A 69,619-nucleotide genomic window follows, 5' to 3' on the forward strand; every position below is an offset into this window, starting at 1 on the left:
GAGATTTTAAACTTGTAATTTTAATTCAGTGACACTTTTTTTTCCTTTTCTGTCATTCTAGATGCATATTTATGGTGTGTTGTAGCTTCCGTGTCTCCTTTCAGCCAGAATACTTTCTCCTATCTGTGGTGTTTTTCTGAGCAAATAAAATATCCTTGAACAATACCACTTTTTAGTCAGTCATCACACTGATTTATTTCAGCTTTGGAGAACTGACCCCTTTCAAGTTCCAAATGCACACATTGCGGCCGGTGTCATGTTTTGTCTGCACACAGCAAGTGCAACAGGATTAAGGTCATTGGTACCAAAGCAACTCCTCATTTTTTAGATCGGTGAGTAGGTCTCTGGCCTTTCTCATTCTTAGACTGTATAGAAATTAAGGCAATAGACACAATGGTTAAAATGTACACGTAATTGCACTGGACAAAAAAAAAAAAAGAGCTGTTTTTTTTCTCCTGTATGTTGACTGAGACAGTGACCAAGGATACTGCTGCTGCCTGAAAGTCCTGCAGTATCTGGTCTCAAATAAGAGAAAACAGAAACAAATTTTCCTGTACAACTACTCAATTACACACTGGCTGTCAGGCGAGGTGTTCCATGACATGGCTTGGTATGTTTTGGACGTGTTACTGAGTGATACGTTTAATCAAGACCACCTCGCAACTGTGAGACTTGCTTTTTTCTTATATATATATATATTTTTTTTCCTTCTTCTTTCTTTTTTTTTCTTTTTTCTTTTTTGTTTACTTTGTCTTTTGTATTTTTTTCTGTTTCTTCACTTTTTTCTTTTCCTCCTTTTGTTCTTTATTTTTGATCTTTCCTGTTTACTTTTCCTTTTCTTTTTTGTGCTTTTCTTATTTCCCCATCCCTTTCTCCGCTTTCCTCTATTTTATCTTTTATTTTTCTCTCTCTTTCTCTTTCCTCCCTTGATATTCAAATCTACTGAAAAGCTTCCTCCCCTTCAGTTACTTTAATATGCTTTCATACTCTGTTTGCTCTATTTTATTTCTCAGCTTTGTTATTTCCACTCCCCAGTAAAATCTATCACCTTTGAATGAGTTATTTGCTTTTCTGGACTGCAGCAAATACCACCCACTCTGTTAAGGTCAGGCTCCAGCTCCTTGACTTCGCTATTGTTCTGTCCCTTCCTTACCCACTCTGTCATTGCAGCACGACAGCTCCAGCTGGGAGGGCAGGGAAATCACTCCCTCAAGAGCAGTTTATCATGGCAATAAATGTTATGTGTTTTAGTAGGATGCCACCAAAGTTCACCATCATGCCGAAGCTGAAACAATTGATTCTTTTATTCATCTCTTAGATATACTGTATTTGGTAGGTGTCTGTATCCAGCACAGAGTAGCATCCTGAAGCTGCAAAATGTTACTTCTAGGTTGTGTTGTGTTAGGAAAATTATGGAATTTGCACAGAGAAACATCAAAATATTTTAAATTAATTGCTACTTCTCAGTTTTCTTCCTGCTCTCCCTTGTGCTTGACCTTTAATTACTTTGCTCACGTAGGCCTCACATAGGCGTTTCCAAAGTCATGTCAATTAAATGGTGTACATGGCTTTTACATTTCTTTCTGACTATTTTCTTCTTTTTATGGCACTGCCCGTGCGCAACTCGGTTGACTTCAAAGCACCACAGTCCTGAGATTTTGTGACTGGAACTGGCACTCAGCAGAGCCAGGCCAGCAGAATTACATGAATTATATGAATTATAATAAAATTATGTATTTTTATTTTTCAGATAGTAGACAGAAAAGAGAAATCTTTTTCCTTGCATTCATTTCCCCATCTTCCTATCAAATATCTTTCTTTCCTTGGCCAAGAGAGCTTGATTAAAACCGAGAATACGCTTTGCGACAAATTTCTCATCCAGCAGAATTGCATTAGTAATATGAAAACAAGTTGCTCAGTGTATCGTGGAGCAATTCAATGAGCACTAAAGGAAATTGCTTAAAACAAAAAAAAAAAACAAACAGAAGTAGTTACACTCTAATCTCTCAGCGACATATGAGAGGGCTCAGTATTCTTGTAGGGAAAATGGCCAGCAGTCTTGTGCTGACATATTGTAGGTATCTCACTTGCCTGAAATGTAAGTTGCGATTCACAGAAACTCTCTGGGTCCTGAGGTCAAATTCCCAGCAACAGTTTCACTCAAGAACATGAAGGAAAAAATTGACAAGGCACAGTATTTCATTGCAATATTTTTCTACAGAAAACCCTTCCAGTCCTTTTTTTCTGAACATTTTGTTTCTAAATCTGTCTCGGCTTAGCAAAAAACAGAGAAAGCACCAGACAACTCCATGCCGGAAGGTTCCCCTTCTATCCCTTCCTCTTTTCAGGCAGAACAGGCTGCCAACTGGCACTGCTCCTGTGCTGGCTCCGGCCAGTGGCACTGCAGAAGCAGCTCATTGTGGCTTCCGTTGCTCCTGAAGACCTCTTGATCTTGACACCAAAAAAAAAGAAAAGAAAAAGAAAAAAAGAAGAGAGAAAAGATCACCTCAAAGTAAACCAAGCCAAACCAGAGGAACTGCTGTTGAAATTGTCCCTGGGATAGACCAGGAACATTTGCTCTGTAGACAGACCAGTGGTCCCATAATTTGTCTCCATCCCTCCATTCCCAAGGTCAGGCTTGAGGTCCATGAGATGTCTATGTGTTCCTGCTGGGCTGGTGCTCTGGGGACTTAAGTGATTTATTTCATTTTTGCATTATAGAGAAATGCCAGTTGAAGACAGATGCGAGAAAGCTTTACGCTGGATAATGAACGTAATAATGTATGCTGGGTCTGAAATAGGAAAAAATGAAGATATGCTGTAGATGGGGCTCATCTTTAAGAAGATAAATATCAAAGATCATTAAATGAACTACAGTAGAACCGTTGCTATTGGTGTCAACAGATGTGTCTTTTCCCCAGATCTGATCAGTGATTTTTTTTTTTATTGGCACATGACTGAGCCCATTCAAAATATGTTGATCAAAGACAAAGAACATATTTCTCTGCTGTTTATTTGCATGGCACTGCTTTAAGTGATTTTCATATCTTGATCACCTTTGGTTCTAACTAGCCAGCTGGGCAAGAAGCAGTAACACACAGTGATGCTGATGGCAAAAGAACAATTGCTTTTAAATATTGTTAAAGGCTCCTTTGGGCTTTCAGTGGCTACACAGTTTCTGAAGTTATGTATGAACAAAAAGTACATAAACAAAGTGTGAATTTATTTATTGTAGCCAGGCTGAGGCCAGAGCTGAAGAGATGGCCTGTTACTCATCTCAGCCAGCTACAAAATGGGAGATTATTTAAATTCAGTGTATCAGCAAAGCTTTGCAGTAAAGACACAAATGGTTGGGGGATAGCTCTAATGCTTTCTAAGGCCATAAAGAATTGACTTACACTTTGGTTCAGACAGTTGGGTCCCCGAGACCAATGGCCAAACAGTCTTGGGAATATGCAGGTGCTCTACTAGTCACCTGACTTCTGTTTAATTTGGTTTAAAGTGTTGCCTCTGGTCAAGGGAGTGACTATGGCTTCCTGTGTTGAAAAGGCTTTTCACATCCCTTCCCTGTGTAACCGGAGCTGTTCAATAAAGCCTTGGTCTTTCTGCCTTTACCTCTTAGAGCTGTGTTACATCACAGCCAAGATAGTCCAGTCTTATGACCCCCCAAAATTAAAACCAAAAAGCAATGCAGTAAAACCTTACTGAACCTGTAGTCATTTTGCCTGGCTATGTTGTCTGAACCTCAACCCTCTGACAATACATATTTTGTTAAAACAGTGGAATCCAAATGATAGATGGAATGGCTGCATCATATCTTGGGAAAACATTTTAAAGGGTGTTTTGTTTCTGTGAGCACACTTGGGATTTGATGTAATAGTGCTTGCAAGAGTTGATATAAAGGAAATTATTGCTTCCCAATAAAATTCTCCATTTTTATTGGCTCACATACAGAGAATGGCAGCCAGCTGATAAAATACTCAGTGGAATTTTCCTTCCATCTAGCCGTGTACTCTACAACTATGAGGTATATATTTTTTCTAAGTGGGCAAATGATGATTGTTTTAAAGCATTTTATGTTTATTGCACTGCTCTTTAGGTGGGAGTCTTTACGTACTTCGTGCTTTAACTGGAACTTTGGCTTTTAAGCCTGCTCAATATGACAGTAAAAAATATTTTGTAGATCATAAAAATCTCTTATCTCTGTCAGATATTTACAGGCAAAGTAAGATGTATATTCTGTAAAAGCATTTTTAACTTTTCACATGCTATTTGGATTCCTTAATAGACTATCCAGTTAGGGATACAATCATGCATACCTAATATGACTCTGCGAGACCGAAATTTTAAAGAACATTTGCAAAATATTACTTCTTCAAGGGGCATGAAAATCTAGAAAACAAATCAGCTCTGCTATCTTCCCTAAAATAAACACAGACTTCCTCACAACCTTAAACTTTACAGCATTACTTACAGTTACTACCAACAATTCCTTAGCTTTCCAAAAAGGAAAATCTTTAATTTTCAATGAATTTAGTTACTGGATACTATAAAATATTTCATCACATTAAGCCGGCTTTTCTTTGTTCATGAGGGGCAGTTTGATTTCTAAGCTGTAAGACCAGGAGAGGGCATCATAGCTGGGTGATTTTTGGGTGCTTGTTCTCTGGAAGATTCTCCAGGCTCTTGGCTAGACTTTAGCCTTCCCAGACCAGAGAAGGGGAATGGGGAAATCCAGCAATGTTTCAAGGTGTGTTTGGGGAGCACTTTGTGCTGCATCTCACCCATGAGCTCAGAGTAGGGACACTGGTTCTGGCATCTGTCTGGCCTGCCTAGTGGGTGAGCTGAGCTCTTACACAGTCAATTATTCAAATAAAAAAAATGCAAGGAGCTGCTTGGACTTGATGGCTGCAGGGCTTAGTTGAGCAAGTGCCACAGAATCACAGTTCAGGACCAAAGTATCAACGTACCATCTAAACTCACCCTTGCCTGCTGTCTCCTAACCTGGCCTCCTTTTTTCAGTGATATTTTGGGTAGAAGTTGTCAGGGGTTGTGGTCAGCTTTGTAATAATATCTATGTCAAAGCAAAGCAAACTGGCCCAGAACTGGCCAAATAAATTGTTGTGCAAGTGGGGGGTGCTATACCTGGTTTCTGGGCAAGCAGCAGCTGATAAGGGCATCTAATAGTGGAGATTGAGCTATCTAAGCACATTTCTTGGCCTAACCCTCTCTCCAGCACTTATGCGTTAGTGGAGGATGAAGACTACCCACTTTTCTGCTACTAGGAATTACCAGACCTAGTTTTCTCATCACTAACTAGTTTGGCATGATGGTCACAGGATGCTCCCCCTGGAAAACATCTCACTTCTCTTAGTAGAAGTTGAGGGGGTCAAAAGAAGCAAAGTTGATGACAACCATTTTTATATCAGTTTCCAGGTAAAGCAACAACTGGGCCTTGCCCATAGCTGTTGGAAGATATAGGTTCTCTGGCTGTCCTAGAACAAATCCCTGAGGAACGCCAGCATCATCTTTAAATGCAGCATCCTCTCCCCAGACAGTCAGTGGGACAAGACATACCCACAGCTAACACGTGTCTTTGGAGTCTTTCTCCTTGAAGAGCTTCAAAAGCTGCCTGGACACTCAGCACTGGGCAGCCCTGGTGAAGCAGGGCATTAGAGCAGATGGACTCAGGGGTCCCTTCAGCCTCTGCCCTCTGTGTTTCTGTGATAGTCATGTAAGCACCATTTGCAACTGGCTGGTATGATTCACCAGGTTAGCTCTCTGAACTTTGTTTAAATAACTCCTGTTTGTCCATATGTTGTATATACAGATCAGTGTCATCTGAAGAACAGGAGCTCATCATCGTTATTGTCAAATGAATATAAGCTATGAAGAACCTACAGAAGACATTATGACACTCCAGAATATCTGCTGGCTTTCCAGAAGATTATGCTGTTAGTTAGAAATGCTCTCTTGTTCAGTTTCTGGAGCTCCCCGGGCCTAAAATGTCCATGTTTGGACTGTCAGACAGATTGTTGACACCAGAGACAGCTGACATAGGAAATAAATCCATGCAAGAATCACATGATTTGGCATTCTTACAAAACATTTTACAAATCTGTATTAAAGCCAGTCTTTTATTTCTAATTAAATTAACATCATACCAGGCTGTAACTTTTATGCTCCACTTTAGGAGTTACAGCTAAATGATGTTATGAACTCATTATGTCAAGATACAACAGCATTGACCCAGACTTGTCTCCCAGTCCTCCAAATCTTATCCACTCCACACTTGGTTTACCACAAAAACGGCCTGGATTATTACAAGCTTAAAACAAGAGGGTACGCTTTAACATAGCTTCTGTGTTTCAAATGGGAAATGACGGTCTAGTTAACAAGAAGCAGACTCAAGCATGCTTCAGACACTCTGGCAATTACACATACATTAGTCCTACATCCTGCCAGAACACAAAGTGAAAGAAGATATCCTTCCCCTGGAGCATGGAGGGCTAGTTCTGAATCTACTCCATCAGAAGAAGTAGTTAAATAATGAGAACAATTAATTCATTTCTGTGCTGCGTTTTCCTGGGAATTGCTCCCTAAAAAGGAGTAGAGAAGATGGAGCCACCATTTCAGGTGTAATCAGTTGAAGAAACAAAGGCTGGAAAGCTGGAAACTCTTTCAGGATGAGAGTCATCAGACTCTGGAAAAGATTGACCAGCTAGATTGTACAGTTCCCCTCTTTGGAGATATTGAAAACTCTTGAACAGGCAAGAAGTATCTGCTCTAACAATTTCTTCTGAGCAGCAGGATGCACTAGGTGATTGCCTGAGGTCTTTCAACCTACCTGCGTATGAGGTTGCTCACATGCAAGAACCACGTGTCTTAAGGTGCTAGTGCTGTGGGAAGCTGATTGTGGCCACAATTCAACGAGGAGAAGGAGGAACCAGAGTTGCATCAGATGGAGCTTTCTGGAGAACACTTGAGAAAACTGTTGAAGAGCAAGAGGAGACATGAATAGCTTAGATAGGTGTTAGTTCATAAATAGAACAACTAGGTTTAAATTTTTAATTTTTTTTAATTTTTTTTATTAATGCATTTCTTCCTTGTGCTTCCATCAGTAGGATCTAAACTAAAAATACACATTTTATACATATATTCCCAGAGACATACGAACAGTATCAAAAGATTGGGATGAGGATATGGTTTTGACAGGAAAGTAACTGTATTGTGAAAAGGTGAGGGAACCTGTACAAGGCAGAAAAATGCTAGAGACTGCCACTGGTGGTGAAGACACATGGATGCTTGTTATCTTTGCATGTCTCCTGTGTTTACTATAGCAGAAGACAATGATGCAGTCACTCAGCAGAAGTGTGGTGCTTGCTGTTGTTACCAGCCAGAAAACTGGCAGGAAAGTTTAGAAGTGGAACATTACCATCTTGTTCTTTAAAGCAATAATCAGTATTTTAGCAATTACTTTCAGAGTGAGTTCTAAAAGGTGGCTTGTGACTACCCACTTGGGGTGGTAACATCTAACACGACTCTTAGTAAAGAGAGCCATAGTTTGAGGGTTGATGTGGTACTTTTGTGTTTTGATTGATGAGTTTTATTCAGTAGACATGGGCTAGCTTCACTGTCTGGCTTCAAGCAATCCTGCTTCTAACAATACTTTTGACAACATCTGAAACACTTAAAAAACAGGCATTGGGAAATAATTATAATCCTCACAATTTAGAGAGCATTGATTCCTCCCCCCTCCCCCCCCCCCAGTTCCTTGTGCACAAGCCTATAGAGATGTCATTTATGCCCCAGACACATTAATTTCTAATTTTTTTTTTCTCTCCTTTAACTCTCTTAATTGGAAGAAAGTATGTTACTGCTGATTTATGAACTCTTCAGAAGTGCCAGGGATCATTTTAAATGTACACAGCTGCTCTGCAGTAGTTTAACTTGGCAGATAGTATTAAACCATTGAATTGTGTCATTTATTTGTGTATGCACACAATAAGTTCCTTGTGCAGGTTCTTCAGAAATAGTCTCAATGTTGATTCGGAAACACGGCCTAAAAATAACCTAGTCCCATGATTTATTGTTTTGGTGCTTGTCTCCAAACAGTACATCTAAAATGAAGAATGAGATAACATGTATACCCCAGATAAGGCAACGGAATGGAAACCATCCGTAAGAGGATCTGTAGGCCAAGGTCTAAAATGGAAAAGTTCCCAGGGTGAGCAAGTAAGACACATGATGGGAAATCGACCTGTGTTGCTGATATTTGGGAACTCTGCAACGTATTTCATTGCTAGAGAAGGGAGTATATGATGTTGCGTAATGAGAAAGAGCAGCAGTCATGACAGCAGTATCACTAGATCTAATGGGGTATAAATCAGGGCAGTTTACTCTGTCATTCCATCCAGGGCATCATAAAAGTAATGCCTGTCATCTGGAAAAAGCCTGAACTCAGAATTATATGCCTTTCGCATATACCCTATTGAATGTATAAAATCCTACAGCACCAGAAAGTAAAACACTTTTTTTTTTTTTTAAATACCAAGTCTCTTTATACTAAGGGGTGACATCTGCAAATATATTCTACAATCAATACTATGCGACTTGATTTATGTTTTAAGCAATTCCATAAAAAAAAAAAATGCAGTACAGATTCTATTATAGCTCTGAAAAATAACTTTTTAGGCCATGATACTAATCTCTTTGATCCACACCACTTAATGTATTGGAAAGCAGAAGAACTCCCCTTATTTCTCCTTTGGCTGCAAAATGGAATAAAAACAGCCTTCAGGGAATTGTAGATTCAGTTCTACCCTTGACAAGTGAACATAACAGGCAGCGTTTAAAGACTGATTGATAGGCATCATCTCTTGATGATCCTAGCAGAGCTTTTTAAGACTGCTGATTGCAAGCGCAGACATTCTGGAAAGTGAAATTTATGCCTGTCAGGCTTTCTGCCGTGCTTTGTCTCCTCTTTACTCCCCTTCCCCTCAAACCAGACTTCAGCAGTCTGACATGGAAATCAAGAACAATGGCCAAACAAACCTGAGCCAAAGGCTAATATCAGACTCACAAGTTTCAAATGTTTTTCTCTTTGCTAAACAGTATAAAAGGGAGAAATTGAAAACTGAACTGAAAACAAGCTTGCCTTAATCCTAGAAAATTGTAGAACTTTAGCATGTCAGAAGCTTTAGAAGCCACAGAGTCTTTATACAGTAGGTGTAGTATCATTATCCATGATGATTCAATTCTTTGATCTATCACAGTCACAATATTTCCACGAGCTCTAGGCAGATGCAAAAATGAAACTTGAGTTGCTTTTGAAGGCCATGAAATTTGGTTATGGAATTTATGTTACCCCTTTACAAAAGGCTGTTAAGTGCAAATTTACTTCTTTTCCAGGATCAATGATGACAATAGCTGATGAAACTGAAATATCAGTTGTAATTCTTTTTTCTCCTCAGCTCCATACCACCTGTCTGTGGTATGGAGCCATTCAGCTGCCTCATACCAGACAAAACAAGTGGACTCAGACACAGATGTGAAGACTAGAACACCTTGAATTTTCTACTTTAAATAAAAAAAAGCTTGTATACTATCACTCTGTGTTAAAGCAGAAAGTAGTTATTAACTGAGTAACAAACTTGTTGGACACTGTTTTCTTGTCCTACATGACCTCAGCATAAAAAAATTAACAAGGCCCAACTGCCAACATTGGGTGCAAATGGCATGTGGTACGGCAACTGGGTTGTATACTTAGTTGTGGTCAGCACGCTGGAGAGATCACGTAGGCCATTTAATTTAACCTCCATATTCCTGTAGTAGCTCTTTGTCACATTCATCATTCGCACTACTTTTGAACAAATCACAAATCTGATCTATCCTCTGTGGGTGTTTTTTTTTTTTTTTTAAAGCTTCTACTTCTCCACTAGTAGCAGGGCTTCAGTTCTCTCTCCTCTCCTTTCTATTTTTTTGAGGCATGCAACATGCTTTGAAGACTCCAACAAGCTTTTTCTTATGTCATTACCAAGGGAAATATATATTAATGTGAAACCAGAAAATGCCATTGCCTTGGTAGATTAGTCTTCTGTTGTTAGATTTCATACTGTTTATCTGGGTGATCACTGCATAAGATATTTTATTCAACACTTTCTTTGGTAATTAGTATATTTTTATATTGACATTGATCTCAATGATTTTATTTGAATATTGAAGTACAGAAGGAACTGTTGGAATTGCCCCCTGTGCATTATTTCGCTGCTGCATATGCCGAATACAATGGGTAGAAAACCAACGAGTTCACTGAGGCTGCAACTATAGCTCTTTTTCTTCCACTAGAAGATGAAATCTTAGCAATTAATGCAGTAGAAAATATTCTGTAAGCAAACTTGTTGCTAGGCCAGTGGAGCAGACACTCCACAAACGACATGCTCCTCTTCAAGAGTAAAAGGTATGTACCTCAGACCCAGAAACTAGTCCTAGAAGTCACCTCTAATTCTGAACAGTACTAAGTTTACAGTTCCTGGAAAGCCAGATTTAGAGCACTGGCAGTAATAACACTCAATTTGCTAGTAACCAAATGACAGTTGTTTAAAACTAAGTTTTCTATATTTGAGGAAAGAAAAGCAAGTAGACTGGATTTGTTATTTCAGTCTTTTAACTGTGTTTTTCCAGTACACATGATAAAAAGAGGAGAAAGGTATAGAAGTGGAGACATCCTGCAGAACCAGAGGATGCATCCATCTGGTACTATTGCAAATTGTGAATAGTCGTATGTATATTTAATGTCAGCTTATATAAATTATATGTATAATTGTATGTATGTACATATGGTCCTTAGTGAATGAAGTGACATAGGGACCATCTCACTGCTGCTTCCTTACTTCTGCATTCTGGTGTTTTTGCCTACCTCTACAGCCCAGGAGCTGTGGACTGGTCCATGGTACGAACAGGAAATAGCTATACCACAATCCAGAAAGCACTGCAACAGTCAGATCTGCTAAAGAGTTTCATCTAGATTAACTACTCATAAGCAGAATTATTTAAAGAGCTAATCATCTCTATCCTTCTCTCTTACAAAGTGTAACGTGTTGCAAAGCACAGCAATGACACAAGAGCAGCAAGGCCCTAGGCTACAGAAAGCAAGGATTTGCATTTCTGCTACGCAAGGCAAATGTCACTGTTATTCCCTTCGCTAAAGATATATTCCACTTCAGCAGTAGCACTAATGTGCATTGCCATGCATAAGAAGGTTTAAAAACCTTTTTTCCATCTACTTAATGGTGAACTTGATGAAGACACATAAACAAGGCAGAGTGCAACTTTACTTTTCATAGACGACTCTGTTTCTTCAGTCATATGGTCTGAATATCTTTTGGTGCACTGGAAACTTAAAGACAAATCTTACAGCTGTAGCTTAATTCCAACTGTGAATGAGGAGAGACTGTGACTCCAAAGCTCATCAAGTTTTTTTGCTTTGATCTCAACATCTTTCACCAATCTAAATTAATTAGAATAAGTGAAATACATGTTTGAACCTCCTAAAATATACTGGAAAAATCTTCCTGTTTGGCCTTTCAAAGAAAACAAACAAACAACATGAATGCACACCAGCAGGAAGAAAAAAAAAAATTTTGCTCAAAAGTAAGAAAGATCAAATTATCGTGTCTCAAGAGAGTGTCAATATTCTCATTTGTGGCAGAGCAGATTTGCAACCTTCATTTGGAGGAACCTGAGAGTGCCAGAAGCAAATGGCAACATATCCTGACCTTGAGAGGATTTAGAAAACGCAGTTATTGCTGCAGATACACTATCATGCCCATCCAGAGATCCCAAATAAGGGTCAAATCTTGGCTGCCAACTGGATGTTGGATTTGGAAGGCAATGAAGCAAATTCATAAGCAAAGTATCAACTTAGGAAAGGCCATATAATCAGATGTTAAAAATACAGTCTTTTCCTAGTCTTAACAATAGTTATTAGTAGTCTTAAATATTTAAGATCAAGTACTTTTAGAAAGGAAAGAAAATAGTGCAGTTGTAATTCCTGAACAGAATCTTACTTATTTGACTGCAAGAAAGAGTCAGCCTCTAACAGCTGGTTCACCAAGTACTTCTGAGTAAAGGTGTGCAAATCTTTTACAGTGCAACAAAACCATGCAAAACCTTAACTGGTTTTGGCTATTTTTTTCCTCTTTCTTTAATGAACCTGAAATTCAGGATTACGTTCACTAAGAATTGCTGATTACTGAAAGGAAATACACGGCTCATTTGAAACATTCTCTGCTTGCCAAAACTCAAATGCATAGCAGATATAAAATGAGTGTTAATAAAGCCCCAAGTTGAGCTACTGCTAATCGAGCAGGAAGCTTAAAATGCTGTGGGACTAATTCTTCTAGGAGAAATATCTCCACAGCCTCATTTTTACAATTTTTCATTTTCTGTATGAATATATGTGAGAGGACACCAGATTTCTATGGAATTATGCTAACTGGCTGTACAATCAATGAGTATACAGATACATAATCAACAAGTATACAGAAAAGTTAGGCTGGTCTTCAGATAACAAATAGCCGTAAAGATTATCACACTGGAAAGGAATAATCAGAAATGAATGGAAAAAGCTTACCTTTGCCCTGGGCTTGCAGAATACAATTCCAAGAGGAGCAATCTCCAGAGAGAGATCTTTTCTTAGTAGCAGTCAGCCCTTAAATTGAGTCAAGGAGAGGTGGAGCCAGGCCCCACCCCTTCTGGTCACACAGCTGAATTGCCTTCACCTGTGCTCCCACATCTGACTCATTGCTTGCCTCAGGTGATCAATCAGAGGTTCAGACAGTGATTCAGTAGTTTCCATATACTAGCAATAAACTTAATGACACTCCTCTAAAAGTCCTCCCCCAGGTTTGTTTGAAAGGTCACGTTAGAAGCTTCTCAGCTTTGCACAGTCTAAATGAGTTCCAAACAAGAACCCTGCATTAATCAGAATGACTGAAAATTTTCCTTCAGCTCATGTGGTAAAGGTCTGTGGTTTGGGAGCAGAAGGCTGTGACTGCTCAATGAGCTGCAACCAGACACAGTTCTGCTCTGTTATTCTGGTAAATCAGCAATATCTCTGTTTTATTGGGATAAGTCAAAAAAATGATCCAAATACTCTTGGAAATGAGCTTGTACTGATCATTTAAATACCAGTAGGAAAACATCAGCTGACACTCTGATGCCATCTCCAGAATGCAGCACTGCAGCCCCAAAACCATAGAAGCCTTGAGGAACTGGAACTTTATCACACAGCTGCCACCACAAGGTCCTGAGACATGGGTTAGGGCATGATTAAGTGTGCAGTAATCAAATGTTGCACTAACAAAATGTTGTTTGTTGACATGGTGCTAAACTTTAATTGTTTGAAAAATGAAGGTTCACTTCAGCATCTGCCATGGGCAGCTGAAACCTCAGCAGGGACAGGAGGCATGATTCCCCAATGAGGGCTAAGAGAAGGTTCTCACCTACAGGACCTCAGCTAGAAGGTCATTCTGCTGGAGGTGCTCTTGGAGATTAATGGTATTTGAAATGGAGAGAGAAATCTGATTTGTGTGAATTTTGGTAACTCATTTGTTGGTTCGTCGAGCTTTGAGATCAATACGTTTGAGCCAGAAAAGCAGAGTATGTTCTGCAGGGAGACACTCATGCCAGACTGGCATGATTATTAAACATAACCTTTAAGAGAAATCAAAAAACTGTGTATGAGAAAGAAGTTTAAGAAATATAACATAATTCCTTTTTTAAACGTTGCTATAAAATATTTTGACATAGCTGTACACAAATGAAACATAAATTTATTAAACATATATATGACAAACAGGGTATAATTATTCAACGAAATTTGAATTTTCCTTTTTCTATGGTTTTGAACTTGTTAGACTCCAAGAACCTGGACATTACAGTGGCCGGGTCTAGCCACTGGGTGTAGCAGTACTGAGCCACAGCAGCCAGGTCTACCTGTCCCCCAGGCCACGGTGGTCAACCTTTTATTTTCTCTTCTTTCCCTTCCCTTCCCTTCCCTTCCCTTCCTTCCCTTCCCTTCCCTTCCCTTCCCTTCCCTTCCCTTCCCTTCCCTTCCCTTCCCTTCCCTTCCCTTCCCTTCCCTTCCCTTCCCTTCCCTTCCCTTTCCTTTCCTTTCCTTTCCTTTCCTTTTCCTTTCTCTTCTCTTCTTTCTTTCTCTTTCTCTCCTTTTTCCTCTCCTTTCCTCTTCTCCTTTTCTCTTCCCCTCTCTTCCCTTTTTCCTTTTTCCTTCCCTTCCCTTTTCCCTTTTCTGCCTTTATATTATTTTAGTATAGTAATTGCAAGTGTTGGTCTTTTACTGCAGGTGTTACAGTTGTTGCAGAGAGAAGGGAAATAATACTCCATGTGTGTAAGAAGTCAGTATTCTGTGTGTCATGCATAAGAACATGGGTGTATGCTGGCAAACCCAGATGGCTCTACCAAGTTGACATCACTGTGACAGTAGTACTTCCTCTATCTTCTGGGTAGCTGCTTTCTTTCTCCCACAGCCCAGCGATCTCTTTTTTTTTTTTTCATGGATAGCACTAAGTTTTGCACTGTGTCCCACAAAATAATTTCCATCTTCTGAACACGTCAACAACTTTCCATTCTCCATCCTTCTTTCTTCATTGTGGCCAAATGCCTTGCAACAGATGAATAATGGGTTTATTCTTCCTTTAAGCATGTACCTTTATGTTATCTCTTGGAATATTTTTGCTTCACAGGCTGGCACCAAAACAAAATGAAAAACATTAATGGAACTTCAAAACAAGCCACCTCCACTTGGAAACCTCACTAGTAACTTTGTCTGCTTTATTTTGATCATAATGTATTTTAAGATGTTTATGTTGGAAGCCCGGGCAGTTGCCGAGGCCAGCTTTCATGCCTTTCATTAGTTTATTGCATCTAAAAATGACTGCGGAAACTCAAATGTATTTCTAACCACAATATTATGGTTCTAAATATCTGTTTTGAAAGTCAGGGGTATGACTTCCAAATGAGCTGCACCTCCAGCCTGGTCCTCAGGCTGCCACTTACCCCAGTGGCAGTGCTGCCTGCTCCACACTTTGGCTATGTGAGGGCACCTCAGGAGTGCACAAGTGGATGCACAGCATTAATCTGAACAAACATCGGACTCACGTATCAAAGCCAGGCTGTCCTGAGATACTGGTACATACTGCATGGCTCAGGGCTGGCCTTCTGCCCTTTATTTCAGTAGGGTAAAACTTCTGTCACTAAGATCAGGGTGGGCTTTGGAATAGGGTCTGGCTCAGCATCTTTCATGAAGCAGGATATAAATAGCACACAATATTGAATGAATAGTACAGAATGGCAGTAGAAGCCTAAGTCCCTGATCATGGACTTTTTCCTATAAAAGCAAGTGCAAAGCAGCAAATCCCTCCATCAAAGCATCATTTGAGGGAGCCAGCACACATTCCTTCAAGAGATACAGACTGGTATGATGGTGTGCAGGAATGGGAACAGAGCTGGGCACAAGCCACTGGACAAGCCAACTACTCGCACTGGGAGAAAAGTGTTCCCGCTTCACCCTGGGAGGATGTTTTTGTGGGCATAGGCATCCTGAGAGGCAGTGAAAAGGAAGCTGGATCTCCTCTGTGAGCCTTCATGTTCCAACTGTAATCATATTTTGAATGCCCTCCAAGAACATTTTGCATCTTCCTTTTTACTACAGATACTAACAGCTGTTCTAAAAGAAACTGATAAATAGACGAAAACTTGTGTGTTTTCCAAGTGTTCGCTTAACTACGATGACTGCATTGGGAAAAAGCATTTTCTGGACGCAGGCTTGGTTTGTAAATAGCCAAATTATGCAAACACTTGATTTATGATCCAGTGGGCAGTAATTTGTTCAGTATCATGGGACCAGACTGCTAGTCTCTAGTTCTTGTATTCATTATGGATATACACAGCTAAGTGCAAATTAAGATTGTTCTTTTCAGGAAATTCTCTGTTCAAAGAGAAATCTGGTATAATGTAGGATTCCCCCCGGAAAAGGTAATTTGCACCTTAGGGAGATTGGAGATTGCCCTGTCCCTAGAGGTGTTCAAGGCCTGGGGCCCTGGGCAGCCTGATCTAGTATTAAATGGGGACGTTGGTGGCTCTGCATGTGGCAGGGGGTTGGAGATTCATGATCCTTGAGGTCCCTTCCAACCCTAGCCTTTCTGCAATTCTGTGAGATTCTCAGCCCTTCAGAACTGGCAGCTGAAATCCGAAACAAAATTTCATCTGCCAATATATCTGAATACGAGACAGGTACAGAAGAAATCTATTTCATTCCTTAACAAGAACTAGGAGTTCTTTTCTGTTTGTTGCCAAAGAGGTTGTTTCTCCTTTGTTTCACATAACAACTTGTCCAAAATTATGTAGCCTTATAAAAAGATCCCAGCAGAGGTATTCATGTTTGGAGCTATTTGTCAAATTAATCATGATGCTTGTTTGTAAGTATTAACAACTGGAAAGCTTCACATTACATGCTAGAAGAATGGGTGGGGGGAGAGCGAGGGGAAAGGCTAAATAATTCTTGAGCAATGTTCAGATGTCAGGCAGAAAATCTTGCTTGTATGAGACCAAATGGAGTTGCACACCTTTTGCAGAGCCGTTACTGAGAAAGGATTTCTGTTTCCTTCAGCAAAGTGGAAATGCTGTAGCAGAGAGGGGAGGAGGTGCCATTAACACCCACAGAAGAGCTGGTGCCTGATGAGAGCAGCCTGGAGCACAGCTGAGTCTCTGGAGCACAATGTGATGTGGGACTGACAGGCTGCGTGACCCTCCATGCACCTGCGTTGTCTGAGAGCAGAAAAAGCAAAAAAGTCAGGGATCCAGGACCTTCAGGACACTCAGTCAAGAAAGGACACTGTCAGAACAACCATTAGCACCTGTGTTAAGACTGAGTTTCAGCTGTAGACATCTATAAGACCCATTTCTAAGTCTTACTTGCTCTTTTAGAGCAATTGGAAAGAAGTAAGCACATTTGAGGAGCTGTTATTTTCACCCAAAAGCAGCAGTACAACATGAACTGTGTGGATTTGCACTCAGCAGAGCTCAGTAACTGTAGGAGGAGGCCAAACTGATTACCTTGTATCTCTGTCTGCAGCACATGCGGTTGTCTCTAGGTGAGGCTTGTCCCACATGAGGCGCCTGTGGTGAGCCAAATGTTTAGAATGAACCCGTGCTGTTTTTCCCAGCTTGCTGTGTTGAACAGCAATGCTTATGGTAACATCAGGGGCATGGGTCCTGGGGGAGTTGGAGCCTGAGCAGGTGATGACACGGCTCCATCTGAGTATCTGTAATCATCTATAAAGCGATATAATTATTCAGCACAAGGCTGGATTCAGATTGAAAACACAAGAGCAAACGCCCACCAAGGGTAAGGCAGCCAGACGACCGCGAGCCCTTTCCTCCGCCTGCTCACTTCAAACACAGCTTTCTCACCCACTGACATGCACGGAAAGCCACACACCTGCTCCGCCCGTGCTCGAGCTGCTGCGCAAGGGTCAGCTCTGGAAGCCATTTAACACCGCAGCAAATGCACATTCCTCAGGCCTCTTTAGATGTCTGCTGCGGTGCACGGAAAGCCAACCCTTTGATCAGGCGTTGGGGCTAACCTTCAGCCATTCCCTCCTTCCTTTCTTCCCTCCCTTTTCCTTCCTTCCTCCTGTGCTTCCCTCCCTTCCCACCTTCCTCTCTTCCTGTCTCCCACCTCTCTTTCCCACCCCTTCCCACCTGCCTGCCTCCTCCCAGCCCCAGTAACTTAAAACGCTATCTCCATCTTTCAATATAAGTAAGAGCAGTTCTGCTCTTTCCTCTGCATGTCATTCCTGCCTTCTGTGTGACTTCTGTTTTTCTTTCAGCCGAGCAGGATACCAAATCTCTGTATTTTGTACTTACGGTCCTAGTACTGAAGATATCTCAATCTTTAATAGGCACTTTTCAGGGAAATTTATGAAGTCCCAGTATATAAGTTAATTAAGCTACCTTGGAATAATAATATATTGAGCAAGGGAACGTGTGAATATTCCCACCATTAAACACTGATCCATGGAAGGAAACAAGGAAAACGCAGGCCTAATCCCCAGTAGGATATTTAGATGATCCATATAATGGTAGGGATGTGGCCACAAATACTGTGCAAAAGGAAAGAGAGACGAAGTGAGAAAATCCTGTAGTTTGACTCATGAACGGTACTATTACATGCCATTTTTCTTTTTGAATAAAGCCATGTTGAGATGACATTTCTTCCTCATTCCCATGACGAGAGCTTTATGAGAAACCCTTCCACGCTAGCCTGTACAAACACCATACAGCTACTCTTGGCTGGAGCACCAACTGCTTGTTCTTTGGGGTGTGCAGCTCCATGAGCTCTGCTGCCCGCTCTGCAAGCACTTCCATGGCTGTGCTTCTCATGCAATGTGCGCATCTGCCGGCTCCCACCTGCCATCGGCACTGAGCAGCACTCCTCTCCGGCTCTCAGATCCAGCCAAGGGGACAAGCCTGCTCCAGCGGAAGTCAGTGGGGTGGAGCACCTTGGAAACTACTTAAAGAGAAAACGATTTTTTAATGGGAAAAGTGTGATTTTTCCAAGTAATTTGACCCGAGTGGAAACAAAGCTTGTCAGAGACTGTATTACGTGAAAATGTTTGCAGAATGATGTCAGTGTGTTAGCACTGTTAGCAGACAGTTAGGGCTTTATTCACAAAAAGGGCGCTTTTTCACTGCGTACAGTGAATTCACAAATGAGACTCAATGTGTGCAAGTGAGCTCTGTGAAAATACAGCCCCTCTCTTTTTGGAAAAATGCACTTTTGTGTGCATGTAGACAGACCGTACTGGTTCAGTGAGTATTGCAGCTCTCTGAGCATGAGTTATCAAAGGTTTGTACATGGATGTCAGCTCTCCTAATCGAGGGAAGAGACCCTGATTAGGGCACAGCACAATGGGCTTCCCAGGAGCCACGTGTAGCCCCTGCCCTTGCAGGAGCACCAGACCTGCCATGAGTCCAAGCCAGACCCACCTTCCTCTGTCTCCTCTCTCCTTGACAGTTGTTTAGGGAAATGTGTAAGGAGCAAGGAATGCATAAAGTGATCCATTCTCGGCTACACTGCCACAGCTTTGACAGTCTCCACAGCAAACACATCACACAACCCACTCTGTAGAACAATTGAAAAAATATGGTTTGTTTGGGTGTTAACATACCTTCCCACTCAGCAACATTTTCTGCCAGAGATGAGCACTAAGACAGTGCAGACAAGCAGTAAAGGAAATGTGAGGGGTGTTCTGCAGAACCTGGGGCACCTGCAGCCAGTCTCAAGTGAGCAGGCAGGCAGCCAGTTCCCAAAAACATTTTGGAGCTGCGCAACCTCCCACTGTCCAGGAGCACTAAGGAGAGGAGGGATGTACAGGGCAGAGGCTGCTTGGTCAGATGGTGGGTCACTTTGCAGTGCTCCTGCTGTCATTTGCTTGGGAACCAGAGCTCAGGAGCTTGCAGGGGAGTTCAACCAGAAGGGCCTTCTGTAGGGCCTTCTCATTTTCTGTAGCTGGCCCTTGCTTCCCTCTCTGGGAGCAAGCAGTGAACGTTGCTTGTATCACTTACAGCTTGCTGCTATCACTTTCTGTGGAATAAAGCAATCGCCTCTTTCCCCTGCTCCAGCTTTTCTGAAATGAAGTGATATATAATCTGCAGGTGGTCTGTGGGATAGTCCCTTGCCAGTGATTTCATTTTCATTGTGGTGCAATATATTGCTATTGTTATTTGCACATCTTCAGTAGTAACATGTTACGGGAATGCAGATACTTTTTATTAGAACAGGCTGAAGCATCTTAGCATTTGGGAATGATTTGGCGTTATGGTGCTTGCTGTGCTAGAGGTTCATTGTACACTTGTGCAAACACATCCATAACAGAAGGTAAAATGTACTTCTCCGGCATCGTGTTCTATGCCCTCCCATATGGGCTCCTATGCTGCACTGCTCACCCAACGCAGTAATACACAGTGATGTGACTAACATCTGTCATGCGTTGTGCTCTGAAAGAAAGTGTGTGCAGCAGATTTAAATCCCTCCTTAGGCCTAATGCACATGCATTTCATTTAGAAGTCTGACACACACACACACACACGCACACACACAAAAAAAAAAGGAAATAAATCAGCATGGTCTTACCCTCACTGTTTAATTAGTTCTTATTGTATTCATAGCCCATTTTCACTTCATTATTCATAACTGTCAGTTCACTTTTTTTTTTTTTCCTTGTTTAATTAAAATTATTTAGGAGAAATCAGAGCTAGGCTTGGATGCCTGACTTCCAAGCTTAGGGACCAAATTTGCTCTTTCTTCTTAGAATCAAATACAATAGAGGCAGCTGCAGTGAAAGCTGATCTCTACTAATCTGCCACGAGCAGTGATTAAGGGAAAAGACAAGGCAAAATTGCCTCCTCATTAATTTCTCCAGCCCTGTTTCTTCTTCCTTCCTTTCTGTGACTTGTGTCTGTTGATAGCTAACATCAGTGCACCAAGAACACAGAAGTGAGCTGCAGTCCTTTGGCTATTTGCTATCTTCAGCTCTTCCTGAAAGAGATGGCCAAGCAAGCCTAGATCCACATAGAAGCATTGCAAAAACCTCTTGGCAGAAATGATAAGCCAATAAAGGCCAAATTGCTGTATTTCTGTCTCTGTTCTAGCAGACTCATGGCACAAGAAGGCTGGAAGTCATCCCAAGAAAGGGGACCTTGAAGATGGCAGTGATGATTTCTCTCCAACTCCAGCAGCTAGCTCTGCTTTTCTTGTTTGCTTTGCGTGTTAGGCCGTGTGGGAGATGACCCCAGGAACACCTGGGTGAGACTTCTGCCTGTTTCATTTAGAGCAGCTGGTGCAGATGCTGGGCTGCAGGGAGCACGGGGCTCAGCACTTAGGTGGCAGCTTCTGCTACACTGCATTTCTGTGCTGTGCTGCGCTGCAGTAGCTGAGGAGAACACTTAATCTCCACATCTGGTGGAAACAATCCTACATGAAGAAATCTTCACCATTTTCATTTTGTCCTTGCTAAAATCCAAATGTGCCAGTTTGGTTAGTGCTGTTGTGTTTTTACTGAGGGATAAGGGCTGTGGGGATTCATTGGCAGAGACAGAGCCTGATGGGTTTGGAGCGATTGGGGCTTAGATATTCACCATTGATTTTGATTGCTCTGACAGTAATGAGGGTCTAGAATAAGCACATTTCGTTCACCATAAAATTCAACCATTTTAAAGGGCTAAGTTGGGGCACGGCTTGCCTTGTGTATTTTACAATGAGATCTCATTTTGTGCTTTCTGCACTGGCATAATTGGACCACTGTTCAGGTGCATATTGCTCTTCAGGAAGGACACATAAGCATGTGTTTAAGACCTATGAAATCACCAGCCTTTTTTGCCTTTCCTAAATCAACAGGACTTAAGCATGTGCTTAAAGTGCTTTTTCCGAACTGGGGCCTTAAAGAGCTGAGTTAGATTATCCACCTTCCTCTTTAAAAGATGGATGTGGAAAATTTCCCAGATTATACATCTGCTCTTCCATTTTACATCACAGAGTGAGGCTGAGTATAGAGGGAGCAGAAAAGGGGAAAGAAAAGTAAAAACAATCCTGCACTGGCAGCCTGGCAAAAAAGAACCCGAAACAGCTGTGTGCCAGATTCAACGGTCTGCGTGCACTGCAGCGAGGCCATCTGCACGCCAGGCTTGCACCAGGTGCTTTATTTAGCAGGGAGGAGACGGCAGGCCTGTGGAGAGAAAGAAAACCTGCTTGTGCTCAAAAGATGTCTTAGTTTTCATCTTCATCTCCGTTTTGTCTCCGTCTGATACAATCCTTGCTCTTTTTCTGCCAAGGGTTGCAGTGGTGCCAGTTGAGGGAAGGACAGTTCTGCTACCAGGGCAGCACTCTCCACAGCACCTGCCCAAGTTCCCCATGGTGCTGGAGTTCAGGTCAAAAGGGGATATCGGTCCTGTGCTTGTGCTTCCAGGAGGGCACTCCATCTCCTTGGGACAGGCAGGTGTGATGGTGGCACCTACCCCTCCTCCACAGCCAAGGCAAGATCTGCAGGCATCAGAAGGGAAGAAATGTTTGTGTTAGTGTTCCAGAGTTGGCCCTGTAGGTCATCAGCAAGGCTGGCTCAGACCCACAGTCAACAAGATGGCATGGACAAAACCACTGAGCATCCAGCTTTCACCCTGACATGCTCCTTATCCAGGACCATTCCAGGAATATCTTCCTTTTGGGAATTTATTTTCACTAACTACCGATCTTTTTTTTTTTTTTTTTTTTTTTCACAGCAATGACCATTTGGTTAGGTTTTTGCTGTTAAAAAAAGCAGTGACATGAGCTTTCACTACAACACCAATTATGCTGCAGTCAGCCTGAGCTCTCTGCAGGCCTAATCAGGTAAGATTTAGCAGCCTGCAATATGTGCACAGTTGACACTGTGCTATCTTCTCTGCCCTTAAACCTGGGGAATTTATGAGCTTTATCTTGGCCACTAAACCATCTTTCTCTTCCTTCACTTCCTCTTCTATAGTTTTAAAACTTTATCTGGACCTAGGCTGTGCTTTATATCACATACTCTCTCTTTGATTTCAAATATGGAAGGGAAGTTATTTAAAAATAGGTTCCATCATAGACAGTGTTCTGGTAATTAGGCACGGAGCTAGACCTTGTAAGTACATCTGTCTCCGAGGGGGGTCAGCACAGTTTTGAGGAAGAGAAGAAAGTCTAAATGTTTCTCCATTTCACTGGTGAGAGCCAGAGCTCCTTGTATATGGATTTCTTTGTGCTATTGTGTTGCTTTGTTTTTTTTATTCAGCCTCCTGTTTACTTGACTAACACGATAGGGGAAAATTAACTCCGAGTGAGAGCCCTCCACGCTGATGGGGAAAGGCAGCCCTATTATGTTCTGGGACCACAGCATCGCTGTGGAGACACTTCTTTATGTGAAGCTGAGCTACAACCACAATGATCTCTTATGATCTCTTATGAAATACTAATTGCATGATTATTTCTTATTGCCCTTTTTTTAATCATGCCTAGGATGATCTGTGCCTGGCTTTCTCCTCAGTGAGATGGAAATCACTGAAATCAATGGACATGTTTCCATTCTTTGCATCTGCAGCAGCAAAGGGCTGTGAAGAGTCAGCAGTCTCAGATGACAGCATTTTTTACTCAGCACGAGTCACTTTGGATGGCACTGCTTTGGGGAGAGGGGCGGATGAGCTCATCTGGGCCTCCATCTCCCATCTGCGACAGAACCGTTCAGGTCTCTGCTACCAAAGGCTACAATGCTCCATAAAGGAGACACGAATTGCTATTACTTTGCTCATGGCACAAGTGGTGAAGAATCAGTCCCAGGGAAAACAGTGGAGGTGAGAGGACCATATGGCTATCTGTATATCATTAGCAATCCCCAGAGCTCCTGGTCCTCCCAAAGCTCATAAACAGTGATATGAGTGTTTTGAAAGTAAGTTTTTAAAAAACAGTAAAAGGCTACTTTAATTAAATGAACATATCTTTTCCCTTAGATCATAACCTTGGATCCCAATAGCTATTTTGGGAATTCAGAAGCATTTCAAATAATTAAAAAAAAAAAAAAAAAAATCGATGTTCCTTTATAGTTGGCAATATTTCAGGCCTCATATATTAATCCAACTTTTCCCTTTGTTAAAAGCAAGCTGAAACGCTTTTGTAATAAGATATTAAAAATTGTTTAGCATCCTGGATCATTAATAGAAACACTTGAATGAGGGCTTTAAGACTTAAAACGGGCAATGCAAATCTATATATAAAATTGATTCATTTATCTGTTCTTTTTTGTTGTTCTACAGAGCAGGATCTTACTCCCCCTCCCCTTCTTCCCCCCTCCCCAAAAAAGTGCACTGTGCCAAAGGGGGACTGTCATTTTGAGAAATAAAGAGAACAAATAGTCCTGCTTTTCACTGTTTAATCTGCTGCCATCCCCAGTGCAAGGAAGAGAAGAGCTCAGCTTGTGGTGTGGGCTCAATGAGCTGACATGAGGGGATCTGCAGCAGCCTCTTAGGGCTGGGAACCAGAGAAACCACCCAGCACGGAATATGGCACCAGCATGGAAAAACTCCTTGTGAAGCAGAGGTTCAGCCTAGGGTTCAGTAGCACACTTCTTTCTCATGCACAGGCACTGGTGAAACCTTCATTTCTCTCACCATTCTACCTTACAGTTGTTCTTCCAAAATCACCTGCAGCACCAGCTTCTCTGCTTTGCCTGATAACAGCCATAAAGTCTCACACCAAGTTAAAGTAGCCAATGTGATAGCGTTAGCTAATATAACTGGATCTTTTGTGGATGTCTCAGAGGTAGCAAGGGAAAAGGTTGAAAACCTGGCCAAAATGTTGTGTACGGCCAGTAAGCTTGGTTCATACTGCCAGAGAGAGAGCTAATCAGCTAACTTGGTGATAAATATCCCTCATTTATTCATACGTTCCCTGCATGCATGGTAGTCTTTCCACTGTTTCTTTTCTGCCCAAGTCTGGAAGCTCTGCTGCTACTAGTTCCTTAGAAGCAATGATGGACAGGAGATATTTGGTATTTGTTTCTGTGTCTTCCACTGGGACAGTACAGTGATCCTTTCTGCCCCTAGGGTTCACTGAATAACAAAAGAGACGGACTCCCATAATGCACACTATGGGACAGAGCACCATCATCCATGCTGACATTCCTGGTTTTGACTAAATTAAAGTAGTAATACTGTGGTATTCACTGTGGGGACTGGTGAAGTATGCTGGACACCGAATAAATGCTTCCTTAACCTGTCAAGCTTCTGGTCGCAAGCTTCAGACAAGAACATGACATTCAAACTGGTCAAAATGCTGTGGGTATTTCTCAGGTGACCAGTAAAAGGAAGGAAGCTTGTCAAGATGAGCCTTACTTACTCCACTCATGTGGTCAGGATGCTCTAAACTATATGTGGAAGTCTAAGAGCCATTTATCACTGTTTTAATGCCTGTCTTTAATGCTTAGCAAGATTTTCTAATTGTATTGACCACAGTGGGATTTAATGATTTGTTTAATACCAACTGCTGGGAGAGACAGAGACCTTTGGCCATAGACACTAAGAACTTAAAATCAGCATTGGTCTGTCCCAACAGGACCTGTCTCTAGCTCAGAGTGCTTGCCCATGAGACCTTTCCTCCCTCGTGGGAGGCACAATGCCTGGGCCTCTTTTGAAGCTTGAAGATCAGCCTTGTGGGTGTGCAGGTCTCTCTGCTCCTGGAAACCTGCCAATAAGGGCTCAGAAATTTGGTGGTGTCTTCAGTTGTCGGCACTTTTGGTCACCGCCAATCTTGCAGCCACTGAAGCATCTCATTTTAATAGAGCAGTGATGCTTCCTAGATGAAAGTACATCTGCGTTGTGTGTTTGCTAAAGGAACTCATTTATAAGAATTAGCATGTTGGTAAATGGTAGCTAGATCATGAACAACAACAGCAAGATGTTGGATCTACAAGTCACTACAAGTTATTTACTGTGTCCCCATTTATTTGCAACAATGAGCTAGGGTGCAAGAAAACCTTGAATTTTGGCCAGAAATCCCTTCCTTTATTGTTAACAGTTACATCTGCTGCTTCTTTCTTCTAGTGCTATGCAGATCTCTTTAATCCGTCTAATGTGTTCCCAATTTAATTATATTTACATACATGTCTATAGCCTCACTGAGAATACCAGCCACACTCTTTATCACATTTCCATGCCGTGTTAAGATTTCATTTGGATAATGTCACTTTTCTTGTGACTGAAGATTTTGATTTCCTGAGAGCTTTTGGAATTTGACTTCTCCCTTTATATATCCAGAGTATTTTTTCCTTTCTTTCTTTCACTCTTTTTTTTTCTTTGTAGTTTTCTTTTCAGTCGACTAAGGGAACCAAGGACATGTATTGCACACCCTCTGTCCTGCCATGTTTAATTTAAATGAAGCCTCAGTCTGCAAAATAGAAATGAGACTTTGCTTTGTGTTTGAAGTGGGTGCAAGCCATGCTCCATGGCTGAGGGTCTTGCAGGAACTATTGTGGAGATGCAGGAAGTGGAAATGAGTCATGTCTGAACCAAATCCAATTGAACCAAACAAAATAAAAACAGAAGAAACTGAAAAATCTTATAACTGAGTTAATAGATTTTAGTGCTTGACTTCTGTAATCAGACCAGGCTTCTTAGCCTCAAGTAAGCGCTGCTGGTTGCAATCTGGTGCTTGAGAAATGTGATGATTCGGTGTCCCTCAAGGATAGCCTGTGCCTGATTAAGAGATAAAACCCAGCAGCCTAGTACTCATTTTGAATACTCAGCTGTGCTCCAATATCCAAGGTCCTCAGAGCAAGACAGTGTCTAGCTGGCCCCAGTGCTGGCAGCCCTGTGCTTCTGCAGCCCATGGTGCCAGCACCATGCCACCATTCTTTTCCTTGGGCTTTTCTTAAGGGAAAGCAGCTGAGGCTGGCCAAGCACCCTCATCCAGTTTGGGCTCAGAAGTGGGTGGTTCTGGTGTACACCTGGGTGTCCCGATTTGCTCCTAGTTTCTTGGTTAAGGGGGACCTCCAGGGTCCTGCTGTGTCCCTAACCAAATCTGCACAGCGTGGCAGGGCTTCTTCCACACCCCTGTGAGTAAGTGGATGTACAGCCACCTCCACAAAGGCCAATGCTAGCAACTTTTCAGCGAACACATAATCATAAATATGAGAGCAGAATGTTTCTTAGTGTGTATTTTTTCCTATTTGTTCAGAAATTGCGAAACATTTTTGCCTTAATATTTTTAAAATCATGCACTTAAGAGGGCTCTGTTTCCCTAAAAGATACCCCACTCATCATGCCAAAAGAATATGGATATCTGACCATTCCACCAAACCAGTTCTGTGAAAAACTGAACACAAGGCTCATGGTACTGATATATGTAACTTTATTCAGCTTGTGGATTTTTTCCCATTTTCTACTACTGAGCTAACGAGGAAAAAGTAGGTTTATTTAAATATATATATGTATTATCAACCCTTTTTTTTTTACATGAAAAATCAGCAAATTAAACTGCATCCCACTCCCTTGAAGCTGAAGTAGAAACTTGCAGTATGCCCAACTGAAAAGAAGCAATCCTGCTTCTCTGGTTGAGCAGATTTGTTGCATTCATTTACTGAGCATATCCACTTGATTTAGTTGAAATAACACTTATAAAGTAATAAATGTTTAGTTTAGAAGGAGGTTAATGAGCAAAGTTTATTACTTACTGGAAAATCATTGAAACTGAAAGCCACATATATTTACATAAAGAATGTGGCATCTGAAATAAATCCGAAGAATTTTGTTATTAATTTCCTGTGTTGTTTACATGTGTTAGAGGTATGTTTATTCCAAAGGAATCACTCATCAGGAGTGATAGAAATCAAAGTGCAAACTGGTTTATTTTTCATTGTAACTTATTAATAACAGCATCAGTTTTTTGTGTTAGATAGATGACACACAGCAGACATTTTTCTTCAAATATATACAATATAAGTGAGAAAATAAAGCAAAGGGCTTTGCAGTCAAGTAACATTTTTATTTGATAAAATAAAAATTAGTGCCTTTTCTGCAGTGTTGTATTTTTTTTCTATTAGTTCCAAATGATATAGAGTACATTGCAGTAGGTTTTACAGTGCAATTTTTACTGTATGTTTCCTTAAGCAAATACTTAAACAATGAAGTGATAATCGAGAGCATAAGAACATCAAGAGTTCCTTTCTATTTTCTCACAAACTTCTCACTGGAATTAAAAAGATAAGTATAAGGTTGCCTTATCAAATCAAAAGCCACAGAGTTTATAAAGTCTCCTTTCAAAGCTGGGAGGGATCACGCACAGATCACGTTTTTACAGAAAGTTACCATACCTTAAAGCAATTTATCTTTCACTTTTGGTATGAAGATCACCCTGCATGTACCTCAGACCATCTCCTCTTCATTTAGGCAAGACTGCTGGAGCTGCTGGCTTTCTCTGAGCCAGCAATGAAGTAAATTAATAATGCTCTTTTCTTAGCTCCTCTGAAGTCCTTACATAGGCAGAATTCACCCAGAGGCAAATGGGAACTTTGTTGCCCAAATACAACTGTGTGGGACTCTGTGCTCCCAGCTTTACATACAACACCATGTTATTGGCAGCACTGCCCCGAGCCATTGCTCACAGGCATGGGGCAACCCAGGAGTGCTTGGGAAGCAGGCTGCTTGCGGCTGATTCCTTGCTCTCCATCATCTCCCCTCCTCAGTCCAGATGTGGGCCTGGGGAAAAAAAAAGATAGGGAGTACGTGGCATTTTTGAGAGTGTGTACTGTGGCCCTAGAACCAACTCTTCTTTGTTTTAATAGCAACAAAGATAGTCTAGGATTTAGTTCTTTGAGAATCTTGTCCTAACAAAATAATTAAGATACGCTTCTGTTTTACTATGAAATATGGAAAACCACTCCCTCATCATCTGCCAAACATTTCTGATTTTGTGTTTGCCTTGCAACAGCTGGAATGCACTAACAATTTAAGGGTTGACCTCCTCCCCCCACTCCACATTCCCCAATCTCCATACACACTCACTTTAAATGCAAGCAGTCCCCTCTTCTACTGGGGACTGCCAAGGGTTCCAGCTTCTGCGCATGCAATGGGGGCCTGGGTACACATGAAACGGGAGACCAGGGGTGTATGCAGTGAGGGACTGGGGGCTGCTCCACAGTGGCTGCTGAGCACATCCCTACTGTCATTGCACGTTAAGCAATGGTTCCCATCCCACATCACAGCAACCTTCACAGCAGAGGCACAGGGGTTGGGTTCTGTCGGGGGCTGCGTGTACCCCCATAGTGGTGCCTGTGGGACCCTTCTGCAAAGGGAGCAGACTCCTTGCTTCTAACCCAACTGCCCTCTGGACCCGGTTCTGCTGTGGGAGGTTTAGCACTTAATTAATGAGGACTATGTGTGAGCATACATATGGATGTGTGTATATCTGTCTACACATACACACAGTATAAATTAACTAAACATGTTACTAGGATACATCAGGAAAACCACATCCAAACAAAGAGTTCAATATGGAAAAAGCTATTAAAAGATCCCAGTGTTTGAGCATGTTATGTACAGGGATAAATATGATTACTGGATACCAATCCTACATTTTGTTCTTTTCCTGTTGGCCTTTGTAAGAGGTGCTGTCCTCTGGGGGGTAAGGGGAAGATTTCAAATGACAGAGTGAATCCAATCTTCACAAATAACACATGGCTCATAATTAAATTTCTCACCTCAGGAGTGAGGATCATCATTAAAATGGAGTTTGGGAACCACTACTGAGGCTTTTTTAGAGGCCTGAATGGGTTCCGGAGCTCTAACCTTGGAGCCTTTAAAGAAGTGATGGAAGGGGTCATAGAATCCTAGAATCCTAGAATCATTAAGGTTGGAAGGACCACAAAGATCATGTAGTCCAACTACCAGCCTGTCACCACTGTGGCCACAGTGAACCAGGTCCTTCAGCGCCCTGCATGCCCAAATGTTCACAGTGCCCTCGCATAAGTTAACTACTGAATAACAAGGATAAGTGTGGACTTCTTACTCTCCTTTTCGTAACAACTTTCTTGTAAGCTGCCCAGTTAGCCTAAAGATTTTTCCTCCTTCTTTGCTGGCACTGCACTTGGAATGCAAGGACGCAGTCAGTGCAGGTGTGTGCCAGCCAGGGCAGCACTCATACTCTCAGAAAAGAGGCACACTTGCAAATGCCCATATAGCCAAAGAAGTGAACTGGATATGCTTTCCTTGTGGCAGTTACCTGTTCAAGTATTGCAAGGATCTATGAAGCAATGGTCTGTTTTTTTTGAATGCCCTCTTCTCTGCTCTACAACTTCTCCTGAGTTCTTTACCCTGCAAATATCGCTGTAAAAACAGAAAATCAGCCACACTGCCTGATTTAAAACCCAAAAGGTCAGTGATGTTTTGGACAGCAAAAGCAGAAAAACTGAGCAGTTACATCAAAATGTGCCTCAGAAGGAGACTCTCTGGGACAAGGAACAGAAGTTGATAGCTGACCCTGGGTGGCATCTGATCCACCTCGCATGCCTTTAAATGATGGGTTGGTGTGGAGCTTCACAGCCACCTCTTGGCATCTCCACCATACCCCATATCCTGAGGCAAAGATGAAGGTCGCAGCCCCAGGGAGTGTAACAAAATGTCAGTTTAAATGGCACTGGTCACAAGACCAGAAGGCTCAGATTTGCTTCTAGCAATGATTTTCCAAACTGGAGTTCCTCTTCTCTCCTTTGAAGTCAGTAAGAAACCTCCCATTGGGTTTAGTACAAACAAAATCAGCCCTCACTGAAGACTGTAGTGAAGCAGAGGAAAACATTTTTCCTGTTAAAAGATTTTCTTGTTACTACAGACACATAAAAGTCTTCTCAAAGCTATAATGTTAAATATTTTAATGTCCTGCCAAACCTCATCAATTCTCATTGTTTAACAAAAACGGCACAAACATTATGCTAGCGATGGTATTTTCTGCATATTAAGATCAATAATGTGCTTTGCAAGGAATAAAGGGCTGGTTAATGAGAAAAGCCTTTTAAAACTCAAGACAATTCCAACTGCTATGAATGATTACAAATTGTGCGGTTAAATTTGTAGGGGGTGGGGCTGGGGGGGATTAAGGCCCTGGGCACGCAGTGCTGTGCTTCCTCTTCCCTTTTTTTACCAGGAACTTCCCCACAACACTCTCCTTCATTCAGCTCTGTGAATTCTGGGAAACATCAGTGTGGCTGCCAGTACAGGGAGCTGAGACTTCCATTTCAGCACCATCGCTGGACTCTTAAAATATTTATAGGAACAAATAGCTTTGACAGGGTGCACTGACATGCACAGAAGGAAGACGTGGTTCAGGCTGCTTTAAAATGTCGTATTTTGGAGCCTACGCTCCATTCCTTATTCAAGCAGAAGTCTCAGTAGCCCCAGCAACAGGAGGTGCGTGGGGTTGTGCCTTTGGGTTCTCCCAGACTGAGCGGTACAGATGTGCTATGGGATTCCAGTGGCATTCTCGTACCAGAAACACCCAGCCCATGCTCACTCTGTCCCTGTGCCTCTAAGGAACTGCACAAACTGCACCTTCTGCTCCCACCACTCCGTTCCCACTGCGCTGCAGTGCCACCACACTGCTTTCAGAGCCCGCCTGCATAAGCGTGTCTTGCACATGCGTGGCCCTGCAGCCCCTCAGGAGGAAGAATGCTTTGTCTGTGTGTCCGGATGGGGTTAGGTGTGAGATATGTACTCAGCCCTGTCAGGAGCAAAAGGCTTCAGTGCATGTGTGCAGCAGAGCTTCAGGCACCTCAGAGCCTTCCCTGGTGCTGAGGATTGCATGGTAAAAACAACATGAAAGAAAGAGTTTGCATTCAAACACCAGATTTCCACCTAATCCCCAGCAATGACACGTCTGTGATCTGGACTTGTGTCTCAGTTATGTCATAGGGTGCAGATGGCATGAAGCATTGCAGTGATCCTTACTAAGTTCTGCGTCTTAGAATCATTGCAACATCTAAGTTTTTCTCAAGATTCATTGTGGCAAAGAGGAATGAGCACACACGCAAAAAAAATGCAGTACGTACTGTTGTACACTGCAGTGTGTAAATGGGCACAGACACCTCCTGCTCTATGCTTATAATTCTCCCAAACATCATGAGGTGAAGGAATGAAAAACTTTCTGAAAAACTGTGGAAATATATTGCCGTTAGGATGTAGCACAAACTCCTGGTTCCACCCTAAATAGAAACTTTCTTTAATTTATTAACGAAAATGTTTACAAGACTGGTTTCTTGAGTTGTCATGCAGATCCGAATGGTCTTAATTTCAATTCCTGCCTCCACTCCCAGCCAGTGCAGAGCCTGAAAATCTTCTTTGGTTTCCCATCACAACCCATCTCGCTACCCGCTGCGCCTCCGGCCCCTGCGAGCCCCGGGGCCACCCGCAGTGGCCAAGCAGGAGGGCAGCGAGTGAACGTAGCCCCGAAGGCTGCCGGCCGGGCTGAGCAGCGGGCCGGCAGGGCCGGTGGCTGCCAGCAGGTGAGGTGCCGCTTGCAAAGCTGCCTCGGAGAGTGATGTTGGACTGGTGCCCGGGTTGCGCGGCAAAGTGGCAGAAGATGAGTTAAGTCTGGGGAGGCCCCGAAAGATAATTGAAACCACCCCTGGATGACAATGGCTATTAACTTGCAGCTCGTCCCCGCGTCCCATGGAGGAGCGAAGGCAACGGGAGGCTCCCCGGGACGGCTTCGGGTGCGCAGGCAGCCCGGAGTTCCACGTGCCTCTTCTGCCCCGTGTCCGGGGGCCTCGGGCTGCCGGGCGGAGGGCTGGGAGCTCCAGGAAACGTGGTTTGACAGAAGGGGCTCGCGAGCCTCCCATGTGCGCTCCACATTGCTATCGCGTGCCCTTTGATGTCGGGTTCGGCTCATGGGAAGACGCGGGGCCGGATCCTCACCCGATGACGGCCGCTGCCAGCCCCGCGCACCGCACCGCACCGCAGCCCCACTCCGGCCCTGGGCAGACACTCCTGCAGCGTGCACAAGGCGCTTTCCCTTTTCTTCCTTTTCTTTTTTTTTCCCTTTTCTTCCTTTTTTTTTTTTTTCCCTTTTCTTCCTTTTCTTTTTTTTTCCCTTTTCTTCCTTTTTTTTTTTTCCCTTTTCTTCCTTTTCTTTTTTTTTCCCTTTTCTTCCTTTTTTTTTCCCTTTTCTTCCTTTTTTTCTTTTTTTCCTTTTCTTCCTTTTTTTTTTCCTTTTCGTCCTTTCCCCCCCCTTTTCTTCTTTTTTTTTCCTTTTCCCCTGTTTTCCTTTTTATTCTCATCCTTTTCCTCTCTTTAGTTTTGCTTTTCTTTTTTCTTTTTCCTTCTTTTTATTTTCTCTTCCTTTTTCTATTACTTCTTTCTTTCTCTTTTTTCTTCTTTTCCTCCTTTTTCTCCTTCGTCTTTTCCTATTCCTCCTTTTCTCCTTTTACGTTTTCTTTTTCTCCTTTTTCTTTTTCCGCTTTTCTCCTTTTTTCCTCCTTTTTCGTTTTCTTTTTCTTCCTTTTTTTTTTCTATTTTTTCTTCCCTACTTTTTCCCCCTTGTTTTTTCTTCTTCTCTTTCTTTCTTTCTCCCACTCCCCCCCAACCCTCCCTTACTTCCCAGGCGCCGTTAGCCCAGAGCTCCCCACTCCCAGTGCTCCTCCAGACGACGCTTCTCGCCGCATCCTAGGGCCGTCCCCGCGGGCAGCCCCTGCGGCGGTGGCAGCCGCGCCCCGCGGGAGCTCCTGACCCCCTACCTGCGCTACAGCGCGACGCCTCCCCCTCCCCCCACCCCCCTTCTCCACCTCCGCAAGAAGGGAGCGCTCCCGAAACCCCTTCGTCAGCCGGCAGAGCTCGGCAGTTCTCTCTGTCCCGCTATTTGCCCTCTCCCAGCTCTTCGTGTAAGGAAACCGTCGGAAAAACAAGAACAAACAGCAAACCAACAAACAGCCAAATCGGCTGCCTTTGTTTTGCTTTTGGTTCTGTTCTTTTATTTACTTTTTTCTTTTGTTGGTGGCCGTGTGTTTAATTTTTGCTCTGTTTTTAGCTAAGTAACAGATTGGAGCAGAAGAACGGATGGGTGCCTTTATCCACCTTTTTAGTTTTCTGCAGTTATAGGAGAAAGGAAAAAGGAAAAAAAAAAAAAAAAAAGAGGAAGAAGAAGAGTTGGGAAAATGCCCGTTCTTTCATACTTCTCGAGGTTTATGAAAGACACGCTCAGTGCCACACGAATGTTGATAACGAGAGCGCTGAGCTGAGGCAAGGGATAGCCTTGCAAAAAGAAGGAGGAATGAAAAGCACCGAGAAGTGATTTCATTCCGGGGTTTGTTTGTCTGTTTTCTCCAGTCGTCTCTCCCATTCTGATTACTCCTTTCCTTCTCCTTCTCCTTCTCCTTCTCTTTCTCTTTCTCCTTCTCTTTCTTATGTATTTTCCTTCTGCCAATAACTCCAGGTTCTCCTTGCAACCTGTGATGAGCTTTATTTTTGAAGGGAAGAGCCGGGTATAACATGCTTTTTGGAAGCCACCATCTTTTTCTTTCCCTCCGCCAACCTCCCGCGGCCTGGCTGTTCCTCCAGCGCTCAGCAGCTCCCCACGCCGGGCAGGGGACCGCCTGGTTCTCCTTCACCCTGACCTCAACGCGGCGCCGGGCAGGGAAATCAAGCCTCGCTCTCACGGGCCGCGGGGGAGGGGGGTGTGGGAGAAGGGGGCAGTGCTTGAGGCGTTGGGGGGCACGCATAGTATCACGTCACGTCGATCGCATCACATCCCATCGCACAGCATCGCATCACGTCCCACTGCGCGTGTTCATTGACGCATATTTATATGTATCATATGTTTTCTACATGTTTAATATGTAAAATGCGTGTTTAAATATACCTTTATTTATGTTTACGTTTTAATGCACCAGATTTATTGCAGTTCTGGGAGCTCACAATGCAAATGAAGGCAAGTTTCAGGGCTGATTCTCTCTTATTTAATCAGCCCACTGAAATAAATGCAATGTATATTCGTTAGTATTGATGTAGTGTCTATTAACGGTACGTGCGGATCTGTACGGCTATTTGCACACACGCACAGCCGCGTGGGGCTCCGTGCCCCCTCCCCACTGAGCGCCGGGTGTGGAGCCGTGGGTCAGAGCCGGCACCACAGCAATAAATAAAGAGAGGAGGCAAATTGAACGGAACGAAATAAATGAATAAAACGAAGTAATTAAACTAAAACAAAAGCACTCTAAAAACTAAAAGCACCACTGTGTTTTGTTTTTGTTTTTGTCAAGTTTCTCTCCGAGAGCAGCTGAGCTCCGAGGAAGGGAAGCTCCGTTCCGGTGTGCGGCTGCGGGGAAAACGCGGCTGCCGAGGCCTGAGGAAGGGCACTGCGAGCCCCGGAGCCGCCCGTTACCTGCCCCGCGAACGGATGCCTGTGGCTGCGGACCGTGACAGCTCTCCGCAGGTCTCACCTTGTAATGAGAGCCCGCCCAGGCCACCCGACGACGGCTTTGAGGTTCCCACCCCGCCCTGCTGCTGGATGGGGGAGAGGTGCTGGGCTCCTGCATAGAGCAGCAAGCAGTTCCCCCGGTGGCTTCCAAAATAGTAACAATGATAATAATCCGCCGACTGCAAGCAAGACCCGAGTCACCTCTTCATCTCTAGCACCTGGACGTCCCCTCATCGAGTCACCTTCTTAATTAGCAAGGAGTCAAAGTTGGCAGCATCCCGCGGCCCCTCCTCGCGGGGTACCCGGGCGTTCTCCTTCCCGTGCCCCACGGACAGCCCGAATGTGCGCGTTCCCAGCACGGAGAACTCGAAGGATTCCCAGCCGGGATCCGTGCCCTGCCGCGCAGCCCCCACGGCGGCCCCCTCGGCCCCACAGCCCCCGGCGGGCCCTACCTGCAGGCGTGGAAGCGTTTAGTGGTTTCGGCGGCATTAACTCCTAACAGGGTGTGAAAAGTATTGCGGGCTGAAAAAGCGGTGGGGGCTTTTGAGTCGGGCGGGCCGGGGCGTTCCTCTCCCTCCGGCGGATACCTCGTGTTTCCTCCACCGCTGGCACCCGCCCCACCTCGGCAGGTGCGATGCCCCTGGGGCCGGGCACAAGGCACGAGTCCAGCCCCGCAGACGCTGTCTCAGGCCAAAAACCTGCGGTTCCCAGCATGCTCTGGCCGCTTTTTTTTTTTTCTTTTTTTTTAACCTCCTGTATCGCTCTTTTTTTTTTTTTTTTTTTTTTTTTTTTTTTTTTTTTTTAAGTGTGAACGGTGACAGAATAAACTCGGGGCGCATATTTCATCTCCTCCACGGCACAATCTTAAATCTCGGTGTCAAAAATAAAAATAAATAAAATGAAGGTTCGGGTTGTCTCCACCGCAGCTAAGAGCTGAGCCGCGCCCACCTTCGCTCCCCCCGCGCACCGCCCGCACAGGGGAGGGCTGGCTCTTACCTGCCTTGGCGGGAGGGGCGCCGGGATACGGCCACGCCAGGAGTGTCCCCAGCTCCGCCCCGAGTGCCGCCGGCCTCCCGGCTCCGTCGGGAGGCTGCGGCCGCGCCGTGTGGCCGTCGAGGAACGCCGATAAGAAAAGGCTGCTCCTGGAAATGCTTGAGACTCTGCGCATTAGGGAACGGTTTTAAACGAGCAAGAAAAAAAAAGAGGGAAAAAAAAAAAGCCCCCCTCCGACCTCTGATTGAAGGACAGTTAAAAATAATTGCCCGTGTTAAGAGGCAGAGGAGAAGGTAACGAGGAAAACTGCCTTCTTTCAAAGCCCGCTAATGGCCATGCGATTCATTAGGTCACTTAATCCTAATAGACCCTTTGGCATCTGCGCCGCTGACCCGGCGCGCCGAGCACCACCAGCGCAGCCCCATCAAACAGGTCAATGCCCCACGCCGAGCTCCTGGACCATCGTGTGCGGGACCAGGGCTGCGGGCAGCGCTGCGGCAGAGCGGGGCTCCGGGCGCTGCCCCCCTCGCAGCCAAATGATGGCCCTGTTTGGGGCTCCCCTCCCATTAAACATCGGCCTCGGGGCATCGCGCGGTGCCACCCCGAGCGCAGGGGGTCGGGAAGAGCCGCTCCTGACCGGTGCCGTCGCTCCGCTGTTGCAGCGGAGTCTCATTATTAAATACTCCTTCCAACGTCTCTCTCTCCCTCCATTCCTTCCTTCCTTCCTTCCTTCCTTCCTTCCTTCCTTCCTTCCTTCCTTCCTTCCTTCCTTCCTACCTACCTTCCTACCTACCTGCCTACTTACCTCCCCTCCCCTCCCCTTCCCTTCCCTTCCCTTCCTTCCCTTCTTCCTTTCCTTCTTTCCTTCTCTCTCTCTTTTCTTTTTCTTTTTTTCTTTTTTTTTCTTCTTTCTTTTTCTTTCTTTTTTTTTTTCTTTTTTTTTTTTTTTGTCCATTTTCTCAAGGGCTTTTTCTTTTAACTTGCAAAATGTTGCTCTGCAGTGGAACTTGTCATAACAGGAGCTTGTTCTCTTTATTGAGTTATTTATTTTTCTTATGCACAACAATATCCTCCTTTGAATGGAGCTTCCAAAAGGGAGAAGGAAAGAAAAAAATCTGCAGAGAAAGAGGAGGAGATAGGGAGGAGAGAGGGGAAGGAAGGAAGGAAGGAAGGAAGGAAGGAAGGAAGGAAGGAAGGAAGGAAGGAAGGAAGGAAGGAAGGAAGGAAGGAAGGAAGGAAGGAAGGAAGGAAGGAAGGAAGGAAGGAAGGAAGGAGAGAAAAGAATGAGACTAAGAGAGGAGGAGAGAGAGAGAGAGAAAGGAAGGAAGGAAAAAAAAAAGAAAGAAAGGAAGAGAAATAGGAAAAGAGTGGGACAGGCCGGCCCTTCCAAATTAAAACAAGAAGCCCCGAAGTTTTCTTTTTTGGTATTAATATTATTTAACATTTAAAAATCCGGGAACTTCAAACAAACTTTCTGTAGGGAAAAGAAAGAGCAAAGAGCTGTTCTCTGGAAACCATTTGTTCACAACTCGAACTGTGCCGTTTTGGCTTTGTAACAAAACTGAAGGCGCCCAACCCTGTCCCTCCCTCCCCCCGGCATATATCTTTTCAGCACACATTTTAAAATAAATATTCTTACGAGGCTTTTCAGAATGCCTCCTTGTTATGAATTGATAGGATACAACATCCCGCAGCTGCGCCTGGAAGACGAGATTCGGTCCTTTAAACACCGGGATCACATCTGCGGGGAAAACCATTACCGCTGCTCCCTCAGCCCCGCGGCCGCGGATGGCAGCGCGCTGCCGGGAAAGGGCCGGGCAGTGGACACGGGGAGCCGCTCCGTGCAGCCGGGCGGCCCCGGATCTGGAAGATGGAAAATGGTCCTTTTTTTTTTTTCCCTTTTAAAAATACTTTTTTTTCCCCCGTATCTCCCCTCAAGCCCTTTTAATATTACCGATTTTCCCTTCCCGCTATTCAGCAAGTAAAAATAAAGCCAAGTACGCTCAGTAAAGCCGTCCCTGCAGATTTTAAGAAATAATAATAATAATAATAATAACTACTAAAAAAACCAGGGGTCTATTCGGGTGTGTCCAGCCTGAGAAACACGGAGCGAATCCGACATGGTTCTCTTCCCGCTCGAGGATGAATTCAGCCTCCAGCACATTTTCGCAGCGCATTTGCTCAGCGAGGCTTTCCTGCTGAGAAATTCCATCCGCCAACAGCGTTTATTATTCATAAACGCAGAAAGCATTTGTGATCTCCTGCTCTGGAGTTTACAGCAGGTGCCAGAGCTCTCTTCGGGGCGTACGCTCATGCGTCCGTATATACGCATTATGAAATAAAACGACCACTTTGTCTATTTAAAACCAAAAGAAACAACAGAGAGATGCTGAGGTTTTAAACGCTTCCTATGTTTATAAGGCTTAGGTTCGGTCCGAATGTATTAATTATCATGTTTCAACCTCTGTTTTCTCGGTGGTTTTAACGAGATGCTATGGTGCGAACTGCGCTGCCCATCCTTCATAAGCTTCACTCCTCGGCCGGGGTATATTTGTACATATGGTGTGTGTATGTGTGTGTACTGTGTGTGTATGTGTGCATGTGTGCATGGCGTATGTGTGTAGAGCTGCACAGGTCAGAAATCACTTCTTTCCCCAAACACAGAATGAGGTGCCAGCACTTTACTGAAAGTACAACGCAGGATTGACATCTATCGCCACGATCGTCCGTCAAAAAACAAAACAAAACGGTATCGCTGAGCGCACGGCTGAAAAGATTGACCTCAACAAAGAAACGCGTCTCAGTCGATGTGCTTCCTCACCTCCGCACACCCAGCGCGATACGTCCAGCCTTAGTGATTCCATACTCCTGTCCCGTCGCCACACTCCAACCACCCCCCGGCTCTCTCCATCCAGCAGCCGGCCGTCCCCGCCAGGTGTCCCGCCTGGAGGGAGCAGCGCCCGCAGAGATCCGCGGGCTGAGCGCCGTGACGCGGGGCGATGCTCTCACCCACCCCCGTGCGCTCCGACTCCCGCAGCCGGAGCGCAGCGCAGCAGCAGCTCCTCACTGTGCCGCACGGGGGGTCACCCGGGGGAACTCCAGGGCGTTACAAAAACTCGTTCGGGGAGTGTTTGTTGTAGGTCCCCTCGACTCGACAGGCACCGGGCGGGAGCAGAGCCCGGGGCTGCCCCGCGGGAGAGATGGGGCCCAAGTCCCACCCCTCTTCACCCACCCCACGTGCAACGGCAGAAAATGGCTTCAAAAAGATTCAGTAGCCACAGGGTCAGGCCGAGCCGCGCGGCCCGTTTAGCAAAAGCAGCGGAGGGCCGTCTGGGTGCGCGGCCCGGTGCGGCCGGGAGCCCACGGGAGCGTCCCGGGACAGCCGCTGCTCGCCGCTGCTCGCTGCTCTCCTTTTTTCCTTTCATCTCCATGCCAGAACACTGGAAAGAATTAAATTATTTAAAGGTTTGCATTTGAAACCGTGGCTGGAGTAAACTATGAATCAGGTGTAAATAATTACCAACGTCAGGAAAGCAGCAACTGCTGCGTGTGGTTTATTCATCGCTTTCTTTTTTTTTTTTTTTTTTTCTTTTTTTTCTTTTGAATCCTTTGATCATTTCCAACCTTAACTGTTTGCCAAATTCACATCTCCTTAACTTGCTGAGAGGGCCTCTGATGCCCACAGCCCGGATCGGGTCAGTACCATTAGTGCTGAATGAAGGACGCTGCCCATTCGCAAAAGCCACCAGAGCCTCTCGGCTGACGGCAACGGGGAGCACGTGAGTTACGAAGCAGAATAAATGGTTCGAATACAATGGAGCCAAAATCGAACGGAAGAGCTCCGCGGGGCAGGACAAGCGGGGTTCGGCCCGAACGCACGGAAATAGAAGCAACCATGGAACAAAAGCCGCGGAGAAAAGAGAGAAATGCTGCCACAGATCACACGCCGTACAAACAAAAGCCCGGGGCTGATCCCACCCTTCCATCCACGTTCACTTCTGCCCGCGTCCACCGCTCTTTTTGCCTACGCTGCAGTTTGAACCCATTTGTCTCCTCAGAAAGCCGCGGTGGGAAAAGGCAGAGAAAGGACTTCTTTCTCGTGTGTGTCCTCTTTTAAAATCTCCCTGCACACCGAGACACCACCGGAGCATGTTCTGGTGCTGTAAACGTGTTTTTATCACGCCGTAAATTCCTGCCCCTCTGACAGAGCGGCCGGAAATGTAAATCACACCGTGGAGCTGAAGTTATGAAAAAGTTCGTTACGTTTCTGCGTCCTAAGGACGATCGCAGCTCTGCGGGGTCGGTGGAAGGGGGGGCTGGGGAAGGGGGTGGTGAGGTTGTTTCCTATTCTCCCTCTCCGCCAAACTGTGGCTCCGCGGTGCCGGGGACTTTGATGGGAAGGAGCGGACAATGTGCAGAGTCCCTGCCCGTGACACCCAGGCCACCGCCACTTGGGAGGTCTTTCGGCCTAATGCATCCACAGCTAACTGCTCCCAACAGGAGGCTCTGCGGATCAGCCGGGGTCACAATTACACTTCTGCTAAAGGCAAGGGCTTAAAGAAAAAAAAAAAAGAAAAAAAAAATGGAGGGAGAGAGAGAGAGAGAGAGGAGAGAGGGCTGGGCGAGTGGTGGAATTAAAACTTTTCACTTCATCTGAGGAATGAAAGACCGAGAGCGAGTGAAGATAGCAGGACTCGTTCACACGAGGCATACGCGGGGGGGAGGTGGGATCGCCCCGTCGCGGAGGCCGTGTGCCTGGGGACCGCCTGTCCGGAGGGCTGAGACGGCACTGAGCCTCCGGGAGAGTCTCCGCGGGAGCCGCGCTGCAGCCCGCGCTCCTCGCCGCAGCGGCGGAGACCGGAGGAGAGGGAGGCGGGGGTTCCCGGCGGCCGTGCCAGGAACGGAGCCCCCCGCCAGTCCTCCTCGCGCCCCGCCCGCTCTCCCTCCCGTCCTTCTGCTCTGCCTAACCCCCTCTCCCTTCCCTCCCACCCCCCCCCCCCGCTACTCGCAGACCCGGCAGCAGCCGCGGGTCCCTCTTCCCGCTCCGGCCCGGCTCTGCGCTTTCCCTGCCGAGAGAATGAGACATCGGTAGGACCGAGCCGGGCCGGGGGCATCCCACCTCGCTCCGCAGCTCTCCCCCGTTCCCGGCCATGCTCAGGTCGGCGGCAGCCTCTCACCGTCCTACCCATCCGGCTCACCTCACCCGGGCAGTGAAACGCCGTCCAGAGGCCGCCCCTGCCCCAGTGATGCTCCCGTCCCTGCCGCCTCCCGCTTACCTGAAGAAGACGTCCCACTGCAGGCTCTGAGCGCACTAGAGGCGGAGGGGGGGAGGAGGGGGCCGGGTTGGATGGTGAGGCACGGCCCCCCCGCGCCCCAGGAAGAGCAGGCGGGAGGAAGAGAAGGTGGGAGACTGGGAAGGCTTTTTCCCCTTTTCTCTCTCCGCTGGAGCCGAAGTGACCCGCAGTGTCTGGAGAAGGTTTTTGAAGACGTTCAGGAGGGAGGGAGGGTGGGAGAGTTTTCTGCTGAGAAACTCAATCTGCCATACAGTAGCGGCCGCGTCTGGGATCTGTCACTGCTGACAGCACCACAGGGCACAGACATGATCTTCCGCACAACACTGCAAACTCCCCAAAATACCCTCCTCGCTCCCAGGGTGTCTGCCGGGCTGCACCGCGCGCCTCCTCCAAAAGGGGGAAATCGGCCGAGCCCCGAGCAGCCGAACACCGCGAGCTGGGCAAGAGGCAGCACCCCCTCCCCCTCCCCCCCCCCGCTATTGGGAGCACACCGCCGAAGCGAGGGGCGATGGCACGCCCTGCCGGTGCAAAGGTCGTGCATGTAAACGCGGGCGCCGTGAGATAGCTGAGAATGACTTTAATGAATAATTTCGGAGACGGTTACGGCTTTTGGTAATTACTGCGCGGCTCTGTGAGAAACGCATTGGGGCAGACTCAGGGCCGGGCCGCTCGCATCCCCTAGCCCGGCCTGGTTCCACGGAGCTGCCCCCCCCCCCCCCCCCCCCCCCCCGCCCGGCTGCGAGGTCCCCCTGCGAGCAGCGCTCCCACAAAGCCGCGGGGCCGTGGGCTCCGGGCTGGGCTGGAGGTATAGAGGGCAGACCGATATTATGATTATTTTTAATCTCTTCCGCCTCCTGTACTGTTCTGGCAGAACATTTCATTGTCTTTTAGACTCGTTTTAGAAAGCTGCCACGGGTTTGCACGCTTGTTTGGTTTTTTCAAAGCTCACCATACGCAGCTGTTTTAGCCTATGGCCACATATGGCATGCGAGTAGGGACCCCTATAGGAGATTCGTCCTCCCGTTACCCCCACATGTTCTCTCAGTGTACGCAGCCAGGAAACCACCTCTATGCTATGCATTAAAATATACATCTATATTTTTCTTTCCCGAATCCTTCGGGCAACTCGGGGTCCGCGTATCCTCCGCATGGCACCCACCGGTGGGAGCCGCACGGCACGGACGGGAGCTCCTCTCCCATTGTTCTGCGCACACGGCCGCTCCCGGCCGCGCTGTGCCACACTGGGACCTACTGGGGCTTTCCGGCTCGGCTTCGTTCCATGGCGTTATATTTTCCTTTCTTTTTACTGTTTTGGTTTTGCACCGCTACCCCTTGCCCGAATCCGGGTGCCGGTGAGCGCGATGGATAGCAGAGCGCAGCATTACCGAATCACAAAGGAAATGTTCCTTTTCCTTTGGAGATTACACACAGACACAGCAGAGCGTTGCCGAATCTTAGGGGGTTTTGTTTTATTTCATTTTATTTTGCTGGAACAAATAAATGGAAGCGCGTTTTAATTTTTTTTTTTTTTTTGATCACGCGAGCGGATTTTAAATTTTTATTCTTTTTTTTCTCCTGGAAAGGGAACTTTTTACCCGGAGAATGTGACCCTGCAGCCGGAGGGGCTGCCGTTATCTCTGTTTCTGCAGACGGCTCCAAAAGCTCTCCCACCGCCCCGCCCTGGCAGCAACAGTGGCTGCGGCTCACAGAGGGCGAAGGCTCGGGTCGCCTTATGGAGGTATTGCTGGTATCTCCTCGGGGGGAGGCGAGCGGAGAGAGCGGCACGAAATGTACAGAACAATAAAGTAAAAAGTTTGGGAAAGTAAGCTTGGCACTGTCGGTCCCGCTGAGACATAGGATCATGGAATCATTAAGGTTGGAAGAGACCTCTAAGATCATCTTGTCCAACCCATCACCACCATGGCCACTAAACCATTTCCCTCGGTGTCACATCTCCACGTTTCTCGAACACCTCCAGGGACGGTGACTCCAGCGCTCCCTGGCAGCCCGTGCCACTGCATCACCACTCTTTCTTAGAAGAATTTTTTCCCAATATCCGACCTGCACATCCCTTGACACAACTTGAGGACCTTCCTTCTAGTCCTAACGCCTGCGCCTCGGGCCGGGCCGGCCCGGCTCCCAGCGAACTCGGCGGGATGTATGAGCAGGTGCAAGGCCATCTCCAGGCGGCAGCAGCACTTTTGGGTGGGACCAGCCCGCTTCCCAGATCGTAAGGAGCCTGCGGCTGCCCGCACGTAAGCACTGTACTTCGGGGTCAGCTGCCGGGACATAAGGTGGAAATCTACCTGGCCTAACGTTCGCTTTAGAAGCGAGCATCTGCTCCGGGAGAAGAAGATAAAGCCAGCGCCGGGCCGGGGGCTGAGAGGAGCGGCCGGCTGCAACAGCGGCTTTTGTTCTTGCGTCTCCCGGGGCCAAAGGAGCGCACGGCGATGGCGAAGGAGCCCCGGGCTCGAAGCACGGCACCGCACCGCTGCCGGGCCGGGAGAGCACCGACGGGATGTCGCCCAGCGCGGGGATGGCTGCGGGCCGCGTGACGTCAGCGCGGCTCCTGCTCCGCGCCGCGAGATAGAGGCAGCAGGGACGGGGGAGGGAGACCCTAATCGTTCCCAGATGGCTCTAATAGCAGATATAAAGACTTACACAGAGTCCGAGAATAAATTTGTAATCAATGCTCTACCATCGGATCATCAAAGCGGCGACTTCGGGAGGGGAAAATGAGGGTGGGGAGCACTGGGAAGAGGCAGACACACACGGCGGCGGGGCGGGATGGGGTACGAGGCAAAGGGGAGCCCCAGCCCGGTTCGCACCCTTTGGCTACAGTTTACGGGAACGCATAGTTCAGGAGCCCCGCGTTAATCTCTGTTGTCTGAAGAAACAAAGCCCAATTAGAAATGGAAAAGATTGAAATTCCCTGGTGAAGGCGCGTATTCCGGAGCTCACAAAATACAACAGCAGAAAAAAAAAAAAAGAAAAAACCTCAACAACAACAACAAAAAAGCCCACAACCGTACTCCAAATAAAAAAATAAAATAAAATGCAAAGCGTCGATAAGCCCCTCGTTACAGCAGAGGGGATTACGCCTGCAGGAGCGCGGAATGCGTTTCCTTCCCATCGCTGCTTGGAGGTTCCTCCTGGACGCGTTTGAGACTGCCGGGCGGTACGTGTGAAGGAGGAGGATTAAGGGTGGGTTTCCGAGCGCGGGAGGAGGATATTTTGCTTCGAGGTTTTATTATTAACCTTCTCCCTCTCTCCCCGCCCACCTTTGGGGGATCGCCTTGGCTCAGTGGCATCTCCCGGGCGCGTTTACGTCCGTACAGCGCCCGCGAATGTCCCGGCGCTCGTTCCGGGGGTATCTGCGGCTTGGGCAGAAGGGAGCCCATCACAAAGCTCTGACAACGAAAGCAAATTAGCAGTAATCGTTGCAGTCATCTCCTGACGTACAGAAGAGCTCCTGAAAATGAGCGGGCGGGGAAAAAAATAAAAATTAACCAACAAATTTTAAATCACGGTTGTTGATCTCATCTGCCCCGCTGGCAGAAACACATCCCACAGCCGGTGGGCACACTGGACAGCCCCGGGCGACAGCGACCGGGACTCGGCCTGCATCTCCACCACAGGAGCAATAGGCTTTGGGTGCCGAGGAGAGGCCCGCTGGGAGTACTGCTGTTTCTTTTCGACGTGGGGGGAGGAGGAGGGGATAAGAAGTCATTTTCTCGAGAGGTGAGCGTTGAGCCGCGAGCAAAGCCACGCCAAGAGCCGGGCTACGCCGCATCACGCAGGGAATTGTTGCGGAGCGGCCGCACTGCCCACAGTCGGGTCCCACTGCAGCTACGTGCCGCACACCTCCCACACAGCTGCCCCGAGGCCGCGGATCCCGCTCTTATCAGTCCCTCCGCCTCGCAGAGCGGGGCCGGGGCGCTGACATCCCGGCTACCATCAATTCACCTTCTGCCGCCCCGCTCCCCCATTTAGCTTTTTGCCGGCTCCGGGCTGTCTAGGGCTCTCGTGATTTAGCTCCGGGAATGACTGCTTCTGAGAAAACGGCAACATCCTCACTACCGAGCAATTAAAAGAGATCCTCCTTAGCGGGTCCGGGGGGACTCCCAGGGCTGAAAAACGAACGTTTCGAAAAGGAGAGTATTACAGATCGGAAAACCCCGGGGAGAACAGCTCTCTGCCGCAGCCCCATGCCCTGGCGAGTGGTGAAGACTGGAGAAGGCAGAAAGGAGATTGGGGCTGGGGGTGCAGAGCTCTCTGCTTCGTCAGCCCGGCCACTAGCGGGGGGGGGGGGGAGATTCCTCTCTGCAAGTGCTACAAACAAAGGCAAGTGGCTATGAACACGGCCCCACGCCGGAGCGCAAGACCGGGCCGGCTGACCCGCTGGGAAAAGGGCACGGCCCTTTGGTCCCGTTGTCGTAACCCCGCAACCTCCCCAGCGCCGGCGCGGGACGCCCTGATCTTGGCTCGGGCAATCGCACCTCTACCTCCGCTCACGGTCGGGGGGCAGCGGGAGCCACTTCCTCGGGCGCGGAGCGGGCGGGCACACGGCCACGGACCTGCAGAGAGAGCCAGCACGGGTTTAGAAGGCGCGGCGATACCGAGCCGAGGTTTATCACGGAAGAGGTGGAAGGGGCTGGAAAAAAAAAAAAAAAAAAAGCTATGTAATTCGTGAAAGCTTTGGGAACGACTAAGTTGATAGTACTAAGCTCACCGCAGCAAATTGTAAACCTGCCGTCCTGCTCCCCACTCCGCGCAGAGCTCCGGCAACGTTCCCTCTTTCCTGCTCGGTACGGAACTACCTGGGCCAACAGAGCCGAGAGCAGAGCCAAAACCCCCCGCTCCGCAGCCCTCTCCCGGAGAACACTGCAGGCACAGGGCAGGGGGAGCCATCCCTCACCCCCTCCTCTTACTCGGGCACTGGGTTAAAAACGAACCTCGGAGCCATCTTTATAATTTAGTTTACTTCCGAATATTTTAAATATTATGAAAAAAAAGCCATAAACAACGCTGTTATTCAAAACATTTTGAGGTATAAAACATAAAAAGATTTGGGTTTCTTTCCCCCCCCTTCTTTTTTTTTTTTTTTTGTAAAAAAACACACACAGTGGTTTATTGAGTACTTACAACGCTTACACCTTCAATATTAATTAGATTCCACTTTTTCCCTTATGGACGGAAGTGCACATAACCAATAACTGCTGAAAACATCTCAGAATACCGAACAACCACAACAAAATCACGACACGAAATACGGAGCCGACCGAACGCGGGTGCAACTGCTTCTGTTGAAATAGAACTTTATAATCCCAGGAATATTTATATCCAAACGGCCAAGTATTAAAGATACACTTCACATACACACTAATGCCAGGGAGGGATTTTTTTTTTTTTCCCCTTTCTCCTTCTCTACGGTTCAGTTTTCCCCGTGGGTTTTACACAGAGCAAATAACATTCACGGAACTATTAGAGACGTTATTACCCCTTACCAAGACGGAGTTTCCTCTTCATAGCCATCTATGGAATGCTTTTTCCCTCTCCTTCAAATATCCATGTTTTAGGGGGGTGGGGGAGAAATTGCACATAAATAAGCGGGATGGTTCCGAACGCGAGAGTCCTCGGGGAGCGCCGAGCGGGGCCCCCGCCGCGCTCACTGCTTGAGCTCCAGCGCCCAGACGTGCTGCGGCCAGCCTGTCCGCCCTTTGGTTTTCTTATCGCTGCTGCTAACTGTGCTTTTCAAGATTTCATTCTGGGGAGACAGGATGAGAAGGGAGAAAGAGAGAGAAACAAAGCGGGGAAAGGAGAAACGAGGTTAGGCAGATTCCTGACTTCCTGGCTCACCCCGATCGCGGCCCTAGAAGAAAGCTGCGAGCAAATCCCGCTCGGCCCGGGGCCTCCGCGCCGCGGGGACGGAGCACTGCTAGCGGGGCGGCATCTCTGCGGGATGAGAGTTCGGGGCGCGCCGCTCAGGGGGCCCTCGGGGCTCCGGGACCGCACCGCATCGCGCCGCACGGGCGGAGCCGCGGGCCTGCGGTGCAACGGCAGCCGCCGAAACGCGGGCGAACGCGGCCCGAGCGCTCCGTGAGGCCCTGCGCGAAGCTGAGCTGGGCGAAGCGGGGCTTCCCGCTGGAGGTCGCGGGGCAGCGCCGGCGCGAAGGCGCGGCCGGGCCGAACGGCTCCGCGGTTACCGCGACCCCGTCCCCTCGGCGAACCCCAGCTCCCGCCGCTGCCCACAACGAACCCCTCCCGCCCCGTCCCGCGGCACTGACCAGCTCCTTCTTCCTCTTCTCCTCCTTCACGTCCGTCTTCTTGATCTCTGCCTTGAAAGCCTCCGCCTCCCCGTTCTGGTCGTCCTTGGCCAGCAGGTCCATGAGGTAGGCGATGTAGCTGGTGGCCAGGCGGAGAGTTTTGATCTTGGAGAGCTTGGTGTCGGCGGGCACGTTGGGGATGCACTCGCGCAGCTCCGCGAAGGCGCTGTTGATGCTCTGAGTCCTGCGCCGCTCCTTGCGGTTCGCCGTGCCCCTGCGCTTCACCGGCCGGGGCCCCCCGAGCCCGGGCGGGCCGCTCCCGGGCGGCACCCCCCCGTAATGGGAGTGGTCCATGCCCGGCGCCCCGTTGGCGTACTCGGGGCTGTAGGACAGAGCCATGCTGTAGTCGGGGGGGGACATCTCCGGGTGGCTGCTGATAAGCCAGCCGTGGAAGTAGGGGTTCTCCTCGTGGCCGCAGCGGGTGGCGGCGGCGGCGGCGGCAGCGGCGGCGGCGAAGGGGTAACCCTCATGGTGCACCACCGGGTGGTGGGGGAAACCTCCCACCAGACTCATCGCCGCTGCCTCGCGTGCCACGGCCCGCCCCCGGCCCCGAACGAAGCTCTCCCGCCGCCCGCCCCAGCCCGCCGCGCCGGCGGCACTGCTCGGCCCTCAGTGCCGCTCCATGGGGCGCTGCTGCGGAGTCCCCGCGGGTGCCCGAGCGATCCCCCCTCCCCAGGCGCCGCCGCCGCCGCTCATGCGTTGTGCCTCCACCTCCTTCTCCTCCTCCTCGCCCGGGGCTGGGTCTTCGAGGAAGCGCGCACACACGCGCGAGAGAGGAAAAAAAAAAAAAAAAAAAAAAAAAAAAAAAAAAAAAGAAAAAGAAAAAAAAGAAGAGCTACGGAGAGCAGTCGACCAAACAAATGGGCTCGGCTTCCCAGCCCGGGCTCTTCCTCGCCTCTTGCTTCCCTGTGCTCTCGCTCTCAAGTCCGCGGCGGCCCGGCCGGGTGGTACTTACACGCGGCCCCCTTCCATACGCCCCGGCCCGCGGCCGCTCGCCGCTGCCCTCTCCCCTGCGCTCGGGGGCCGCGGTCCGAGCCTCTCCGCGCCGTGCGGCTCAGAGCTCAGCACTCCGCTGGGACATCGGGGGGGCGGTGGCGGCGGGGCTCGGCGCGGCCCGGGGCACTGGCAGGGCTCCCCGGGCCGACCTCCATGGACAGCTACATGTTTAGGGCCGCTCGGGTTAATATATGGCGTCAGAGGCGGTGGCCGCCAATGGCTGGCGGCGGGGGCGGAGTCTGCGGGGCTCCGCAATAAAACTTTTTGATGTCGGCCCTACTAATTGCCGCGCTCCTCGGCAGGGATTGGCTGCCCCTCCGCATCCAGAGCGTAATTAAAACGAGGGGGGGGAAAGGGGGAAATTATCATGGAGGCAGAGGTTAATGCAAGTGTTTAGCAGATGCCTTACTGTAAAATCTTCGTTTAAAAAAAACAATAGCAACAAAATCATTAAAACTTAAATATTGGACAATCCCGAGACAGGTACAGTATGGATGCGGGAGGTTTCTTGACAAAAATCGTTGCGATCGTGGCGTTCACGGAGCGCTTCGTGCCGCTCCGTAGAGGATCACGTAGAAGCAGCTCCCGAGGGCACTGCGGACGGCCCGGCCGCGATGGGCAACACCGCGCCCGTGCGCTTAGCGCCGCGTAACGCGCACAAAGGGAATGAGGGAGGAGCGCACCGCATCGCGAACCGGGAGAGCGGAGCGCGGGTCTCGGGCTCAGCCGGGACGGGAATTTCAGCCAGAGCAGCTCCGAGGCACCGCCACTGAACCAGGCTCCGAGCGGTGCTCCCCGGCCCACGACTGCCCCCGCACCTCGAGCAGCGGTCCTGGCGCGGTGCGGCTCCAGACGTCAGCTCCGTGTTTGTTTAACTGGGCTCGGCGGTAAGTCACAGAATCTTCCTTACAGCGTGTTTAGAGCCTGCCTCCTCGCCTTTAGCGACAAATACAGACACTTTTCTCTGCATTCCCGCTCTGCGGCAAAAAAGAACAGAGCACAGTTCCAGGTGTTTGACTTTGAGGGAAGGAAAGCGCACCCCAGGCTGCGACCCGCGGAGAGCTGGGAGATGAGGCCGACTGCTGTTATCCTCAGACGGAGCCGAGCATCACTCAACTGTGGGGAAATACCAAATCCCCACCCTCCTGCGCACTGCCCGACGGCTGAGCTCATTCGGCGTATATTACAATGCGACCTCGCACTGTAGGCAGTGTGGAAAACTGTGTCAACAGGAGCTGAAAGGTCGTAAATTAAAGAAAGAGAAAGATAGAGATGGAGGAGCTGCAGAGCCGGCGGCGGAGCCGCGGGTCCTTCTCCTGCGGGAACCCGGAGCTCTCGGGGAGGAGACGGCGGGGCGGAGGCGGCGGGGATGCCTGGGGAAAGCACTGGGGAAGAGCAGGCGGGGAACGGGCCCGGCGCTGGGGGGAAGAAGCAACGCTGAGCCCGGGGTTCAACTCGGCCGCGCCGGAGGGCTGCGGGGCGGCAGAAGTGGCGGGCTCGGCGGGCACGGCTGGGGAGCAGAGCGAGTGATGCCAGGCTCCAGAGAGAAGGGGAGGCCGGTGTGCAGTCTCTGGGGACAGTGCAACGGGACAGAAAGCGGCTGTGCGTGCGTATGAGTATAAATCCGTCTGTGCGTCTGGTGTACGCCATGAAAAGGCAAAGCCAGTCCAGACGTAGAACGTATGTAAATACACGTTCGGTCATAGGAACGCATGCTTGCACTAAAACGACTGATAAATCTCTATGTATGCGCGCATATGTTGCACTGTCCTAAGGAAATAACGTATCTCCGGTGCAGATTTTTAGATTGCAATGAGGCCGCGGGCACCCCGCGCCCATAGAGCCCCGCGGAAGCCACCGGCACAGTGCATGCAGCGACGGCCGGCACACGGCGCTCCTCCGGCTGCGTTCGGCCGCGGTGCTTTCCTCGGTGTGGAGCAGAAGCGGCATTGCCGAGGCTAGGAGAATGCATGGGCTGGGGATGGAGACGTGCTCCTTTGCACTCTCCTTATTCGTATAGGAGCTTTCTGACACACCACGGGCTGGACCGAAACTGCGGCTGCGTCCGTGGCGCTGCGGTGACTCCGATAATACCCCCTGCGATGAAGGGAACGGAGAACGTGAGACAGAGAAAAAGGAATAAAAGATCCGGTAGATATGGCTCAGAACACCGGTTTCGAAGCTCGAATCGTTATAGCTTAATTAGCTTTGGAGAAAGGGGCTCGCTCGCTAAAGCACCCAGCAGGACCATACATATAGTTTTCCTCCTATCCCCCAGAGATTGCTTATGCATTTTATAAAGTGAGTTTTAGTACGAATGCCTCCTTTGTGTCCTCCCCCAACTCCTCGCCGCTCAGGCCGTGCTTTGCTCTTCGGCTGAAGCCACCAGAGCCCTACATAACGTTCGCAGGACAAGGCTCAGGGGCAGCTGACAAGTTTTTCCCATCTGCCATTTATTGATTTGAATTTTTTTTTTCCTACTCACAAATCAGTCTCTTATAAAAGGAAAAAAAAAAAAGTTTTTTTTTTTTAAAAAAAGTTATAAAAAAAAGAGGCTCTCCTCATATGTCATTTTTTTCCCCTCCAGGGGAAAAAAAAAAAAAGGTTGCACGTCAGGCGGGGATCTCTGCTGCCAGACAACACTTTCTGAGCTCGCCACAATTAAGAAGTTTTGGTGGCGACCGCGCCGAGGCTGCTTTTCCCTCCCCTTCATCCCGGGCTTTTTCAGTCTTTACGCACTTATCTGGGGGTGACTCTCCGGGGACAGCAGAACAATCCCCTGTTTCGGGGGACGCAGAGCCGCCTGGGGTGCAGCATCCCGTCCCGCTCCAGATGGCAGCGAATGGCCCCTCCTTCATTCACCTTGCAGCTCCACTAACCCAAGGAACCCCCTGTACCCCAAGGGCACCCCGACCCTGCCGTCTCCACCCCTGGCTCTCTTTTCCTCTGTTTTTTTGCCTACCACATCTCTCGGCTGCCCGCTGCACGGCTCGGAGTAGTGTTTGGATTTATAGCGTGCGTGATGTCACTGACTGGCAGTGAGGGAATGGGAGAAGGGTGTAATCCTCAGATGGGTTTGGGGACACTGTGGTGCCCCGCACCCCAGCGGCATTACCTTCTTCCGAGAGTCCACTCAGGAGTTCGTGAAAAACCACAAAGCCTCAGGAAAGTGGACTTCTATAAAGAGGCACCGGAGAAATATCATTTGAAGGTCAACCTGTCAGCGTGGGTTAATGAAAAGGACTTGTGCCTAATGGGCCTACTTATGCCCACAGTTACACTCAGGCAACCTCGATTTCAGCGTCTGGGGCAGAGGGCAGAATTGGGCCCACCAGGCCCGAACTAATTGCTGCCCTTGAAAGTGGAGGAACCCTGCTTTACATTACTGCTATGGGGAATGAATGTCCACATATTTCAGGCACGATAACCTACGCAGTGTATTTAAAAAAAAAGACATACACAAAACAAAAAGCAGGGATGAGGATAACCCAGGAGAGTGAGCACTGTGCAGGTTGCAGTGATTGGCGGTAAGCACAGGATCGTGTGCGTTTTCCTACTGCATGTGTGAGCAATTATTCGAGGGTTGCTGATATTTGTGACCGAGGATCCAGAGTTGCATTCAGACCTTAGGAAGAAATCCCGAAAAGAAAAGAAAAATGCAACGAACTCAAACCAAGAGCCCTTCTTTGTCAGAAAGACGATAATAAAGGCTGTATGAAATGCTGCTGCGAGCGCACACTGTGTCTCTCTGTTCCTTGGTTGCCAGTCTCCTGAACACACCCGTGTATTATCACGCACACGGATGCCTACGGACACGCACACATTTTTCCATGTAATGTTGTTTGCATTCCTGGGAAAGAGCATCCTGAAGCCTGGCGCTGGTGAACTCGCTCACGGGTGCCATTTCGTTATTACTGATTTCTCCTCCAGCATCCGAAGTTCACGCACTGGAGGGGTTGAGTTGGCATCGTTTGGGGTTTAACAAAGCTCAGCGCTCCCATTGTTATCGAGGAAAGACCCCACCGGACAAGGCAGGGCTTTAAGTAGCGTTCAACACATCAAAGGCAACCAAGCCTGGTTTAAAAGAAGTCCCTCCGGAGGGTGGGAAATCCCCTCTGCGTTCCCCTCCCTGCAGGCCGAGCTGTGTGTGCCGGGTGCCCCGCTGCCGTGTGCCCTCATGGCAACGGCGGGCAGCGCTCGGCCTGCGGGCGGTGCGGCTGCAGCGTCGGCCCCGCACTTGTCGGGGGCAGCGGAGCGCGGGGCCTCGGCGCGTATCTCGGTGTAATTGATCTGCCTGAGTGAGGTCTTTTTAGTAATTTGGATACACCGAGTCTCCAGTTAATGACATATAATCAGCCTTTAGGTCACTTGGTCATTCTCTTATTACAAACTCCTCCTGCTCTCTCTGATCTCCTTTCAAACTAAATTTCACACAAACAAATAAAGCAAGACAGGGACAAGTCCTTAAAACGCAAGAGAGAAATAACGGAGAATTGCTCGTGGGGAATTATAAACATTTTAAAAAGAAATACCGAAAAGATAGGAAGGAACATCTTATCGAGAAAGAGAGCATTGTGTACAAAGCATGGGGGAAATCGGCCTGGCTTCTGTTAAAAATGACATAAAATTAAAATAAAAATAATTACAAACAGAAATGGCATATTATAAACAGAGGGCAGCAGGCTTTACTGGAAACGCGCGACCGCGCTGTAACGTGCTCTGACGACACTACAGCCGATCCGCGGGTGTGTAAAACGCCCCTTTGCTTCGCGTTAGCCGGCAAAAAAAAAAAAAAAAAAAAAAAAAAAAAAAAAAAAAAAGGGGGGGGGGGGGGGAAAAGCTTTTTCTCTTCGGGAAAGTAACGGAAAGAGCCGCGTGTCATTTACCTCCCGAGACCTGCAGGGAAACGGAGCCGCGGCCAAAGCCTTGGGTGTAAATGCGACAACAAAAATAAATATTTGACATCACCGCGCAGAACATATTTTACGAAGTCAACACTTTGTTTTTCTGCTTTTCTTTCTTTCTTTCTTTCTTTCTTTTTTTTTCTCCCTCCCCTCTCGGAAAACACAATGCCCCTTTTTATTAGATGCTCCTTTGGAGGTTATTTTGATCTCGCTCCAGGTCCGTTTCTTTGCGGGGAACACCGCGCTGCGGTGCGCAAAGAGCTCGGAGCGTTGGACGGAGCCGGGCGGGCCCGGGCAGCGGCTGTGGGCTACGGGAGGGGCGGGCCTGGAGCGATCCCCCGGTTTCGGAACCGGAGCTCCATTATAAAATGGAGAGAGAGCGGATTTCAGTGTCGCTCAAATGATAGCGCTCGAGGAAGAAGCTTGAAAGTGGGCTGAAATCCACATTCCCTTACTGGCTTTAGCACCTTTCAAAATACTATCGACGCGCATTTTACCAAAGATCTCGTTTGTATTTAATATGGGGTTCAGACAGGCGCTAATTGAGCATGTAAGTGTATGTGAGGCTGCGAGTATCAGTGCCGGGGCAGGCTCGCCCAGGAGGAAAAAGGAAGCAATGAATACATGGAAAAGAGTGCCACAAGGCCCCAGCGCGGAGCATATCAGTGACAAACCTCGTTGCCGATTCACTACATTCTCTGCCGTTTCAACATTTCCAAAGGCCTCCTTTTCTCCGTCCGCCCGCCCGCGATCGGCTGTCACGAAACGCGGTGCCGCGGCAAGGACCCGGCCCGGTAACGAGAGGGGCTCAGGGGGGCAGAGCCCCGACGGGGCGCACGCTGGAGGCCGGCACCGTCCCTGCCCCGGCCCTTCCGCTGCCCGAGGGTAGCCGAAGGGGTACGAGAGGCCGGGAAGGAGACCGGCCCCGCTGTCCCCCGCTGTCCCTCGTCTTCCCGCGGCTCCCCTAGCACGGAGGAGCCCCGAGGCCTGGGGGTGGCTGGAAAGTGTTAAGCGCTGCCCCCTCCTCCTCCTCCTCGAGCCCCCTGAATGCCACTGCTTTCCTCTAGAGGTCTCATTAGGGAAACCCTAACTGCTATTTTCAACATTTCCTCAATCAAGCGCCTTTAAATAGAGCTCCACAAACAAATTGGCGGCAAAAAGCGCAGATCGTGTCAGAGGAGAGGCCGCTCCAATATTTCACCCTTGTTTGCTTTGTAATTACGGCCGGGACGGTGGCTACCTGCCTGCTGGGGCCGGCTTCCATTGCCCCCCGCTGCCGACACCTCTCCCACCCAGCGAGCGGTCCCGGGGGCGGTTGGAGGGGAATAAACAAAAACTAGAGAGCGGCATCGCCCCGCGCCCAGCTCTGCCCGAGATCTGCGGCTCCCAGCCCGCGGGATTCCCCCCGCAGCCCCGTCCCGAGGGCTGCCCCCGCCCGGCTCTGAGGGTCGTCGCTTTTGCTTTGCGGGCTTCTCTCTCCCGCTCTCTGCTAAACCGCTGTTATGATTTGTTATATTTTCCACAGCTGCTTATTCTTGTTTGACTGTCGTACAAAGCCGCTTTAAATCTGCTGCAGGAAGAATAAAAGTTAAAACCGCTCTTGGACGGGTTCCTGCAGACTCACGGGCGAGTCCAGGTCCGTGGCGGTCCCTGAGCAAAGCCGCGGGCCCCGAGAAGCCCCTCCCGCAGCCTGGGGCAGCCGCCCGCTCGCAGCGACAACAAAAATCGGCGCTAATTCAATTACGGCTGAAGCCCGCGTGTAGCAAAGGGGAACTTTGGCGCTTAGGAACTAAGCTGCTATATTCGCTTGGCTATAAACTGACGAGAATATTTTATGGCGGAGGAGAACCGTACAACACAAAAGGGAAATATGACAATAAATCTCTTTTTATGGATCCTCTCTAGCAGCAAAACCACAAGGATTCCACGGTTTTACCGCTCAGCCGTTTTACAGGTACATCTACAGATGCTTACGCAGAGAAGAACCCCGCTTCCGCCACCCGGCCCCAAAACGGGGACACCCGACTCTGTGTCCCCAGCCCAGAGTCAGCCCCCCTCGACTTCCACAGGCGCAGCACCGGCACAAGAGCTCCGTGTGAGCACTGCGAGGACACGATCTGATCATTTACGGTGCCACTGCGATGCCCTTCCCTGCTTTACTGACATGCAGAACTTTAAGGCAGAAGTGAACGCTCCACCGCCCCCTCTCCTGCTGAACACATACAGCTACTTTCTTTCTGGTTGCTCCCAAACGGTAAACGTTTGAGATCGTTTATTCACCCGTGGAGCTAAAACACAGCTCTAGTTTCACAGGACCAGGTTTATAGAGAGATTCACGTGCTAAAATAAGGATGGGTAGATCAGGAGGAGGATTTCAGAGTGGCGAGGAGTCCAAAGCTCCTTGAAATATGTGCAGGTTCAGCATGGAAACCTCTTTGATGATTTAAACCCTGAATATGTTTGGAAACCAAAATACACTGCTCTCTGCTCTCAGTACCTTTACAAATATGCCTTACAGAGAATTTATTTTTTCAGAGTTGTGTTCCACTGTAAAATGGCATTTATATGCCCTAAAGCCATTTTATTAAATGCTAGCAAGTCAGCTTCTCAAGCAGTAGGAATATTTTTCTCTGTCCTCATGGCTTGTTTTGGTTCTTTCTTATTGTTGAGTTCTAATCAGGCTTACTCTGGTCACCCAAACCCCAATTTAGGTCACCCAGAGAGCAAGGAATAGCTGCTAGGTCTGGTGGTTTGCTGCCTGGTTGTGATTTAGAAGTGTGGGCTCCAAGTAACTTCACGTATCGTCTCACAGTTTCACAAACTTCTTTTTCAGTGGATCAGGCAAAAGATTTCAGAACCTTAGTTTTCTTAAGAAATGTTGTGGAACAGTCTATGGAGCTGATATGTCAATCCTAACCATGTGTGGAATAACATTTACAAAATGTAATGGTGGAAAAAAGATGACCTACACTGACAGAATGAGTTGTCCTGATTAAGGCTGCAGGACTGCTCTGGGGAGGGGAACCTATTTGCATGAATTCAACTTTTGCATGTGCCTACTGCTAAAGGAAATGGTCGGGATGTTCTTGAGCTTGCTCCAATATGTTCACCAGGCTCACATGAGGGGCAGAGCACAACGCAAACCGATTGTGCTCCATTTCCTACTGAGAGGCTGTCCTGGTCTGATCTCTATTGCACCGGTGCACTGTTTTACAGCCCCTTCAAGGACCTCTGTGCTAGTCTGCAGTTTGCAGCACAGGCAGAATAGAGGGAAGACTGAGCCCTGTATGCACGGTGAGCTGGAGGCCAGGGGCTCTGCCCTGTATGCAGTGGAGCCCGCTGACTCCATGAATGTACTATTCCTAAAGATATGTACTAACTTGTAAAAACTGTGCATGCCCATTTCATGTGATATGTGCATGCTCACATCTGGGCTGCATGTGTGGAAAAAGTAAAGGCACACACCGCAAACAATTTTACACGTGCAATTTTCAAAGTAGGGGTCTATGGGTCTACAGCACAGCATATCTACAGTGCATAAAATGACATTCTTCTGCACAGGAGAGCATTTTTAAGTGGCTTTCAAAGGGGAAAGAAAAGCAGAACAATTCTTGGTAGCTGAGTTATCAGTAGATTATTTCTCCTGGTGACTCCTGGATCTTTCTGCTAACCCACCAAGAAAGTGTTGCTCCTAAACGGCAACGTGCACACAGCAACCAGAATATTTCAGATCTTCATTTCTACAGGCTGATGTTATTAAAATTAAAAACATCTGCTTGGAGGAATGCAGATTTTCTGGATGTAAATGCTTCTCTACTCCCACGGTAAATTCAACTACTCATGAAACAAAGTGTGATTCTAAACAGCCATCGCATGATTTTGCACAGTAGCGAAGGGAACAATGCTTCCCTTACTGTTTTTGTTGTTCAAACAAACAAGCAAAAAAAAAAAAAAAAAAAAAAAAAAAAAGGATGAACGCTTTCATCTGGAAACACGTTCCTAATCCCTTTGTAGGTAACGGAGTTCCTATCTTGTTGCTGCTCTGTGACCATTTGGCCATGCATACTGGGCAAAGTTTCACCCTGGTATCTGCAGGACAGCTCCCAGAGAGATGTGCTTCTGCTTCGGACAGGCTTTTAGATCTTTGTCTGTTATCAGCTCACCAATGCAGCTTTGTGACTGGGGAGAGTGCTGAGCAGAGCCCCGGCAGTCTGCATTTCAAATGCTCTCATCTCATCCCAATTAGAGGCACCCTGGGCTAGAAACTCCTCTGCAAAACCAGAGAGAAATTTCCTCCCTTTTGCTTTCCCCTTAAAATCATTTGGAAAAACTCGAATATTTGTGTTAGCTTCCCTTGTGCTGAAGATAAACTCTATATTCCTGTTTAAGAATGAGCAAATACATTTATTGACTACTACAATAACACATTGATTGCTGTGCTATAAGTATGCCTCTACTTTCTTGGCTAGTGATAAGCGCAGGCTGTGGAGTTGCACTGAACGCTGTGGTATGTCCATGAAACATTTCGTTACTTTTGCCTGTTGGGATATCTCTAAAAAATAATAATAAATAAAAGTTGCAAACATTGCGTCAGTCCTACTGGTAAGGGAACTGAAAAAAAAAAAAAGAAAAAAGGAGATAATCCATGGGAGGACACTGCCCTAATCCATGCAGATGTGGTGCATGACTAAGAAAGCACAATGTTCATAGGAGTGCATATGGTGCTACCCAGAAGTGAATAATGGACATTCTTTTCTCACACTGACTCCTCGTAAATCTGCCACTGGCTAAATTTGAGGGTTTCAGAAATGGTGTTTAAATGGAAACTTAGATGAAAGATAGCATTAGTGTAAACTAAGTAAAAAACCTTGATGCCTATGCATGTTTTAGGAAAAAAAAAAAAAAAAAGCATAAGATGTTAAAATACTTTTCTATATGAGGGGGAACTGGTCCATCCCTTGGATCACAGGTAAGAGCCTTGAGTCAGGTAATTTTCCAGTAGACTGGAAGACCTCCAGGCTTGACTCGTGCAGGCCTTTTCTCTGACTATTTTCCCTCTTTCTGACGTTTTTCCTACAACTACCTTTATGCTTCCCATTCCAGGACATAATAGGAACCACTGAAGGTAGCGTAAAGCAAATGGCAAAGAAAGGCCCCCACACAGTTTTCAATTTTGTCAAAATATCAGTGGCGTCTTCTATCAAATGACTACCGTAACCATATATTGCATAGCTCCAAGAACACAGCAACTGTAATTGTTTAGCATCAGAAGTGATAAAATGTGTGATATAATTTGAAACTGCACAGTATTTTTTTTTTCTGAAAAGCTATGAAATCCAGCAATTAGAATGATTTAAATATTATTCCAGAATTATGTCACTATTTTGTAAGAAGAATTTTAAACAAGATTTTTTTTCCCTGGCTCTTTCAAAATATCCAGTGTTTTTGCACCAGAGGCTAACAGCTCTTTCTTCCCCTACCCTCTCCCATAAAAACATTGGGGTGTTTTCAAGATATCCCACTCTTCAGTTTGGACTTCAGCCATTTAAATACTGATTGCCACTACACACTCCCACCTTTGCTATAAACAGAAGATTTGCTAACTGTAGGATGGATGCTATGAAGTTATAAATAAGATCAAAAGAAGGCTTTAAGTTTTACATCCTTTTTTTTTTGATACATATACATGTACATATACATACCCAGCAATTGAAAAATTTCTGATTCTGCTTTCTCTGGGGTCCTCATGGATGAAGGCATTTGTGAAGGCAGGTGTCTCTTCTCAGTTGGCCAGGTGAAACTTCACTAGGTTCCTGTGGGATGTCAAGCATTACAGTCTTAAAAATTGGTGATTAAAATGATGAGGAAAATAAAGTAAAATTCATTCATTATGTCTGACATCAAGTAAAGACTTAAAGAAGGGAAACAGCTAATGATAGTCCTATAGTCATTGCTGTGAAACATTGATTTCTTTTCTAATGTGAAGTAAGGCATGTTGTCAGTGAACACTAGGTTAGACTCCTACTCTGAGGGCAGGAAAGACAAATTTTGTCTCTTTGATATATGAAGAAGAGAACAATAGATGCCAGACAGAACTCCCCTGTTGAAATCTAGAGATAGATCTGAGAGGCACATGAACATGAAGATTCATTGCTGTCCAGGGGATCCTTCCTAGAAGGATAGATGCTGTAAAAGCAAACAAAACATCCCTAGAAATCATTTTATCTATCTATCTATCTATCTATCTATCTATCTATCTATCTATCTATCTATCTATCCATCTATCTCTCTATCTATCTATCTATTTCCAGTGACTTAAAAATACCACAATTAAAATTATTATTAAACTAGATTAAATGAAGCAGATATTTGTTTTCAAGCTTTAAAGCCAAGAATGTTCTTTGTGCCTCTGTCCATTTCTGCTCTCCACGTACCCTGGGCTGTTTACACAAGGATTATCTTGTTTATTTTACAGTTATTATGGTTCATAGAAACTAATCAAGAGAATATTTCTTTTTTTATGACAAAAAGTGGATGTTGAATTGCTCGAGTTGCTTTTATACAACATTCTTGGGTTTGTGATAGTGTGATATTTAATAAAGTGTTTATAAAGGCAGATATAATAGTTTATCAGATCTCAGGCAGTCATAATAACAAAACTGCCCTCAGCCTGAGTGCTATGTACTATACTTTGTAATTTACAACACAGCACTTTCTAAATTACTTCATAAGCTAAGAAAGTTGCCTACCAAAGAATCAATCTTATAGGAACTAAGAAGTCTTTTCCTAAATATTTTTTCCGTTACTTAGTCTCCATACAAATCATTATTAATAGCTTGGACTCAGGCAGAAATTGCACTCCCTTGTAGCACGCAACACATGCATGCTGTAAAACATTTTCATACTGCCTTATCTACTTAAGTTGCCAGTGGAAGAGAACTTTAAGCTTGAAATTCTACATGTTTAAAGTGTTCTCCAGCAAAATCAGTGGGATAAAGTGAAGGGAAAAGACCAAAAGAAAGGCTGAAGAACTTACAGTAAGAATCCAGTGGAGCAATTCAAGTGGGAGTTAGCAGTTTATGAGACCATGAATAGAGAATGGAGCCTTTCATTTCTCTGTTGCCAGTCCAAGTCCCTACCAACTTGTATGAAGTCTGCTTGGTGGGTTCACTGCAGCAGTGTGTGAAACAAAACCTATGGCACCAAGTCCAGTCCTCTTTCTGCTTACGGCTCAGAGGGATTCCAAGGTTACAAGAACACTCACTCAAATAAGGTGTCTTTCTACTGAAGATCATCAGAAAAAGAAAGTGTCATACAAATCAGAGTGGTGCTCTCCAGACACCTGCTAGCGCCTCATTAACTAATAAGGCTAATCAGAAAGCTTTTAGGCATTTTGTTTTGCTCTCCCACCAAAATCAGAGAGAGACAGAATGCATCTGAGAATAGAATCTGTCTCCAGTTAACTCACATCTCCAGGTCTCTGGTAGAGATTTTGTAAAGAGGTGGCAGATATCCATCATACTTGCAAGAAAGTTTGTCAAGAGCATGCCTGTAACACAAAGTTCACAGTACTGCGATAAAATTAGGGATGACAGATGACATGTTTCTGGAAAATTTTGTTTAAGAACTGAAATGAAAATCAAATATAGTAGAAATAATACAATATAATAAAATATTAGTAGCAGCACTGTCTTTTCCTTGACACTTCCTATAGATGTAACCATGTAACAGCATATAACATTTCTTGTGGTTGCCTTATCTTGGTGGACCTGGTTCCTCAGCTTCCCTTTCTCTTTCCTTCTTTCTGCAGGGTTTGAGAGCTTGAGAATTTTGAATATCCATGGGCTGCTATTGCTATGTGATGTGACTGTGTTTCAGGTTATGTTTAAGACTATAAAAGCATTAATAGTATCACCCAGAGATCTGCCCCGGGGTGGGATGGCTCTGAATGGCAGGTGGTATGGGATGGTATGAGCAGGTGCCTAGAGCAGTGAGCACCCCCAGTGGTTTGGAACTTCATCTCTGAACAACTACAGAATCCTGGAAAACTAGTAGAATATTTGGAAAAGTTCTACTGCCATGCTGGCAATCCTAAAGGGGCATAAATCACCGCAGAATGCTGGGGCCTGGTCTATGTCTATTGAGCTCTGTTCAACGCTATTCAGCATCTTCAAGGGAAAGAAAATACTTCTGGATCTGATGATAATGCAATGTACCCTCCAGTTCTTATGACAAACCCTGCATCAGCTCAAGTCCCTGCAACAGGCCCTGCACTTGTTATGAACATTGCAATGGGCTCTCTTGTTGCTCCTGCAACAATCTTTGCAGTTGCTCCAATACCTGCAATGGACTCTGACTCCTGTGATGAGCCCTGGCATTGGTTGGATCTTTTTGACAGATCCTGCAGTTACTCTAGCCCTTGTTATAGGCTTTGCAGGTGCCCTGTGGTCACTCCAATCTCTGTGACAAGCCCTACACTTCAAACAGAGAACCAACTAGTGCCAGTATCTGTTGTCCCTTAAAACAAGACGGAGAAAAGTCTACAAAAGTCAGAACATTTAGCAAAGAGGAAAGCTTATAAATTTGGAGAAGAAGAAGATGAAGATGGAGTGGAGCCATCACAAAGGCAGGAGGAAGAACAAGAAATAAAAACCTCCCGACTCCTAATGCTGAGTGAGCTATGAGCTTTGCAAAGATTATGGCCGTCGTTCAGGTGAGCACACTGCCACGTGGCTGCTCTGGTGCTGTGACAGTGGAGCTGTAGTCTGGACTTAGAGGGCAGTGAAGCTAAGCATCTGGGATCTCCTTCTAGGGAAAGGGACACTGATAAAGCAATTGTAAAAGGGACACAGCCTTTCACTCTATGGCAGCAACTCTTGTCAGCCGTGAGGGAAAGATAATCCTTCAAGAAATACCTGATGTTTAACTCAGACAAATGGACTACCATGGAGAAAGATATCTAGTACTTGAGGGAACTAGCTGTGGTAGAGATGATATATGGAATTAATTTGGATGATAATACCCACTCCCAAGATTCAGATGATGTGATATGTATGTTTACAACACGGAGAGTTGTACAAAATGCACCGTATTGTCTGCCAGCACCCTGGCAGGAATGAACTGGAAAAATAACAAAAGACCAGTGGTGAATGAAGTGGCTGTTCTGACAATATGAAGACAGTATCTCTTCCTCCCTACAGGCCTGTATCTCAGCTGTGGAGAAACTGTCCCAGGAGATCCAGCAATTCAAAGACGAGATGTCTTGGTCCCCACCTGTACAAGCCAATAGCTCAGCTATTAGAAGTAAGCATTCCTCCACTTGAGAGAGAGGATATAGTGGGTACACACTACGTACCATCCTGTGGCTTTACCTACATGACCACGGAGAGACTATGAGGAAGTGGAATGGAAAACCCACCTAGGCCCTACTGGCATCAGTACGTGAGTTGCAAGGGAAAATAATCACAAGAGAGAGTCCTTCCTGGAAAATTGCTGCTCCAGGTTCCAGTGGGCAGTTCTCCAGACAGAAAAGATGGTCTGATCCTATCTCTGAAGTTGACAATGAGCCTTCTGGTTTTCATACATGTGAGATGAGTAATGAATACAATAACCAGAACTGGGGGTGTCCTGCCTCCAGCCAGCTGGAGGAAAGGGACAATTGCATTTATTGGATTGTGTGGATTTGATGGCCTGACACATAAGAACCACAGAGGCTCCAGTGGGAAACTGGTGCACGATGTACTCTAATGCCATCAAGGTATAAAGGGGCAAAACACAGTTATGTTTCTGGAGTGACAGGAGGATCCCAAGAGTTAACTGTATTGGAGGCTGAAATGAGCCTAATCAGAAATGAGAGGCAAAAGCACCCCATTGTGATTGGCCCAGAGGCTCTGTGCATCCTTAGTACAAATTATCACAGGAAAGGGTACCTCAAGGGCCCAAAAGTGTTGGTGGGCTTTTGGTACAGCTGCCTTGGAGATGGAGGACATTAAGCATCTGCCTGTGCTGATAAGCTTGGTTAGGAAATTATGTGTCATCTACTGCTTTCATGATGTGACAGCAAAATTAGTAGCTTGAGATGCCCCAGTCCTGGTGCAGAGTTTCTTTTTCATTTTGAGCAAGTTGTCTCATTTTGGGCAAGCCAAAACAAAGGTGCTTATATCTTCTAGCTGGGTATTCCATGTATTTATTAATCTGAAAGCCATTCCTGGTTTGTAAGTATTCACAGGTCTGGTTGCCAATCCTTCCACTGACTTTATAAAAGCACAGATTTTCTTAAAATATCACCCAGGCTATGAAAGAAACAGACTCCTTCACTGCCAGTGGTAGGGTTTGGGCCATGCAGATGGAGCTAGAGGGTCACTTTTCCCAGAGTGAGGACAGAGGTGCAGTTTCTAGTGTTTGAGAGAAGACCAACAGCTCCAGTGGCACCTTCATATACTGCTGATTTAAGACTGCCAAGCAGCTGGGTTTACAGAGCAAATTCTCTTTTTCAGCTCAGAAACATTGCTTGGGCAGCTGTTGAATCATTTATACATTTGTTAGGATTTCAAGCTGTTTGGTTTCTGTAGCAGGTCAGATGCTCTGCTCAGGCTGTTCTATGAGTGGATTGTACGCAGCCTGGTGGTAACCACAAGACTGCATGAACCCTCATAGTCAGCCTGACACTTTCAGAGAGCATGGTATTTATTATGCTTGTGTGACAAAGTCACTTCATGCTTGCACAGTAAGGGTGACATTTCTGGGGGTTGGCTAATGGACCTACTGCCCATGTGCTGCCCAGTCACTGGGAGCACGCACAGTTAAGGCTCTGTAAGTCAGATTTACTGTGAATATGCAAAGCAATGAAATGTTGCATGTGCAGCAGGGAGTGTTGCTTCCTGAAGTGTGGGGTGGAGTGCACATACGCTGCACAGATTTCCCAAGCTGAAATATAGGAACTCTGTACTGGCCAAGTTGCTTAAGTTTTGAGAAGAAACAATATTTCAAGATGCATTTAGCATGAGGGCCAGGAGGAATCTTCTGTTTGGCACAGTGACTCTGTGCACATTGCAAGATGCCTCATACACAGAGAAAAGGATGTTTTGCTCCTTGATTGTGATGCTGGGTTCCACTACGAGGCAGACAGCTCTAAGTGATGCAGAGACCATGTTGTTCATTGCATTTATGCCTTCATTTCCCATCTGAATGGGAACATATGAGCATACAATAATAAAGATGCCTTATAAAGATACTATTAACATAAATAAAGATTACAAACCATTCAGATGTTATATTGAGCGAGCACCATATAAATAATGTTTATTCCAACAGCAACAGGCCCTGAATCGCTGAGAACACCTTTATACTAATTCTCAGTCACTTGTTAAGATTGGTTACCATTATAGACAGACTCAAACACTGTATCCAAACCTCCCTCAACTTTAGACAAAAAGAGAACCTGATCTGAGCCACCTCAGGGTACTGGTTTTGAAAAAATAAAATTAATGGAGTTTTTAAAAACACAAATCATCCCAACTTGCTGTCACTTTCAGTTTCAATGTAATTCATTATTTTTATTTTATTCCTTTTGTCACCACATACAAAAAATGTGATCAGAGGAGAGGTTAGGTTGATTTTGTGAGGTTGAGCTGAGGTCAGTGAAAAATTGATAGCAACTTTTGAGATGAAAAAAAATCATCAAAGCTAAAGGAAGTTTCTCAAAGTGGGATTTAATAGCAGCTATCATATTGCCTTGAATGGCTTGACCATTTCTTGTGCAGCTGTTTTATTTTAAAAGATTTCACCCACATTCCACATGTATCGGCCTATACGCTGACCTAAGTACACACATCCAAGTACTTTGGTCACTCATGATAACTATAAACCCTTCAGTGAACTACCCAAAAGGTAGTTCAAATGGAAATGGTGAAATTCAATATAGCATTTAACTAAGTCACTGTCTAAGGTTAAACCCAAGGAACAAACAGTAACACGGGAGGGAAAGGCAAATATATTAATTAGTATGTAGACACCAGATATACATTGCTTTCTTGAAAGCAGTCAAATTACCACAGTGGCATTTCAAGGTGAGTGAAGAAAACGTCTATTCAAATACATAATTCCTATTTAATTCATTTTTGTATGTGTATATGCATGTGTAAAAAGCTTAAATACAGATTCAGAGTTGAAAAACTGCAAGGCAAGAGGATAATTTAACCTGCTAGTCCAACTGTCTTTCTGTATATTTAAGCAAGGGTAGAGTGAAGTTCTCAGAAGACCTTGAGAGTGTCAAACACTCAAGCCCCATTAACTCTCTCTCAGAAAAAGGGGAACTTCAGAGTCTTACTATGGTGTGAAGAGTAGATTGCTGAGTGACAAGTCATAGTATGCAAACAGATGGACAGACAGACAGATACTTGGAAGGCTATTTTTTTTCCAGAGCTTTCCAGCTTCTTGCACGGAAAAATGAATTGCTGATTGGAGGTGGAAAATCTGTGGAACAGTTGATCAATCTTACAGCTTTCCAAGGAAGTGAGTAGTACAAACTTTTACTTTCAAAATTGTCAGAAACAACATGAAATTTCATTATCATCACTCTAAATATGAGATACTATTAATTGCTAGAAACTGCAACGATGGAAACACTGTATAATTAAGATTGTAGAGACTTTTGGAGGTCTCTAGCCCAAACTCTGTCTCAAAGCAGGATAAGCTATGGAGTCAGACAAGGCTGCTCAGGGCTTTGTCTAGCTGGGTCATTAAAATCCTTGAGAACAGAGATTGCACAGTTTCTTTGCCCACCATGCCCCAGAGCTGAATTATCCTGACATTAATTATCCTTTTCCCTCCCCTGTTTTGTAAAATCATGTTTCTGTTTAAGACCACCTTGCTCTCTTGCTGTGACTGCAGTGGTACAGGCTGAGAGTAGCCTGATTTACCTTCAAAAGAGAAGAATTTGTCAGGGTCCTAGCAGCAGCCCGTCAGTACCTAAGTGAAGGATGCTCACTTTTACTAAACAAGATATTCATCCTCTCTTCATAGGTCTTGTGTCCCTTCACATTCTTGTTGGCCTTCCAATGGACTCACGCTATTTAACCAGCTGTGTTCTGCACCAGTTCATTGCTTTCTTCCATTCATTTCTGACTGAGGTAGCTTTATGAGGTATCTTGAGCATATTGATTGGGCTCATCTAATGAGAGGCATTTCTTCCTTCCTGCACTGCCTCATACTTCTGCTGGTTTTCCATAGATATATTCTCCAAACTAAGAAGTCATCTAGGACAACCTACATTGAAATTGATATATTTCACCTTCAATTACCTGAAGTGGTGATCTCTTATCTATTCACACCATGTTTTTGTTCTCTTGCTAAAGAAAGTGTGGTTAATGATACTGGGGAAAAAAAAATGAGCTTAACTATGTATAATTTGAGTTTATTGAACTTGTTCATTCAGTGGAGATATTTTGAAAAGGCTCAGAACAAAAGTTCATAATCGATTAAATAATAAACTGATTTTCTGTGAACCACTGAATTCTTTTTAATATATGGAAACATATATTGAATATAAATTTTCAGTGCAAAGTTCTGAATCTGCAGAAACTGCATTCAGAACAATCATCCAAATTATAACTTAGCACTTAGGCTTTGTTTCAGTTTTCATTCTGAATTCTTAACAACTCAGTAAGTGCATTAATGTTAGAAAACCTTAAGTAGTAAAGCCAACAATGCTTCTTCTTGGTGTAAAATCCTGACTCACTCAGTGGTTTTTGGTTTCTATAACATTAAGTATCAAAATTAACAAAGACTTCATTATTTTAAAATTACCTTGCTGTACACCAGTTCTCTTTCTCAGATTTTTGTTACTATCTGCAAAGTGATTTACAATTCAAAATGCTCTTAAATTAATACGTACAAATACAGGGCAGATAAAATTTTTCACTAAAACTCTGGCTAATACAAACTGAGATTCAAATGCACAAGAAGTGCAGAATTATTGAATGGCTGAGACCTTATGAAATGAAGATATTTTCTTTGAAATCTGTTTTTTGAAATAGCAAAACATAAGAGATAGTTTGCATGAGTTTATAGGCCTCCTTTCCGAATAGTGATAGTCACTAGTAATGTCCTTTAAGTTATTTCGGCTATTCTCTGGGGCTTTATGAAGTTTTAAAAATAGAATCCTGTGGTTGTTCACAACTGAACAGCAAGCTGAACGTGTGATAGTTATCTGTGTTACAAAAGATAAAACTGCAAAGTTATTGGACTACATTTATCTAAACAGCCTAAGAAAGATGACATAGATTTAAAGGTACAACCAAGATCAAAGAATGCAATAAATGGTACAGGAAACAACAATGTAAAAAGGAAAATCTCTGTGAAGTAAAAACTCATTTGTTAATATGAAGGTTGATTTTAGAGTGGGAAGAGACATTGTTTGTAATAAGACTTTTATATATATATATTTTTTTTTTCTGTAAAGGATGTTCTAAATTAAACTTGTATATTTGAGTAGGATTCTGCTTGTTCAAAACAAAAGCATACCCCATCTACTCAATTTCTTAGTAGCAAACTGAATTTGCTCCAAGAGCCATGGATACCCTAATGACTTGCATCAAGCAACTTGTATGGGGCCTCTGTAAATTCAGAGCTGTTTCTCCTTTGCTATGCTAAAAGCTAGGGAGCTGCCCTATGTTTTCACTGCCTTGGCTACTGGTTCCTTGGAAGGGGAGCATACAAATGAGAGTGAAGGCAATCTGAAAGTTTGGTAGTGCCAGAATAATCAGCATTTTTGGCTGCAGAAACAACAACATCAAGGGAGGAAGAAAAGACATTCAGAATGGTATACTACAGGATTAGTCTGTTTCTGGGGAAGATGACAATCTCATTGAAAGAGAGATGAACACTGTTTAGATAGTTGAGAGGAAATATTTCTTTCAAAATACTTTAACATCCTAGAGAAATCATGCTGTCTTTTTCAGGTGGCCTGGTGAAAAAGCCTTCCCTCCTTCAGGTTTTAGAAAAATGATGCAGTTACATCCACCTTGATTTCCAATTTTTGCCATATATATATAGAGTATTCCAGGTATGTGGTGAGAACTAAGTACATAGGGACATGTGCACATACATATGTTTACCTCTCTATTCGCCTAGCTATGAACATGAAAGTTCTGCCCTTCGCCTACTGTACACCTAGTGATGAAGATCTAATGCCAGCATACCAAGAACTAGAAACATTTGTTATTTTCTTTTCCTCAGCTTTAATCACTGCCTTATTTACCTTGGTTTCTTGTAGATTCTGTTGAGGTCCTTAATGTCCTCAAAAGAACCTCTTCTTGGTCTAATCTTGAGCTTTAATCTTAACACAGGGCCATCTGTTACCACTTTTGTGTCTTTTGTTATACTGTCATTTAGGTTTGTATCAGTTTCTGTTCTTCTTCCCCCTTAAAAAGGCGGTTTTCCTACTTTCCTATAAGCTTTGCTTCAGGTCCAGTTGTGCTGAAACATATTTGAGACATAAAATAAAGGAAAAATAGAATTTCAAGTTAAATTTGGACATGAGATATAGTTCTGTGTCTAAACTGAGAGACTGAAGTTTCCAGCTGTTTGCCAGAGGTGGAAGTGAACTTACTTAGTGGAACAACAATCTTCTAGTTCTTATCATATCACACTGAAACTCCACCTCCTTAAATTTTAACAGTATGGAACTGCTACTGCTATGACTTTCTGCTCTTTGGTCAATTAAACTTGCCATTTCATTTCAGTATTAATCTAAATGTTGCTGAACTTTATTTTTTGAAGTGATATATATATATATACACACACACACCACACCTGGCTTTATATGTGTATGTGTGTATATATATGTATATATTCCTGGCTTTATACAGTCTAAAGTGTGTATATATATATATATATATATATATATATATATATATATACTACATACTATATAAGTAGGGCTTTGATTGTACCTGGCTTTATATATATTATTTGAAGATCATTTCTCTCAAGATGTTAACTTGTAACCTGAATTTTTATTAGCAGTGGAGAAAAATATCTTTAAATACATGCATACAATGTCCT

General features: G+C 46.0%; 3 protein-coding genes and 3 long non-coding RNA genes across 9 annotated transcripts; all 6 read right to left on the bottom strand.

Annotated features, from left to right (window-relative positions):
* Positions 1–774: 774 nt before the first annotated feature.
* Positions 775–12,771, bottom strand: LOC104910632 (uncharacterized). 2 transcript variants are annotated; one of them, XR_014882914.1, is made up of 3 exons: positions 12,635–12,771; positions 6,848–6,991; positions 775–2,792 (listed from the first exon to the last, which is right to left on the bottom strand). It is a non-coding gene; the product is annotated as an uncharacterized LOC104910632 (long non-coding RNA). The 2 variants fall into 2 exon arrangements; XR_793272.4 differs by having other exon boundaries at positions 775–2,451; positions 12,635–12,765.
* A 1,488-nt stretch (positions 12,772–14,259) lies between these two features.
* On the bottom strand, positions 14,260–17,587 carry LOC146544441 (uncharacterized). Its single transcript, XR_014882917.1, has 3 exons — positions 17,137–17,587; positions 16,647–16,848; positions 14,260–14,766 (listed from the first exon to the last, which is right to left on the bottom strand). It is a non-coding gene; the product is annotated as an uncharacterized LOC146544441 (long non-coding RNA).
* Positions 17,588–20,209: 2,622 nt separating this feature from the next.
* Positions 20,210–41,836, bottom strand: LOC146544442 (uncharacterized). Its single transcript, XR_014882916.1, has 2 exons — positions 41,311–41,836; positions 20,210–22,123 (listed from the first exon to the last, which is right to left on the bottom strand). It is a non-coding gene; the product is annotated as an uncharacterized LOC146544442 (long non-coding RNA).
* On the bottom strand, positions 27,464–41,301 carry LOC109367244 (uncharacterized). The gene is made up of 4 exons (XM_085222476.1): positions 41,233–41,301; positions 37,717–37,897; positions 36,038–36,201; positions 27,464–28,338 (listed from the first exon to the last, which is right to left on the bottom strand). Exons 2-4 carry the CDS (start codon positions 37,789–37,791, stop codon positions 28,212–28,214), a joined length of 366 nt encoding a protein of 121 aa, XP_085078602.1. The 5' UTR covers positions 37,792–37,897; positions 41,233–41,301; the 3' UTR covers positions 27,464–28,211.
* Positions 41,837–43,995: 2,159 nt separating the features above from the next.
* On the bottom strand, positions 43,996–46,239 carry LOC146544443 (uncharacterized). Of its 2 annotated transcripts, none has more exons than XM_085222475.1 (4): positions 46,061–46,239; positions 45,834–45,982; positions 45,295–45,458; positions 43,996–44,800 (listed from the first exon to the last, which is right to left on the bottom strand). In XM_085222475.1, exons 1-4 carry the CDS (start codon positions 46,237–46,239, stop codon positions 44,756–44,758), a joined length of 537 nt encoding a protein of 178 aa, XP_085078601.1. In that variant the 3' UTR covers positions 43,996–44,755. The 2 variants fall into 2 exon arrangements, with proteins under 2 accessions (XP_085078601.1, XP_085078600.1); XM_085222474.1 differs by having other exon boundaries at positions 45,828–45,982.
* Positions 43,996–48,842, bottom strand: HAND2 (heart and neural crest derivatives expressed 2). 2 transcript variants are annotated; one of them, XR_014882915.1, is made up of 4 exons: positions 48,610–48,842; positions 47,616–48,397; positions 46,836–47,095; positions 43,996–45,905 (listed from the first exon to the last, which is right to left on the bottom strand). XR_014882915.1 is itself a non-coding variant. In XM_085222473.1 (3 exons), the coding sequence occupies exons 2-3, from the start codon at positions 48,165–48,167 to the stop codon at positions 46,997–46,999; spliced, it is 651 nt and encodes a 216-aa protein (XP_085078599.1). In that variant the 5' UTR covers positions 48,168–48,397; positions 48,610–48,842; the 3' UTR covers positions 46,292–46,996. The 2 variants fall into 2 exon arrangements, 1 of the variants encoding a protein (XP_085078599.1); XM_085222473.1 differs by lacking the exon at positions 43,996–45,905 and having other exon boundaries at positions 46,292–47,095.
* Positions 48,843–69,619: the final 20,777 nt, after the last annotated feature.

The sequence above is a fragment of the Meleagris gallopavo genome, chromosome 4 (genome assembly GCF_905368555.1).
Source record: "Meleagris gallopavo chromosome 4, MGAL_WU_HG_1.1, whole genome shotgun sequence".
Taxonomy (NCBI): Eukaryota; Metazoa; Chordata; class Aves; order Galliformes; family Phasianidae; genus Meleagris; species Meleagris gallopavo.

Excerpts from the sequence above, each read along its gene's own strand:
- LOC109367244 (XM_085222476.1), bottom strand. The coding sequence starts at position 37,791 with ATGGTTTTCCCCGCAGATGTGATCCCGGTGTTTAAAGGACCGAATCTC. Across the intron at positions 36,202-37,716 it reads AGGCGCAGCTGCGGGATGTT|AGTCTCAAGCATTTCCAGGA; the intron begins GTATCCTATCAA and ends CCTAATGCGCAG. Across the intron at positions 28,339-36,037 it reads CGCCCCTCCCGCCAAGGCAG|GCCCACATCTGGACTGAGGA; the intron begins GTAAGAGCCAGC and ends TTTTTTCCCCAG.
- LOC146544443 (XM_085222474.1), bottom strand. The coding sequence starts at position 46,239 with ATGGCTCCCCCTGCCCTGTGCCTGCAGTGTTCTCCGGGAGAGGGCTGC. Across the intron at positions 45,983-46,060 it reads CAGGTTTACAATTTGCTGCG|CCCCTTCCACCTCTTCCGTG; the intron begins GTGAGCTTAGTA and ends TTTTTTTTCCAG. Across the intron at positions 45,459-45,827 it reads GACCGTGAGCGGAGGTAGAG|CCCTGGGAGTCCCCCCGGAC; the intron begins GTGCGATTGCCC and ends TTCGTTTTTCAG.
- HAND2 (XM_085222473.1), bottom strand. The coding sequence starts at position 48,167 with ATGAGTCTGGTGGGAGGTTTCCCCCACCACCCGGTGGTGCACCATGAG. Across the intron at positions 47,096-47,615 it reads AGAAGAGGAAGAAGGAGCTG|AATGAAATCTTGAAAAGCAC; the intron begins GTCAGTGCCGCG and ends CTGTCTCCCCAG.